Source organism: Oryctolagus cuniculus, chromosome 16, assembly GCF_051225735.1.
Source record: "Oryctolagus cuniculus isolate XC-2025 breed Fujian yellow rabbit chromosome 16, ASM5122573v1, whole genome shotgun sequence".
NCBI lineage: Eukaryota > Metazoa > Chordata > Mammalia > Lagomorpha > Leporidae > Oryctolagus > Oryctolagus cuniculus.
In genome coordinates this window covers 67,480,757-67,552,845 of record NC_142882.1, presented here as the reverse complement: position 1 = coordinate 67,552,845, position 72,089 = coordinate 67,480,757, and the positions used below count along the sequence as shown (strand labels likewise).

The window sequence follows — 72,089 nt, the reverse complement described above, 5'->3', positions numbered from 1 at the left end:
GAGACATGAAAGAATCTCCTGGCTCTTGGCTTTGGCCTGGCACAGCCCCGGCTGCTGTGGCCAATTGGGGAGTAAATCACCAAATGGAAGATTCTCTCTCTCTCTCTCTCTCTCTCTCTCTCTGTGTGTGTGTGTGTGTGTGTGTGTCTCACCTCCTCTCTCTGTAACTCTGCTTCCAATAAATAAATAAATAAGTCTTTTAATAAAAAGAACAGAAAGCTTGGTCTGGTGGTGATTGGGCTAAAGGTTGAAAATAGCATAGTTGTGGAATCTTGTACAGAATTTAGTTTAATAATTCAGTTATTAAATGATAAAGACCTCCATAGTTATTTCTTTAAGTCATACAAAGATATTTTACTATTGACTTAATAATGACCATGCTTAATTAGTTACCTCATTTAATAGACATATGTTTACATGAAGGCAATTTCTAAGAATCAAACCACCTCAAAGAGTAAAGTTTTACCATCATCTCAAATGCTCTAAAAAGTATATCATATATCTCAAAAAATCATGTATTAATAGAAGTAAAAATGTCTGAGGCATTTGCATCATCAAAGAAATGGGCATTTTTGCCTGCCTCACAAGACTTAAACTGTCACATTTACAATATAAAAGCATCCCCTCAAGTGTATTGTGTGGGGCATTGATACTTTGGGAGCCTTAGTGATGTTAAGATGAGAAAATGATTTCTTTTCCAAATTTGGAATTTCAGGGCCAATAAAATTGAGCAAGACCCTCAATATAGATTTCTCAGAACATTTACTAACCCAAAAGCTTGTGTGCATAGACCTGATACTATCTTAGCATGTGGCACTTCCAATTGGATTTGACCATGGTGCTTTACTGTCATGTAGCATCTCCTGGGGTTGGTGTGCCACTAATGCATGATAGCAAATACTTGCAAATGCAAATAAAAGGATGCACTATATTCTTATGTGTGGTGTACATGTACAGAGAAAATATTTTATAAAGATACATGCAAGTATAATGTCTTCAGGAAGAAATGATTTCATAACTGCAAGGAATTCAAGTTATTCATCCTTTGCTAATTGCCTTTGGCTTTAAGGCTTGTCAGAATTCTTCTGCTCATTAAATTCATAATCTCTCCTTATGAGGGAGCGTTGAGGACGACATCACTGGAGTGGCTCACCCACACAGCCCCCAAATCAGGCTGTTCATCATCTGAGTGTTTTTCTTCAAGCACACAAAGAAACTATTTTCTCCTGGGTAGGGGCTTCCCCTGACCTCCCACCCACCCCTGTTAGGTAGAAAGTCATCCCCAAAGAGATGTGTCATTCTTGGAACAGAACATCCCTTGGCGAAGACTCACTGAGTAATCATTTGGCTAGAAGCATAAATCTACCCCGAGGGTCGGAAAAACCCATAGTGAAAGAGAATAATGGGCGAGGGGGATTGCATTCCAGGCTATTAAAATAGACACAGGCACTGAAGTGAATGTGCTGCAATGAAACAAAGGAAATTCTCCAAAACTCAAACACAGAACTCCATATGATAAACTCTCTACTGGGTCGTGATTAACTCTTCAGTCACCGAGCAGAGATCATCACTCCCTTTTACTCAGAACAGTATGGCGGTTGATCTATACTGAGCCATTTCCTGCTGACTTCATGGGGTGATAGTAAACACAAGCTTTCTTCCTTTTCCCCTTTGCTTTCTTGCTTGCTCCCCTTCCATATGTGGCTGCAATGTTGACCCTGCAAAAGACATTAGACAAAGGATTAGTCAGAACTCAGGATTCTCCAGTGAGTCAGAGCAGCCTACCTGCATCCAGACAGGCCTGAGGCAGGGAGCAGAGTTGGCACTAGCCCTGCTCTGTAGGTTGGAACGGGAGCTGAGAGCTGTCCTTGCTGCAGAGGCTGGTGGGGAAGTTTCTGCTGGGTGGGCTAGGCACAAGTCCAACAGGGATCAACATGTTCTTGTCACGATTCAGACAGACGCCTGGCACCAGGGGGGATCCAAGCTGCAGCCGCCCAACAGGTGGGCAGAGCATTGCTCAGAAAGTCAGACTGGCCAGGGGCTTGAGTATCAGATGCAGGATATGGAAGGAATGGGAACACGGGCTTCTGGTCTCATTTCCACCCCCTCTAACGGTTATCACAGACAAGGTCCTCAACCTGCCTGAACCTCAGTTTCAGATAATGTTACCAATGCTCTTTTTAAAGGAGGAAATGAAATACTACATCTAATATTTTTTCAGCATTTACTAGATGGTAGATTTTGTGCAAAAAGTCTGCTAGGCATAATTATATTTAATCCTCATGAATATCCAATGAAATAGGTGTCACTATTATCCCCATTACCTATGTGAGAAAACTGAAACTCAGGCCACCAGATGGAAAGTGATAAATCCAAATCTGAATTTTAGGACCAAGATTTTGGCCAAATGCAAATTCTCTGTCAAAGACTTAACTCTTAGTGGGTTGCTGCTGCTGCTCCTATTACTACTACCAATTCTACTACTTCTACTGCTGCCGCTGCTATCCTTAAGGGTGGGAGTGATGTTCTTGGCACAGGCTGGACAAGTTCCAATTTGATGGACAGCTCCAATTCAAGGAGTAGAGGGAGAAAAAGATAAGAATTGGGCTGTAGGCTTCTTCTAAATCCAAAAAAAAAGGAGCTGAAAAAACTCCTCATCAAATCTCAGCCCTTTAGATCTCAGCAAACAGAAGAGACTTAGGAACAAGGAGTCATTAACAGAAGTCTGACTTCAAAATGAGACACCAAGCAGCTGGGCAGTTAACAGTGGAGGATACCAGGAATCAGCTCTGGGATTATGAGCCTGGATCAGCTTCAAGCACAATCCTAGAAATCAAGAAAGAACATGGCAACCCACTACATGGAGGGGGACACAAAGCCACTACAGAACTGCAAGGGGCATAGGCAATGTGGAACAAGGACAGACGCAGTTCTAGCTCAAGATTTGGAACTAGACTAAGCTTGAGGGGTGGGATTTCTAGTGGACTCCTGTGGATTAAATCTAAAAGTTTAGAGCTTAGAAGTCATTCAAACTTCTTTCTTTGATTTAATTATAATGTTGTAGTGTAGAATCCGGTGCAATAGTGTAGTGGAGTACACTGTAGAATAATACAGTACAATGGAAATAGTGTAGGAAAGAGTGGTATAATATGCCTAGTGTGGTACACTGTAGTTTGTTGCAGGGAGTGTAGCATAAGATAGGATAGTATGGTGTAGTATTGTTTAGTATTTTGTATTGCTGTGTGATGTAATGTAGCTTGCTACAGTACAGTGTGGTGTAATGCAATAAAAGAACCAGTGAACTAAAAGTCAGGAAACCCAACTTCTCATGCTTTCTGTGTCATTAGTAAGCTACACAGCCTTGAATAATCCACTTAGCTCTTTTTGGCTGCATTTTCCTGTAACGTGCAAAATGAGGGGGTTGGAAAAGAAGATCTTGAAGGTCAATACTGAAACATCCCACAGCTTGGTCTTACTCATGAGATCTCTAACAATTTATACTTCCTGCCAAGATTTAGAAGTTCCTTATACAGACTTTGCCCAAGTTTAGAATGCCAGATAATGTTCCTGGAAGAAAGTAAAAAAAGGGAAAAACCCATAAATAGGTTTTAGTACCAATCCAACATTAAGAATTAAATGAAATGAAAGGTTAACTTATTGCAACCCAATCCTGGTCATAATTCTTTGTTAAGTGAAGGGTACTCTTAGCCAAAATACTGGGAGGTCTGGGTAGCTGCAATCCAGCTCCAGAAAACTTCCTTTGTTCTACTCTTGGGGCAGGCACAACTGCAGTACCTGGAGAGTAAGCAAACCATTTGGTCAAAATTGCTGAACCAGATGATCACACTAATCCAGGCCTCTAGCATTACTGCTATCAGGCAATATCAGATATTTTTTGCTAAGAGAAATGTGAAATGGTATATTTTCAAGTCCATTGTTAGTTTATTTAATAATAAATATAGAAGAAAGTTTAAAGATAGATTACACCACAGGGCTTGTTAGAAAGAAAGGTTTCTTTCCCTACTTCTCTACGTTTGCTATGGTTCTGCTGCCGTGTGGTGACTTTTGATTCATTCCTTCTTTATTTCCCATATTTGCACTACTTCATATTTCTTACGTAATAGTATATTGCTTTTAATTTAGCAACTTTAGACATTATTTCATGACTTTTTATATCCATAGATTAGGATTTGGCTGTATAATATTACTATTTTTCCTGTTCTCTCTCATACTCATAACATAGAATGAGTATTGAATTTTGATGTTAAGTCAATATTCACTGTCAGTATTAAGCTATGAAAATATTATTCACAAGTGAACATTATGTTTTACTTTGATTATTATTTCTTCTTTCCTTTTGTATTTCCTGAAATTAATACATGCCTTTATTTTTTAATTTGATTTTATATTACAGATTAATAATTATTTAAAAATCTTCCCCAAAACTTTTTGGGTTAATTTTTCTCAAGCTAAATCACTTCAATAATCACTATTTTCCTTGTTTTTTTGCTTTGTTTTGTTTTGAACCATCTCTAGGTCCCTTTCATAACTGTCATTCTGGGACTTCTCGTCCATTATCCCTGCAATTCCTTTTGCTTTCTCCTTTTTGGTTTCTCTATTTCCTGTGTCTCAAGACTTCCTCTTTAATGCTTTTTTGTTTTGAGAAAATAATTCCTCTAGCCATTCTGACAGGCTAAAAATATCACACTATTAAGTCAGCAAATACAACGATAACATCCTTCAGCATACCTTTCTTTTGAATCATATATTTCCCAAACTTGACTGGGACACTGTTGATATCTTAGAATTTCCCTTCTTTGGGGCCGGCGCTGTAGTACAGTGGGTTAAAGCCTGGCCTGCAGTGCTGGCATCCCATATGGGCACCAGTTCTTGTCCCGGCTGTTCCTCTTCCGATCCAGCTCTCTGCTATGGCCTGGGAAAGCAGTAGAAGATGGTCCAAGTCCTTGGGCCCCTTTACCCATGTGGCAGACCTGGAAGAGACTCCTGGCTCCTGGATTCGGATTGGTGCAGCTCCAGCCATTGCGGCCATCTGGGGAGTGAGCCAACAGATGGAAGACCTTGCTCTCTGTCTCTACCTTTCTCTGTAACTCTTTCAAATAAATAAAATAAATATTAAAAAAAAGAATTTCCCTTATGCATCGTCGCTTCCCTTCTGACTTGACTATCCTATTTTCTGAGAGCGCTGTCTTCCTCTTTCTAGATTACCACCTCTTCTGGTAGAAAATATCTGCTAATGATTTCCTAGAAAAAGGTATAGAGGAGGAAAAGTATTTGAGACTTTGTATGCTTGAAAATGTTTTCATTTTTATCCTTTTAAATGATTGTTAGTTTGGCTAGGTATAGAATTCTACCAAAGAATTCTATTGCATTCAAAATCTTAAAGACATTTATCTTTTTTTTTCTTTAAGTTTAATCTGGAAGAGTCAGATTATATTCTGTTTCTTAATCATTAGTGTAAACTTTCTTTCTTTTTGGAGGAAGTTTTAATGTTTCATTATCTCTAACATTCTAAAATTTTAAAATAATGCATCCTGATTTTGATCATTTTTATCTTTCTTGGACACTCTAAGCCTTTTAAATAATGTAATTTTGAATATTTTAAAAATATGTATTTAATGATTTGCTTTAATCCATTTTGGGTTCTGTCTCTGGAGAGAAAAATTATCCAGATGTTTGACATTCTGGGTTTGGTCCTTTATTTTCTCAAACCTTCTTTTCTGATTTTCATCTCTTTTTTTCTTCTATCTTCTAGAATAATCCGTTGACTTTATTTTCTAACACATTTTGAATTTTCTATGTCTGCTATCTATAATGTTTTCAATTTCCTAGGGCTATTTTTCTATGAATACATACATATATATATATATATAGGAATTCAGAGAAAATATATGTATCCTGTAATTCTATTTATATAGTATTTTTAATAGATTGACTAGATTTCTTCCATATCTCTTTATGTTAATGTGTGCAAGAATGCATATATATATGTGCGTGTGTGTGTGTGTACACATGCATACACGTATACATTAACATAATAGCTGATGGGGCCAGTGCTGTGGCACAGCAGTTTAATGCCCTGGCCTGAAGTGCTGGCATCCCATATGGACTGGTTCAAGACCCGGCTGCTCTTCTTCCCATCTATATGCTATGATCTGGGAAAGCAGTAGAAGATGGTCTAAGTCGTTGAGCCCCTGCACCCACGTGGGAGACCCGAAAGAAGCTCCTGGCTCCTGGCTTTGGATCGGTGCAGCCCCGGCCGTTGTGGCCCATTGGGGAGTGAACCAGCAGATGGAAGACCTCTCTCTTTCTCTGGCTCTCCTCTCTGTGTAACTCTGACTTTCAAATAAATAAATAAATCTTTAAAAAAATAATAGCTGAGAATTGTATATTATAGCACTTGATTATTTTGCATGCTTTTTCTGTGTTAACTGACCACTGAACATTTAGGCTTTTGACAGTTTTTCAATATGTCTATATTACATCGAAAACCTTCATTGCTTAACATCTCATCATTCCTTTTAATTATTTCTAAAGATTTATTTACAAAATGGAAATTATTGATGAAAATATATATGTATAAAACTGAAAAAGTATTCCCTTTGAAAAGCATATTCTTTGAATAATCTGATCAACCAAAAAAAGATTACCAGGGATATTGACACACTTGTTTTTTCCCAATAAAATGAAATTTAAAGTCAACAGGATGTTACACAAAACATTTTGAGAAAATCAGCCTTTTAGGTTTTTACTTTTATCATTAGAAAAACCTCAAACACTATCATATAACTGATGGAAACATTTCATGTGGCTTAAGAAAAGCAATTTGGAAGAAATCAAGACTCGGCATAGAGAATAAAATTATATTTATATGTACACATATGTATTTATATTATATACACAGTTGATTCTCATTATCTGTGATACATAATGCTCTGTAAAGTCACTATGACATTGAATTAAAGAATACTAAACCCATTGCTCTTAGGAGAAAGCATGGGGTTAAGTTCCTGTGAGCCTCTATGACATTTACATCAACAAGTCGATATATAACCAACAAAAGTACAAAATATGGGAAACGTGGCACTAAACAGATTGCAAAAATGGCAGATGCTTACAATACAAGAGCTAGAAGAAAGCGAAGAATCACCCTGTTTGATCTCAGCTCAGAAATATGTACATCAAGTGACTCAAATTTTTCACAATTCTAAACATATCTGTGAATGATTGTTAAAGTACCACTGCATAATCTGTGAATAATAAAGGTCAACACTGTAAACACACATACACTTATGTAAAAACTTGCTTGCAAGCTTCTGTGAGTCTTACTAGTACACAGAACTAGAATGACCAACTATCTCGGTTTGCTTGAGACTGATGTCCCAGTGAGTGGGAATTTCATTGCTAAAATTGAGATAGTCCTGGACAAACTATGATTTTTTTTGTCATTCTATGACCAAAACTCTTAACAAAAGAATATAGAAACAGAATTTAATCAACAACTGGATTATATCCTTCTATATATGCTGAAACAATGATGATCTGTTAACTATCTGCACAGAAAACCAACTTCTTTGAATTATATTATAAACTCAGTTTTCCAAAAATTATATCAATGCCAAATATTTGGTGACAAAGTAGTTTAATTGTACTTTGTAGCTAATGTGACACAGAGGGGCTGTTATTGTGTTTTGTAATGAAAGAAACAGGAGATTATTTGCCCTTTTTTTGTCTTCCCAACTCCTTTTCTAGCTTTGCTCATCCACCCAATTTCAATGTCCCTTCTTCTTGTCTCCTCATCTATTTTCCCTTCAGTGGCCCAAAGCAATGGTTTCAGTCTTATCTTTTCATTCAGACTCTCAAGTTTACTCTTTCTTCTGATTTCTAGGATTTAATTTCCATCTCCAAATTTCATATTTATTATATCCCAAACTACATTTTCCTCTCCGTAAGTAGTTAAGTTTCTGAAACTCCCCACTCAAATTAATCATTCTATCAACACTTAATTTACCTGGGTTAGAAATTTTATCTTTATTCATCGTTCACCATCACTATCCCTAAAGCAATCAATCATTGACATATTGAAATTTTTAATATTATAATTCTTCTTTATCCCTTTATTTTGAAAATTCTCCATTTTGTTGGTCATTGAATGGTGCTTTTAAGACACTACTAGGAAAGCAAACATTTTGTTCTTTCAAGTATCCATATGTGAGACAAGTTACTGTCTCTCCAAAGTAAGCAATGTCACTCTGTTCTGACCTCTTGCAGCTGCTGACTTGAATTTTATACCCAATTATAATTCTGAGAGGCGTATCAGTCAGTGCTGGACTTCTTCCATCCTAATGCTCTATCACTGACATTGTTTACTTGTCTTTACTCTGCCAGTTTCTTCTTTATTGTATTATTCCACAAACAGAATTTAATTGTGTTAACAAGCCTATGCCCCTACTTGCCCCCTTGAAGCATGTCAGATCTTACTTACCTGAACATATAAGAAGCTTGAAAGAGACGCCAAGAGACTTCCAGGATTTCCCATGAAGTTTGCCAATTTAGAGAAGTCTAAGAATTCTTTTTCTCATCTTATTTTATTTTATTTTATTTTAACTTTTATTTAATGAATATATAAATTTCCAAAGTACGGCTTATGGATTACAATGGCTTCCCCCCCATATCGTCTCCCACCCGCATCCCTCCCCTTTCCCACTCCCTCTCCCCTTCCAGTCACGTGAGGATTCATTTTCGATTCTCTTTATATACAGAAGATCAGTTTAGCATACATTAAGTAAAGATTTCAACAGTTTGCTCCCACACAGACATAAAGTGAAAAATAATAGATGATTTTTTAAATGATGATGAAATCAGATCAGACCTATTGTCATGTTTAATCCCAGTGAGAGTCAAGTTGGGAATTGATAATTTCTTCTTTTTTTTTTTTTTTACAGAAGATCAGTTTAGTATACATTAAGTAAAGCTTTCAACAGTTTGCACCCACATAGAAACACAAAGCGAAATACACTGTTTGAGTACTCATTATAGCATTAAGTCTCAATGTACAGCACATTAAGGACAGAGATCCTACATGAGGAGTAAGTGCACAGTGACTCCTGTTGTTGACTTTACAAATTGACACTCCTGTTTATGGCATCAGTAATCTCCCTATGCACCAGTCATGAGTTTCCAAGGCTATGGAAGCCTTTTGAGTTCACCGACTCTTATCTTGTTTAGACAAGGTCATATTCAAAGTGGAGGTTCTCTCCTCCCTTCAGAGAAAGGTACCTCCTTCTTTGAAGACCTGTTCTTTCCACTGGGATCTCACAGAGATCTTTTATTTAAGGTGTTTTTTTTTTTTTTTTTTTTTTTTTCCCAGAGTGTCTTGGCTTTCCATGCCTGAAATACTCTCATGGGCTTTTCAGCCAGATCCGAATGCCTTTAGGGCTGATTCTGAGGCCAGAGTGCTGTTTAGGACATCCACCATTCTATGAGTCTGCTGAGTATCTCGCTTCCCATGTTGGATCACTCTCCCCTTTATTTATTCTATCAGTTAGTATTAGCAGGTACTAGACTTGTTTATGTGCTTCCTTTGACTCTTAGTCCTTTCATTATGATCAATTGTGAACTGAAATTGATCACTTGGACTGGTGAGATGGCATTGGTACATGCCACCTTGATGGGATTAAATTGGAGTGCCCTGGTATGTTTCTAACTCTACCATTTGGGGCAAGTCAGCTTGAGCATGTCCCAAGTTGTACATCTCTTCCCTCTCTTATTCCTACTCTTCTCATCTTCTTTCAATTGTATCCTACAAGAGGAGAAATGATGGCACAAAAAGCCTCTTAAGAAAGTAGATTAAGCTGGCGCCGTGGCTCACTAGGCTAATCCTCCACCTGCGGCGCCAGCACACCAGGTTCTAGTCCTGGTCAGGGTGCCAGATTCTGTCCTGGTTGCCCCTCTTCCAGGCCAGCTCTCTGCTGTGGCCCGGGAGTGCAGTGGAGGATGGCCCAAGTGCTTGGGCCCTGCACCCCATGGGAGACCAGGAGAAGCACCTGGCTCCTGCCTTCGGATCAGCACGGTGCACCGGCCGTGGCGGCCATTGGAGTGTGAACCAACAGCTAAAGGAAGACCTTTCTCTCTGTCTCCCTCTCTCACTGTCCATTCTGCTTGAAAAAAAAAAAAAAAAAAAAAGCAGCAGACTAGCCTTTTCATAAAAGAGTTCTAGAGGTACTTGGAGATCTAAGTGGTAAACTGCCAACTAAGCCAGATCCATCAAAGCTGAAGAACCCGAGTGCTATTATGTTTGAACTCTTTTTCTAGTGCCTGAGGCAGACAGGGGCCCTTTGAAAGGTCCAGGTGGATCATTTCCCCATTGAATTAGCCTGGGTCATGAAACTCTGCAGCACCTCATGTGAGAGAACGTCACCACACTTCATAGAATCTCATCTCTGAATTGGCACCCATGATCTGCCCACTCACCAAAATGCAGAATTCATGAAGCAAACAGTGGAGAACTAACCCCTCAAAGCCTTTCTCAAATAAAGGCCATAAAAGGGGATCAGAGTGTGCAGAGGAGTTGTGAAGTTTCGAAAGAATTGCTATTCTCTGCCATGTGAGTGAGTCACTTCCAACCTTAAGGGGGTTTGTTGGAGGGGGCATAAATCTGGGCATGGGTTATTGCTACCTACTCTTCCTCAAATATAGAGCCATATGGAGAGCTGGAAGCATGTTCCTGGAGTGTGGGCCCATCTTAGATTTGAGGCATAGTCATGCCTGAGAAGGTTTAATGTCTGGCCGGGCAGACAGAATAGAAGACTGCATCTGGGACGCAATCAATCTCTCCTCCATGGCAGAACATAGTGTATGTGAGTTGGTTCCTCATACACATACAAATAAGAACTAGAGCTGTTGAAGGCCAACCAGAGAGGGTTACTGGCAGGGGATTCATGAAGAAGAAATGGAGCTCAGAAGAGACCATCTGAGAACTAGCATTAGGGAGGGAAGGTGCCAGTTTACTGCAGTCCCCATCACTGGCCAAATAAAAATGTAGAAAAGATGCTGAACACACGCATTCCCAGATGGTGAGTGGCAGCCCAATTTAGGCCTTAACAGGAGTCTAACCTTAAAACAAAAAATTGAGTTTATAGTTATTATCTTAATCTGGACATACTAATTTCTCAGTGGTTTTGTTTATAGTTTAAAGTGCTTTTAGGGCTATCTGAGAACCTATGATTGATTGGAAAAGTCTTGGTTGTGAGAAAAACAATTATCTTACACACTTTAAAAGAATAAGAGGAGACAAAGGAAAGTTAATTTTGGCTACATTTGGCTATATTTTGGTCATAACTTCTCACAGAATGATTTATGTTTAGATTGATGAATTCAATTCAGTATTTATTAAATTCTTACTACTACAAGGCAAATGAATGTAGTTCTAGGAAAAAGAATATGTCATTTAGAGTCAGAAAACCCAACTGGAGCTGCCAGCTCTTCACTCAGTTCCTAGTGCTAACCTCTCCAAAGCTCAGTTTCCTCATCTGCTGATCAAAGAAAATAACTTGAGAGTTGTTGGAGTTTAAGTGGTCAAATGGTAAGAATAACAATTATGGTAACTGGCACTTGGAAAATGCAATAAACGATCCTCTGTAGGGTACATTGCAATATATGTACTTTTTAAGGGGGCTTAAAAGAAGAAACACTGGCATTTGTATTAGATCATTTCTTTGTAATTTTGAACAAGTTCTTTCTTGTCTTTGGGGGAATTCTTTTTTAAATACATTAATTAGGTAGTCTGTGGACTTGTCTCCACAGTCATGTAAGGACACACAAACACAGAATTGCAGTAATCATCAGTCAGGCTAATACTGGTCAGCCACAATGACACACCTCTGAAGCAGATATTCAAAAAAGAAATGCTAGAAAATATCTTTTTAAACACATGTCTCATAATAATGACTACATATTGAGTAGTGACTAAAATAGTGACCTTGTGCTTTTTTAGAACCCCAAACATGTAGATTCAGCACATCATAAACCTCAAATGTCTTCTTCCAGGTTGCTGCAAAACCTCTGGTGAAAAGCCACTCATATTTGGGTGAAGGTTGCTGCTTTTCTTCTACACTAAATATCCTGAGTTGTGAATCTGTGGATAGCAAAATGACTACTACAGACTCTCCTATAAAAAAAAAAAAAAATAGACTCTCCTGTCTTCAAGGAACTTAACGGTAGATTGGTTCAACACAAGGATGAACACAGTAACAGCAGAGACATGATATTCTAAATTCCCACATAGGATGGGGCGGGAGGGAGGCAGGGAACAGGGGACCACAGAAGTACTAAAGGAGTCAGGCAACTGCCACTGCCCCTAACCTCAGTCCTCTGTCCCATTCCTCACCTAAAATTTTCCAAAAAGACCAGGGAAGTGCTCCATTGTGAATGACGTCATCCCTTGGAATTACTCAACACACATACAGGCTGCCCAGTGCAGCCTTGTCAGGAGGTGCTGTACTGTCTCTGACTGGACTGAGCACCTCACAGACCCCAGGCCCAGCTCTCAACCCTTGCCATCTCTCAGCGTTCTTTCACTATGTGACAAGAATTACTACCCCAGTTTATATGAAGCCCCATGAATCCCTTACAGAGACCTCTAGCAATGTTCTTCCCTTTATATTCTTTTTTTTTTAAGATTTATTTTTTATTATTTGAAAGTCAGAGTTACACAGAGAGAGGAGAGGCAGAGAGAGAGAGAGAGAGAGAGAGAGAGAGAGAGAGGTGTTCCATTCGCTGGTTCACTCCCCCAATTAGCTGCAACAGCCAGAGCTGTGCTGATCCAAAGCTGGGAGCAGGGGCCCAAGGACTTGGGCCATCTTCCACTGCTATCCCAGGCCATAGCAGAGAGCTGGATTGGAAGTGGAGCAGCCAGGTCTTGAACCGCCGACCATATAAGATGCCAGCACTTCAGGCCAGGGCGTTAACCCGCTGCGCCACAGTGCCAGTCCCTCTTCCCTATATACTCATTCAGGCCTTTTCTGGTTCCTTGAGTTTTCTTTAGACTGTTTATGCTCAATCTGTGCTGGAGACTTGGGAATTTATTTTTCCAGGCCCTCAGAAACCTCTCTGTCTCCTAATACCGCCTGACTTATATAGTTCCTTTGCCTGGAACTTGGACGCTGTCTTCATTATTTGATGTTTCGTCACATGGAATTTCACCAGCCTGTGGTCAAGGCATGTTTCCATTTGTCTTTTCACATCATCCTGAATGTTATCACTGGTCTTCTCCTCTGTGGGGACCTAATTCTTTCCTTTCATCACCTTCCACAAATAACTTTTATTGGGTAAAAATGTTCGGAGAGAGGCCATTTTAAATGCCATTATTCCTCCCAGCAATCGCCTTCCATCTTTCTATATTTAGAACAAGTCAACAGAAAATTAACAACCTTCTCCAAAGGCAACAGCATGCCTTATGTATTCATTTGCACATGTAAAGATCCTTCCTCAAATGTACCTGCTAACACCAGGCATCATTCTTCCAGAAAATAGAATTTAAAAGAGTGTCTATGCACAATGCCATTTTTAGAAGGTTCATCAAAATCCGTATGTCTCTTTCCCTTGCATATTTTATTATGACCATTTTTTCAGTAATTTATTCATGCTTCACAGGTGGCCTTAATTTGCATCAAAGTTAGATCTCTTTTTATTTGATTGAGTAAAGCCCTGAACTTTTTGTCTTTGTTCTTCTCTCACCTCTTAGTAGCATCTCACACAACTGAACATTGGCCTTGGCTTCATTAACACCGCAGTCACCCTCATGGCCCTCCTACCTCCCAATCTCTCTTAATCTTCTGAGGGTCCTTTTTCTTTATCTGAATTGAATGACAGTGTTCTTGGACTTAGGCCCGGGTCTTATTTCCTACCAATACGTTTTGTTGTGTTGATTTCACCTAGCTCCTAACTTTAAAGAACATCTATAAGTGGATATCATCCATATTAATATCTGGACTTGCATATTTAATTATTTGTCTTCTTCATTACGTGTAAGAAACATTTCACGCCTCACTTGTGTAAATGCACCTCCCCATGCCTCCTCTGTCTGCTGCATGCTGTCTTTTCCATATTTGAGTAAATGCACTGCCACGTGCCCAGTTGGCCTAGCCAGACATCGAGGGGTCTTCCCTGATTATTCTGTCTTCTTGGCCCTTCCATTCGATCTATCGTTACAATAGGCTTCTAAAAAACAGCTGATTTTTCTGTGCTTCTGTTGACACCACAATTCAAACGCCGATAATTTCTCATCTGGACTGCGACAACTACTTCTTAACTAATCCACTTCTATTCTTTTCTTTCAATTCTTATTCTCCACACAAAAACTGGGTAATTTTTTAAAAATTTCAGTCAAATTATATTACTCCTCTGTTAGTGATACTGCCACAGTTCTTCATTAGACTCAGAATAAATTTCAAGTTCTTTATCATACTCCAGAAAAACTACCTGGATGTGGCTATCTGGTCTCTTGTTCTACCACTGTCTTCCACCTCCACTTCAAGTTATTACCCTTCTTTCCATTACTGAAACATGACAAGTTTACCACCCTCAGGGCCTATATACCTATAGTTCTCCCTTTCTAGAAAACTCTTTGCCATTTTTCTATGAATGGATTATTTTCACATTGAAAGATTTATATATTACTTCCTCAGAGAATGTTCTAGGATTATCCTCTTAGCACAAATTATAATCAAGAATTATTCTTACTTATTTTAGTCAATCTAACCAACACCCTATCTATCTATTTTTATCTCTGTGTCCCCCAGTGCCTGACACTCTGCCTGGCACATAGGCAGGTTCTCACTGAGGATTTACAATGACTAGCAAAGAAAAAAATTATCAGGCATTAATAGACAGATGATAGATATATAGTTACAAGTTCCTAGGATGAAAAATACATTGAACTGCACAATTAAAAACTTCAGAACAGATTATAGAACCTGAGAACATAACAACATGTCCTCAATTAGAAGATATGATTTTTTTCCCCCAAATTTGTGGAAGTACAAGTAACAATGTAAGCTACATCAAGGAACATCATAATCAAATGACTTAAAACTTGTAACAAGAAAATCTGAAAAGCAACTAGAGAATCCCCAAATAATCTACAGAGGAACAAAAATAAAGGTAGATTCTTTCTTTGAAAACTGAAAGCCACAGGTGAGTATAGCAATCTTGAGAATACTGAAAGAAAAAAGTTAGATACCAAGAAAAAAGGCATTTTTAAACAGTCAGTAAAATGAAGTTTTCAAGACAAATAAAATTGAAAGAATTCATCATCTGCAGATTAGCACTATAAGAAATAGAAAAGGAAAAGTTTCAGACATGTGATGGTTAATTTTACTTGTCAATTGGAAAAGCTATGGTGAAGAGTTCTTCGGCTAAACACTACTCTCTACATGATGCTTTGAAGGCACTTTTAAGATGTGGTTCACACTTAAAATCAGTTGACGGGGAGACTCGTGTGGCAAGAGGGTAAAGATGCCGTCTGCAATGCCAGCATTCTATGTGGGTGCTGGTTCATGTTCCAACTGCTCCACTTTAATCCAACTCCCCACTATTGGCCTAGGAAAGGCAGCAGGAGATGGCCCTAATATTTGGCACCCTGTGGGAGACCTGGAAGAAGCTCCTGGCTCCTGGCTTCAGCCTGGACCAATCCTGGCTGTTTCGGCCATCTGGGAAGTAAACCAACGGATGGAAGATCTCTCTCTCTCTCTCTCTCTCTCTCTCTCTCTCTCTCTCTCCTTACCTCCCTGTATGTGTGTGTGTGTTTGTGTGTGTGTCTGTCTGTCTCTCCCTCTCTCTAATTTCCAAATAAAGAAATAAATCTTTAGAAAATAAAAATAGGCCAGCACCGCGGCTCACTAGGCTAATCCTCCACCTTGCGGCACCAGCACACCAGGTTCTAGTCCCGGTCGGGGCGCCAGATTCTGTCCCGGTGCCCCTCTTCCAGGCCAGCTCTCTGCTGTGGCCAGGGAGTGCAGTGGAGGATGGCCCAAGTGCTTGGGCCCTGCACCCCATGGGAGACCAGGAGAAGCACCTGGCTCCTGGCTTCAGATCAGCGTGGTGCGCTGGCCGCAGCACGCCAGCTGTGGCGGCCATTGGAAGGTGAACCAACGGCAAAAGGAAGACCTTTCTCTCTGTCTCTCTCTCTCTCACTGTCCACTCTGCCTGTCAAAAAAAAAAAGAAAGAAAGAAAAGAAGAAAAATAATCAATTGATTGTAAGTAAAAATCACCCAATCACTCTCAGTAATGAAGTTGGGACTCACCCAATCAGTTGAAAGCTGTAAGAACAAAAGCTGGGGTTTCCTGGAGAAAAATTCTGCGTCAAGATTGTAAAAATTAAATCTCATTAAGTTTCTAGTTTGCTGGCCTAGTTTATGAATTTCACACTCAAGACTGCAACATAAACTCTGACCTGAGATTCTTACTGGTCGGCCCGCTCTACAGACGTGCCAGCTCCTGGTATCACAGGAGCCACTTCCGTAAAATAAATCTCTTTATAGAATATTCTATTAATTCTGTTACTGTGGAAAACCCTGACTGATACAAGATAGAAGGAAAAGAATAATAGAAAATTTTCCTTGAGAAAATAAATGAAAAGATCTGGAAAACATCAATTTGTAAACTAAACACAAAAGCCCCTTGTCATTGTAAAAATTAAAAGAAAAGTAAGAAAGGAAGGAAGAGGGAAGGTAGGAGAGATAGAGGGAGGGAGGGTATGGTGGGAAGTTTCATTAGTCTCTTAAAACTGTATAAATGAAATACATGAAAATTTCCCCTTTATATAAATTAAAAAAAGATTGGAAGTGGGTGTTTGGTCTATTGGTTAAGACACACTCCACCTCAGGGTACCTGTTTTCTACTCTTAGCTCTACCTTCTGACTCCAGTGTCTTGCCAATGCAGACACTGTGAGGCAGTGGTGATGTTTACACCACCCATATTGGAACATGGATTGAAGTGCCTGCTCCCAACTTTGGCCTCCACTCAGTCATTGTGGACATGTGGGGAGTGAACCAGTGTATAGCAATGTTCTCTCTTTCTCTCTCTCTATTCTATTCCAATGTAATATAATACAATACAATACACAAGTATCTGAACAGTATGTGTGTGTATTTGGAAAGATGTGCAATATCATCAGTCGTTACAGAAATGTAAATGAAAACACAGTGAAATTCTACTATATGTCACTGTGATGAGTAAAATTAAAATGAGCAGTGAGAATCAATGTATATATCAGGAATTCGAGACACTTATGGTTCTTCTGAGGATGTGGAGCAACTAGGACCATCACAGGCTATGGGGGGGAGTCTAAAATAGTGCAACCACTTTGAAAGCAGGCTTGGAGTTTTTTAAAAAGTTAAATATACTCCTACCTGTTAATAATAAGTGTGAAGTACTAGGCTAATACTCGGCAAAGTCAATTTCCCCAGACATGGACTCTCCTCTGGGTAGATATCCTTAATCAGAGCAATTCCTTTAAAATCCTTGCTGCTATGGGTTATTGAATGCAAACTCCATTAAATAAATTGAATCAATTAATAAAGTTAATCACATGAATTTTCTGGCATTATGCTATAATGAGTTTATCAAGTGACTGTAAGTCTTAATCTCATGAAGTGCAGTGTTGAGGAGGGAATATGTGTGCATTAACAAATATTTTTATTAACTTATAATAGGATATGTTAAATGCATGCAGAAAAAGTATTACAGAAGAATTAAATTCAAGAACAAAAAGACTGCAACAGAGTTGGCATATACGTATGAATGAGGATGGAATAGGAAAATTGGTGATGCTGTACTAAGGCTATCAGTTTGCTCGAATGTTTTGTTCATAGACCACACTTAAATCACTCTTTAGTGGGTCATGGTTATCATTTTTTCAAAACTGAAATGGGATACAAAAATTTAGAATAAAAATGCTAGAAGGAAGTGCATGTAGTTTGATTTGTAAGTTTAGCATTATTGCATAAAATTTGGCTGCAGTTATATTGTGTGTGGTTATGCATGCACCCACTAGATGGATTTTAAGATTCACTCAGGTGTCATGACCATCAGTTTGAAAAATGGTGCTATAGGAGACAGAAACTATTAAGTAGAGAGTTATATAATCTAAAAGCGGGATAGAGAGAGGAGGCTAAAAATAGCCATTGTAGTAGTCAAAGGAAATGACACTGAGAGCTTAAATTAAGGCTGTGGCAGTGAGAATCAATGTATATATCAGGAATTTGAGACACTTATAGGATATAATTAACAGAACCAGGCTATTAACTAGACAGAGAATCTTAGGGGGTCAGGGGAGTGAAAGATAACACCCATTTTTCCAACTTAGGTGATTAGAGCATTAAACTAACTAAACTAAAACAACACAAGAGAAGAAAGTTTGGAGGGGAATGAGTGGGCTCAGCTTCCAACACAGTAAGTATGAAGTGCTTGAATAAACCAGAACACGACTATTTCGCACAAGCTGAAGCTCCAGAAATAAGGCATGGCAGAAGTAAAGCTTATTGGTTTGATTTGTAAGTTATTAGATATTGCAACATAGATAATATTACATATATAATGTATTTATAAAATATAAACCTACATATAACCATGATTAATTAAAATTTGCAGATAGACAAGCATAAGAAAAGACAGAGAACATACTACAAAGTATAGTCTAGCAACCAAAAGAAGACAAGGGTCTTATTTGCTCACAACCATATTTGTTTTTACATTTCTGTTAATTTTTCATGTTATTCTTTACTAATTGGAAGCTGTTTGTTTAACAAAGTAAAATGTTTAATGTTACTTACTGAATGGATGTTTTCATTGATCTTAAAATTATATGGGGTATTAGCAACAGTTTGAGTAGACAACAAAAAAATTAATGGAAGAAAAGCTAATGAAGAGATGTTTTAGAGACATGCCTAGGGTAAGGGAAATGGGGGATGCTGAAATATCCATGGGCAACCATCAGAGAGAATCCATTAGCACTCCTCTGTCAAAGGGGCAAAAGGAAGAAATACTGGTGCCAAAGCCATAGCTGGAACTGTGGACCTGCAGCCACTCGGTAGGAGCTACAGCTTCATAGAAATGAAACATCAGACAGCAAGTTGGAAAGAGATATCTCATGCTGATTCTCATTTCATGTTTTAATGTCCATCTGGAACCTCCCATTGATCAAATTCAACAGGAAGCCAGAGGAATTAAGCATGAATACCTGGTATAAGGAAGGGAAGAATAGAGTGGAGGAAAAACATAGATGGGATGGAGGGAACAAACTGAGAATAATCAGTATTTTTAGTCTTAATGCCCGATTGATACACTACTTTGTTTAATTTCTAGATCTAGAAATCATTTTGACTATGTTTTTGCCATTGGAGTTTAAAACCCATGGAAAGCTCAGTGTGAATAAACCTCACAGACAAGAACAGCAGAAGGACCAGTTATTGGAGGTGTCACACTTTCGTGAGTTTTACCTCTAGAAACTACACCAGATTTACACAGTGAACAACTGAGAGAAATCTTCTCAACTAGCTGACAGAAGGCGAGGTCAAGTAACCATTTTAAAATATACCATAGCATTAAAGAATTTTGTTTTTCTTAGCAAAGCCTGCCCTCCAGAGAAACTATTTTATCAGAATCAAACCTATTGGGGATTTATTAGTGCCCAACTGACAAGGACAAAGGGAAATACCTACCTCTAGCTCCCTCTAGCATTCCATAGAAGTAAACTTTAACAGCTTATTCTATCCTATCTGTCTCAGTTGGGGGAGAGAGGAAATAGGATTACTTGCAAAGTTCATTGCCCAGGGATACAGGCTCACTCAAAGACTGAATCCTAATCCTGGGATTATAGAATGCTTCCCTCCCCTGCTACCTTACCAATAGGTTAAAAAGTCTATTTACCACAATTTTCTTTATCTGGTATTTCATGTATAGTTACCAAGAAAAAATTGCAAAGCATATTGGAGGGTAATAAAACACAGTTTGAAGAGACTGAGCAAACATTAGAATCAGACTGAGATATAGCAGCAATGTGAGAATTACCAAACCAGGAATTTTTAAAAACTGTGATGAACATGCTTTATAAGAGATATATAGAAAAAAAGAATCAGCATGCAAGAACAGAAGACTAATATAATCAGAGAGACTGAAATTCTAAGAAAGAACAAAAATGAAAGCCTAAAGGTCAAAAACACTCAAATAGAAACAAGGACTGCCTTTAGCAAATTCATTTCTATGTCTTTTCTAAACAACTGAGAAAAGAATCTCTGAAATTGAATATATGCTAATAGAAACTTCCATGAGGAAAAGTAAAGGGAAAAAGCACTTAAAAGGACATGGAATATTTCAACTATGGGACATATATTTATGTTATGGGAACACAAGAGGAAAACAAAGTGATAAAGGAGAGTAAGAAATATAAGAAGCAGTAATGGGACTTTATCCTAAAATTAATGTCACGCACTCAATCATAGACCCAGGAAAACAGAATTTCAAAACAGTGACATAGTAAATTGGACTCTATCAATATTCAATATTTATTTGAAAGGCTGAGTGAAGAGAGAAACAGAGAGACAAAGAGAGAGTGGTATTCCACCCCCTGGTTCACTCCCCAGATGGTTGCCACAGCTAGGGCTGGACAGGTTGATGCCAGGAGCCAGGAAATCTATCCATGTCTCCCACAAGAGTGGCAGGAACTAAAATACTTGAGCCATCATCTGCTGCTTCTCAGGTCCATTAGCAGGAAGCTGAACTGAAACTCAAACCAGCACTCTGATATGTAATGTACATGCCCCAAATGACTGCTTACCTCCGTGTGCCACAACGCTTGCACAAACAGAGCAGACTTCAGAGAACGAAAAATGAACAGGGATAAAGAGTAGCATCACATAATAATAAGGTAGTTTATTTTCCAAGGAGAGCTTGGCCCCTCATTTTAAAACTTCTTGTAAGTTACAACATCATGCATATATTTGGTGTATAATTTACTTTTTGGAATCTTTAAATCTTTAAATCATTTTAATGAAACATAACAAATACAAAAAATAAACTACATTATTCAATGCCCTATTTTGAGTAACCACAATTAACTTTTAAAACAACCCTGTGGTAACTATTATCAGTCATTTAACTGAATCAAATCATTACCTGAGTCAAAGACTGAGAATAAGAAAAGGACCACGAAGCAATGTTAGGTAAAGTCAATTCTTCAAGATTATAAGTTTAAAATATTAATTGAACAAGCAGGTTTTTTTTTTCTTAAGGAAATTGAAATGCTTGACAATTCCTTGACCTATCCTAGGCCCAGTTGGAAGTCTTGTGTGGTCTGAATTTGTGTGGCCATTCATCAATATGATGATTCATCCGTGGTTTAGCTTCCAAAACACCAGACGATTTTAACTTGGGCATTGCTAGGAATTATTCATAAAATTGGCTTCTTTACTGTGAGGAGGGAAGGAAACTGAGAATGAAACCATTATTTTAATATGCAGCTATAATTTCTTACAAAAACTCACAGAATTAAAATTTTCATTGAAATAATAATTAGTCAGTTATCGGTCTATCTCAGTCACAGTGCAGTTTCTGTAGGAAGCTCATGAAGTAAACGATGAATCTTTCCGAAATCCCAGAAGGCAGAGTTGAAGGTGTAGAGAGGAACTTTGATATAAGTTCATGAAACAAACTTCTCACCCAAAGCATGTCTAATGCTGTTTCCTTTCTCCCTGAATACATTCGTGATATGAATCAGCAAGGATTTTTTTAAAAAATTTTCTTCCTTCTGAAAAATTATTGGGCTGTAAGTTTGAGACTTACTAATCAAATCTATAAACACTATTTTTGTTTCATTTTACTATCTCTGCACCCATTGTGTATTTGTTATTTGGTTCTTTTTTCTTTTTTAAAGATTCATTTATTTAGGCATTTGAAAGTCAGAGTTACACAGAGTGAGGAGAGGCAGAGAAAGAGGGGTCTTCCATCCAATGGTTCACTTCCCAATTGGCCGCAAAGGCCAGAGCTGTGCTGATCTGAAGCCAGGAGCCAGGAGCTTCTTCTGGGTCTCCCACGTGGGTGCAGGGGCCCAAGGACTTAGGCCATCTTCTACTGCTTTCCCAGGCTATTGCAGAGAGCTGGATCGGAAGTGGAGCAGCCAGGACTCGAACTGGTGCCCATATGGGATGCCGGCACTGCAGGCCAGGGCATTTACCCTCTATGCCACAGTGCCAGTCCCCTGGTTCTTTTTTTTTTTGACAGGCAGAGTGGACAGTGAGAGAGAGAGACAGAGAGAAAGGTCTTCCTTTGCCGTTGGTTCACCCTCCAATGGCCGCCGCGGTCGGCGCGCTGCGGCCGGCGCACCGCGCTGATCCAATGGCAGGAGCCAGGAGCCAGGTGCTTTTCCTGGTCTCCCATGGGGTGCAGGGCCCAAGCACCTGGGCCATCCTCCACTGCACTCCCAGGCCACAGCAGAGAGCTGGCCTGGAAGAGGGGCAACCGGGACAGAATCCGGCGCCCCGACCGGGACTAGAACCCGGTGTGCCGGCGCCGCTAGGCGGAGGATTAGCCTAGTGAGCCGCGGCGCCGGCCTCTTAATATAATTAAAGAAAATATACCCACAGATAGCTTAAATTTACAGAGCATGAGCAAAAGATGCAAAATTTAAACTGTCTTTAGTACTTCACACTTAAATACCTATCTTATGCATTTTAAAAAAAGATCAATTAAGTAATATAGTTACAGTTTAATCTATTTGACAAAGGAGAAGGGCATAATATAGTGCCCAAGTTTCTTTTTAAGTCCTCCTCTTAAAATATAAGTAGTCAGACAAATATGCAAATATACAAACCACTATTTATGGAGACTATCATAGTAATTTCCAGTAAATGTAGACTCATTTTCTTTGTTGTATCTGGAAGGTGCTAGGAATGTGTGTCCGTCTGACCTCTTTAGTCCCTACATAGTTGGACTTGGAACAAACTCCCATCTGTGTGTGGCTGTAGTACTTCTGCTAGATTGGTTCATGAGGTACAGTCTTAGGCCTCTCACCAGACAGACTACTAGAGTATCCGAACAGTCAGAGCAGCCCACACTTCCCACTCACTCGTGCTACACCCGAGTTGACTTCCTTCAGTAGACACAGCTCACTGCTCTTGTGGACGTTTGGAAGTGCTTCCTCAGGCCTGGATAGGGCAGAGAGCTTGGGAATCTATCTGAAATATATGGTGTCATGGATCAAGTATGCCTTGGTAAGAAGGCATATAAGGCAGTGAGCAAAGAAAAGCTCAGAAAACTGCAATCTGCCATTATAACATACAGGCTTTTTAAAAGTGACTGATGAGACAAATTATCCAAAACACTTTTAGAAATGGGGAAGAATGAGTTCATTAACATCCGGTTGTGTGAGTGTGTGCGCATGTCTGTGAAATCAGGAGCTATTCATATATTATTGAAAATTTGTCCTCCTTCAGGATAAACTGGTCACTGAATAAATAGTTGGTTGACATGCTAACCTGCAGATCCAAATCAAAGTTAGATCTAGAATTGTAGACTGGCATATTATCCACATCAAAGTGGTAAATAAAGTTATGGGATTATTAGCTCACCAAATGAGAAAATATGGAGTCCATTGAAAGAAAGTTACCTAAGGAGATGCTCAAAAGCTTCATGGAGGAGCTGGCTTCTGAACTGAGCCTTGAAATACCAGTGGTCTTCTGAACCTGAACATTACAATAGTGTCAGCTGATGTCACTGGCCATGCACAGCATTTTTTACATTGGTTCTTAGAAGTAGCTGTTAGACAGTTCTACTCCTTAACTCAAGGCTGTAATCTGACTGATAGAACCATATAAACATAGCAGCAGCTCCTGAGATAGTCCTTTTCTATACTGAAGAAGAGGTGAACATGTGACAAAAAACAAGACTTCAGACTAGCTCCCCAACCAGGATTTCTCATCCAGTACTACAGAGTACTACAGAGCCTCACGAGTTAGCAGTTCTACCCAAAAGGTAGTCTGCCCTTCCCTCAGCTAAACTCCTAGAAAGCAAAGAACAATAATAAAAAGTGTATGTTCTTACTCTGGCTTGTCAAAGATAAAAATGAGATGACATCATAAAGTTCATGAAAAAATTTAATTAAAAGATAAACTTAGGGGCCGGTGCTGTGGCACAGTGGGTTAAAGCCCTGGCCTGCAGTGCCAGCATCCCATATGGGCACCAGTTCAAGTCCTGGCTGCTACTCTTCCGATCCAGCTCTCTGCTATGGCCTGGGAAAGCAGTAGAAGATGGCCCAAGTCCTTGGGCCCCTGCACCCACATGGAAGACCTAAAAGAAGCTCCTGACTTAGGTGTGTGTGTGTGTGTGTGTGTTTGAAGCTTTGGAAAACGTCCTTCCTTAGTCACCACTACTGTCTCCATTTCTGGTCTTCCCAGTTAAAGAGCTGGAAATGCATGTGGTGCAGGGGGTTAAGGCCCTGATGCAAAGCCAGCATCCCACATCAGAGCAGAGGTCTGAGTCCCAGTTGCACTGCTTCCTAGTCAGCTTCCTTCTAATACACGTAGGAAAGCAGCAGAAGATAGCACAAATGCTTGGGTCCCTGCCACCCACGTGAGAGACCCGCATGGAGTTTCAGGATTCTGGCTTCAGTCTTGCCCAGCTTGGCAATTGAAGCCATTTGAGGAATGGAAGATCTCTCTGTCTCTCTCTTTCTCTTTCTGCCACTTCGTCTTTTAAATAAATAAATAAATAAATATTTTTTTGGAAGAAACTGACACTCCCATGCACCACACTGAGCCATGGGAAACACTAATGATGACCATGGAGATGGCCTGGCTTGTACCCTCATGTGCAGGGTTGAATGGTCCTTGTAATTCCTACTACTGGACTTGGTGCTACTGAAGCCTCATTTTTGAAGCTGTGATTTTGTGTAATCTACTGACTTTATTTACCTGATTTATTCTTGCTCTTGGATTTTCCAGACTTACTCGATTTGCTGTTTATTAAAACCCAGAACAGATTTTTGCTGAGCAGAATATTAGAATTATTACAAGTGGTATTTCAACCAAAGAAATGCTGATATGAGGAAGGCACCATGATTTTTTTCTTTTAGTATATTAATTGAAACTATAGACAATGCTAATTATTTCTGATTGTACAGTATTTAAAAAAAAACTAGCTTGTGTGTGGCAGGAAAACATTTTCTTGGCTCAGGTATTTTTGTTTTCATGGTTGCCACTAATGGATCTCTGTTGTACAACCTGTAAAATTGAATTAAACATTGAACTGGGATATGCAGATAATGCATAATAACTAAGTTAGAGACTGGCTTATTTAAGGTATTTTATCAATAATGATAACTATGTCTTAAAAACTATAAAACACTGTATGGTTCCCAGAGTGAGAATTATTCTTTTTTACCAAACACTGCAGACCTCTTTATTCAGAATATCAGTGTTTACTAGAGTAAACACTGAGGCACAGAAACTGAAGATTCTAATCCTAATTCCACCAACAGTTCTCTGGATAGTAGGGAGTCAGCAAGTATCCTCATTCCTCTGAAATGGCAGCGTTGCTCAAAGGAATGGTTGCATCTGCAGAGAGGCAAGGCTTCCTATCCTACCAGTGTTCACTGCAAGAGAGTGTGAATCCCTGGGCTTCTAAGGTGCCTAGTCAGTGTCAGATCTGCAGCCCTCCTTATGGTTATTTCAACAACAAAAAAGTTCCCACACAGGTCTGAATTGCCTGAGGGCAGAAAGTCTTCCGTTGAAAAACCATGTAGATCATCTTGAAAGTCCCCTTCTGCATTGACATTAGATAATTGCCTGTGTGTGTTTCCTTTTTAGCATTACTTGGCACCCACATTGTAAGTCATTATCTTGAAGTCTACACTTGGAATAAAACAGGAAAAATTAACAAATCTAGTTTGGTTTGATTTCACACAATTAACCTCACATTTTGCACCAATTACAAAGGCTTATTTACGGTTACAGCATTCCTCACATCCCTCAGCTACATGACAGCTTCATATTTCTCCTGACAAGTCATTTCTCTAGCAACATCTTTCGCTTGAAACCCAAAGGCAATATCTTCTCTGACATGTAAACCCAATTCCCAAATATCGAGTAATTAGTTTCAGTGCTACCTCTCTTTGCTAAGGTGCTTTCCAGAGGAGATAGAATTCTCTGGCCAAACTACAGAGGCCTTTGGGATTGTGGATTGCATGGACGTGTTAAAGGCATATATTATTATATCACTGAATTCTCACAATCCTGCAAAGAACATAATATATATATATATATATATACACATATATATATTTAAAGGTGGATAGGTGGATATGTATAGATGTATTAATTTGCCAAAGGATATACATTTAATGAGACTAGATTTATCAGTAATTATCAGAATCTAGAAGCTGAGGCAAAGCTGAGTTTGGACAGATTGACAAAACTGGGAGGCTATGCTTAGGGTGTGTGTGTGTGTGTGTGTGTGTGTGTGTTCTTGTTTAGGGGACTGTTGTGCTAGTCTCGTTAGTTTCCAAGGCAAAGAAATGATTTTCACAAATAACCCAATATTCCAGAAAGTTGATTTCAGTACATTTGCCACAAGTCAACTTGTTTTTCAGAATTTATGACCTGGAGAAATTGTTATCAAATTTTAATGTAGTAAACTTATGGTCCATTCCCGCTTTCAGCTGTCTGTGTGCTGCATATATTCCCGGAAGGTTAGGTTCCTGTGTGGTCCATATACTCCCTGAAGGTCAGATTTTGGACATTACCACAGCAGCTATTCCACATAGACGATTCCAAAAATCAAGCAAACAGAGAAATAAACAAGTAAATCTTATATTTTGTTGCACTGACCTCTCAGTTCATTTACTTCTCATCACCTCCCACAAATCCTTGATAGATAAAACTGAGCTTCTAACCAAAAGATCTGTCCTTTCCAGCTTAACCTGCAGTTGAATTACAATTGGGGTGAATTACAATTATGAAAATTTTAATTTCTAAAAGCTGAAAAACTCTCAATGATTGAATTTATCAGAAATCTCCAAATTGCCTAGACGTTAATCTTGGGCTTGGACATATGGTTAACTGGGATGTCTTTGTTTTAGCACTATTGTTGAACTGAGCATGTTTCTTGACACACTTTTCCTCAAACAGAGCCTCATGTGACTTGCTTTTCAAAATCACAATCGTCCCTCAAACTCAGAACACTCATTTTCCATTGAGTAACTTTGTAGTAGTAGAAGTGTAAATATTCACACAAGTAACATTTTATTCACTCCACTAACCCCAGTGATTTCCCTACGCATCATCTCAGTTAATTGACTATTTATTAATCAGATTGATTAACCAAAGAGGTAGCCCTGTGGGTCCTGAAACTCTTTTTTAGAGGGTCTTTTCATTCAAAATTATAGTAATAATAATAAGGTATCATTAGTATTTTTTTAAAACTCTCATCCTCTTAAGAGGGTGCAGTGGAGGCTTCCAGAAACTATTCTAACACAACACATTGAAAGCAGGAGCAGGTAATCAGAATCCAGTTGTCTCCTTTTAAGGCACACATTGATTCAAACAATGCCACTACTCATTAATTTTATTTTCATTTAGAGGGCATAGTCATTTTCATTCCATATAATCCTGCCTTTGTATTTTCTTACCTCAACCCTGTATAGACCTTTACTCTCTGATGCCTCACTGTTAGAAGGTAGTGTGGTATTTTCTTCGCTCTCTCTCCCTCTCTCTCAAGCATAACTGTATTCTCCACTTGTGAATTCCCTGACCACTGGGCTCTGTGAGTCACAATCTCACTGCCAGCACTTGATTTGTAACCATTCCTTATATCACCTGGAGAAACTGAGGCAAGATTCAAAGAAACCACTATTGAATGGTTCATGGGAGAAAGAGATGTGGTGCTCCATAAAGTTCTTTTGTTTTTCTCTTTTGCACCAGGGTCTTTATCGGTTCATACCAACCATGGGCTCACAGAGGGCTGATTTTATTTCTCTGTGGCGCAACAATAATGGCCAGCTCCCTCTTACTCTCGGAACCTGGAAAAGAACAATGCAGCATTCTGGAGGTTTCAGATGGCAGCCAGGAGCTTGCCAGCAGGCTTGACACCTGAGTCCCCCAGTGAAGGACACAGTTAACTCCTCCCTTGGAGGTGGCAAGCTAGACGGTGCCTGGAGACATATGGTGATTTCTTCCCTGCCAAAGAAACCAAGCCCCTCTGCCAGGGACTTAGCCAACCAGTGCTGGCTCTCAGGCCTGCCTTCCCAGGGGATGATAAGTGAGCGTCCCCCGGCATTGTTGTCTGTTCCAGCAGTGCTCTGGGCTCCAGGGTATCACGGTGTCAGGCACACAGAAAAGGAGAGAATGTGATCGATCGATAGGAGCGACATGATAAAGACGACAGCATCCTTCTCTGATCTCTTTGCTGATAGGAAATGCAACCCCATCGGCGCCCAGGTTCTCCCCAGCTAGGCGGTCCCATGGTCCAGCTCAGGAGAGGGAGCACGCAGGCAAAGAGCCTGGCACTGAGGTTCAGCAACTTCAAGTTTCATTCTCTGTGCCATGGGGAGAAGTTCATGCCAGCTGGGGTCAGTTTTCCCCAGAGTTCCTGAGGACACTTGGGATCCCTTCTTTTAAGTTTTCTTATTTGTCTAATCAAGAAAGAAGTAAGAATGTGCGCTTTTAAAAACACAAACAAGTAGAGAAAGTCAGTTGTAAACTGACCGTAGTGTCCTGAATTCCAGAATTCAACTTTTATTCTTTTACGCCAGGTAACTACAAATAATTTTTTGTATCCAGAAGTGTGTGCTGTCTGATGTATACATATGCATATATATTTTGGTTCTGACTGTTTGGTTTGGAATGCTGGCTACCCTCTTTTAGTTGGGACGAGGACAATTTGACTTTCTGAGTCACAGCGGACCTTTGATTCACCTGTCTTTCAGGGTTAATGGACCCCTTGTTTTAAATAGCACCTGGTACATAGCAATTAAATAAGTGCTGGGTATTGTTACTTTTATTGTTGATATTATTTATGTGTAACTCCATTTTAAAACTTACACAATCGGCCGGTGCCGCAGCTCAACAGGCTAATCCTCCACCTTGTGGCGCCGGCACACCAGGTTCTAGTACCGGTCGGGGCGCCGGATTCTGTCCCGGTTGCCCCTCTTCCGGGCCAGCTCTCTGCTGTGGCCCGGGAGTGCAGTGGAGGATGGTCCAAGTACTTGGGCCCTGCACCCCATGGGAGACCAGGAGAAGCACCTGGCTCCTGCCATCGGATCAGCGTGGTGCGCTGGCCGCAGCGCGCTGGCCGTGGCGGCCATTGGAGGGTGAACCAACAGCAAAGGAAGACCTTTCTCTCTGTCTCTCTCTCTCACTGTCCACTCTGTCTGTCAAAAACAAACAAACAAACAAACAAACAAAAAAAACCACAATCATGTTAAACATGCCATTTTTAACTTTACCTTTTACATCAAATAAAATAGCTACAAGATGTTTCCATGTAAATAAAAATTTATCTCATTATTTTTTAATAGTGACATAGCATGCATCTACATGTTTTAAATTCAGCTAGATTCCTGTTGACTGGCATTTGTGTGTTTCTGTATTTTTTTCTATTATAGACAATGTTTGGGAAATTTTGTTAATGGTTTTCATTGTCAAATTTCTGGCAGTGAAACCTCATATCAAGGCATATTTTTATTACTTATTTTCATTTTCAACATTTGAAATTTTAATGAATTTGGAATTTATTTTTAATATGCTGTGAGGTAGAGGTCCTGCCTTGTTTTCTTATCTATTAATGATTGTATTTTTCAGTTTTTTGTTACAAAAATGAATTAGCTGAGAAGCTACCTATGAATGAAAGAGAGGTTTGCTTAGCTCACAGTTTTGGAGGCTGAAAGTTCAAATAGCTTCATGCAGGCTCTGGCAAAATTCCAAGGCAGAGGCAGCGTGCATGTGGAGGATCTAATGGCGATTCAGGAAGCAGGCCCCACATGCAGGCTTTCTAACAACCCTCTCATGGAGCTAGCTCCTCTGAGCATGTGTCCATGATGAAGGACCCTTAACTAGTACCACCTCCCAAAACTGTAATTGGATTCAGTTTTCAAATTCTTAGGACCACTCACTTATGACTTCGGGATTTGAAGTTCTGCATGAATTTGGGGGCCAAATCATATTCAAACCATAGCAGTGCCAATCATACAAATATTAAATATAGCATCTTTTGCTCATGGAATTGAAAGTATGCTTGTTCTGTATTACATTATAGGTCTGTTTCTAAAGTTTTTAATCCATGTTAATGCTCTATATAATTATTCTGGAACATCATTTTCATTAAATTTATCAACTGTAAATTCATCAAATGGTAAATTTAACATATTTTTAGAAATTTTATAGAAATGTATGTTAGGGAAATGTTGACTCCTTCCACACTCTTTCAGTTCTAGATATCATTTATTTTTAACTATTTTTGCAACTCAGTAGTTGGAAATAGTATCTTTGTTTTTTCAATTGCAAATTTTAATTCAACAGTACAGGTGAAAAAATATTCACATATTTATTAACCAGTTGCATTTTGGTTTCTAATAGGCTGATAGTATTTTTCATATTTTACTGTTAAATTAGCCTCTATTCAATAGTTTCTGTTTTAATATATTTTAAGTTTACTTTTTACATTTGCTCTATATATTTTTCTTATTGTTTAATGTTTATGATAGAATTATGATTTTAGATGTCTGCTTATAGATTTTTTGCACTTCAATAATTGTATATACATACATTATTTCACTCACATTTCATATATGTAGCATATTTTATTTTTTCAATACTAATTTAGATTATTAGAAATACCAAATACTAAAATTCACATGTTTAAGTGATCTATAGTTATCAAATGTATCGATTATCATAGCTTTCTAATATGTTTAATGTCTGATTTCGCTGATGCTACCTTATTCCTCTTTTTTTTTCTAAATGTTTGAATAGTAAATTTTTCCAGAAGAAGTTTGGTATAATTTTCTTCATTTTTCTCACGGGTAAAAAAGAAATATATTAAAGTGTGAATAATTTAAATAAATCAAATTGTCTGTATTGGATATGAGGATTATTAAAATGAGTGATTCCTCTCTTCTCTGAAGGGAGAAGAGAACTTCCACTTTGCTTATGGCAGTATCCAAATACCAATGGAGTCTATGGTCATAAAAGGCTTCCATAGCAAGAGCCTCGGATGATCACTGACGTCATAAAAAAAGGAACAACAGTAGTCACTGTGCACTTGCTCCCCATGTAGGACCTCTGTCCCTATTGAATTGTAATATGAGAATCAACTGCAAATTCTCTCCCCACACTGTACTCTATATGTTGTGTGTGGGTGTGGGTGCAAACTGTTGAAGTTTATGATTAGTGTAGAGTTGGTCCTCTGTATATACAGTCATACTAAAAATCAACCATAATGAAGAAGGAGATGGGAGAGGGATGGGAGTTGGGATGGGAGCTGTAGTTGTATCTATGTAAAAATGCAGTCATTAAATAAAAATTTTTAAAAATTATTGATTCCTATAACGTACTGTCACAGCATGTGTCTTCTTTGCTGTATTCACTGAAAGAAACAGCCAGAGACCTACAAGGACCAAGGGACTTTATGGGATTCAGCTTTGATTTTCTGTCTCAAGCCATCTCCTGCTAGTTTTTTTTTTTTAATGTATTTTTTAAGATTTATTTATTTATTTGAGAGGTAGAGATATAGACAGTGAGAGAGAGAGAGACAGACAGAAAGGTCTTCCATCTGATGGTTCACTCCCCAAATGGCCACAATGGCTGGAGCTGCACAGATCCAAAGCCAGGAGCCAGGAGCTTCTTCTGGGTCTCCCACGTGGGTGCAGGGGCCCAAGCGCTTGGGCCATCTTCTACTGCTTTCCCAGGCCATGGCTGAGAGCTGGATTGGAAGAGAAGCAGCAGGGGCTAGAACCAGTGCCCATGTGGGATGCTGGTGCCGCAGTCCGAGACTTAACTCACTGCACCACAGCACCACTCCCACTAGTTTCTCTCCTACAGCATACCAGGCACATGGGCCTGCCTGCTGTTTCTGAATGCTGCATCTTCTCTTTTGAAGGCCTTTACACTGCTCTTCCTTCTGCCTGAAATGCTTTTCCCCAAATGGCTTTCATCTTCACTTCCCTTAGTAACAACTTCAAATGCCAATTGTCATTGAGTCTTTCCCCACCATGCTGTTTGAAAGATTATGTTTTTGCTCCACTCTTCACACCCTTTTCCTGCTTTATGTTTCTTCACAACACTGAGCACTACTACTCATGAGAGATGTTTCACTGAGTTTAAAACCTTCTCTTGTTAGGTGACCCTCCATGAATTGTCTCCTAAGCCCAGAGCAGTGTTTGCTATGTAATATGATCAATTAATGTTTTTCATGATGGATTGAATAAATGAAGGTATTTTTTCAAAATTAAAGAGTTTCTATTCAAAATCTGATCTGGTTTAACATTTGTTTTTCAAGTCCTTTATATATAAGTCATTTACATCTGAAAAGACAAAATTTCTATTTTTTTATCATAAGAAAACATGTTTTTCTGATCTATTTTTAATTGGATTTTACACATAAGGAGGCCACTGACTTTTTATTTTAATTTTGTAACTATCTCCTAATCAGATGATATTCTAATAATTTTTTGGTTGATGCTGAGTTTTCTAGGTGTTCAATAATGTCATGCAACTAATGATAATATTTCATGTGCATTCTAATTATTATACTGATTATATATCACTTGTGTGTGTTTCTTAATTACATTGTCTACTGGCTGCACAGCAATGTTAAATATAGCCATTATAGAGAGTATTTCTTTTCTCTTGATCTTTAATAAGAAGATTTCTAGTGTTTCATCTTCAACGTGGTAGTGGGTTTCTGTATGTATTTACACAGATGTATTTGCAAATACACTTGTACACATACATACATATACACAAAATGTCACAGAAGTATCTGTTACATTATGCCAGTGGTGTTTTAATTAGCAATGACTGTTGAATTTTACCAAATTATGCTTTTGAAATATTTGAAATGAGTGCACTTTCACTTTTTTTTTTTTTGACAGGCAGAGTGGACAGTGAGAGATAGAGACAGAGAGAAAAGTCTTCCTTTGCCGTTGGTTCACCCTCCAATGGCAGCTGCAGCCAGCGCACCGCACCGATCCGAAGCCAGGAGCCAGGTGCTTCTCCTGGTCTCCCCTGGGATGCAGGGCCCAAGCACTTGGGCCATCCTCCACTGCACTCCCGGGCAACAGCAGAGCTGGACTGGAAGAGGAGCAACCAGGACAGAATCCGGCGCCCTGATCAAGACTAGAACCCGGTGTGCCAGCGCCGCAGGCGAAGGATTGGTTTATTGCGCCGCGGCACTGGCCTCACTTTCACTTTTTAAAAATATTTAGATGATGAATTAAATGATTTACTAATAATGGGTCATTTTTGCATTCCTCCCAAATAGTATAACAGATTAGGATGTATTTTCTGTTCAAGGTGCTGCAGAATTTTATTTGCTAATATTTTTTAAATCTTTAAGTTCATATTTATAAATAAAAGTGACCCATAGAAAATATTTTCTTGAATATTTATTTATTTTTTAATTTCAATATATCAATTATCTTCATATTAGATATTCACTGCTTTTTGAAAAATTTTATTTATTCACTTTCATTTTACTCGAAAGGCAGAGAGAGACTCTTCCATTTGCTAGTTCACTCCCCAAATGTCCACAACAGCCAGGAATGGACGAGGCCAAAGTTAGGAACCCAGAACTCAATCTGTGTATCCCACTTGCATGGCAGGGACTCAAATACTTGAGCTGCTTCCCAGAGGACACCTTATCAGGAAGCTGGAATAGGAAGCTGAGTAGCCAGGACCCAAACCAGGCACTCTGGTATGGGATGCAGGCAATGCAAGCAGTGCCTAAGCCAGTGTGCCAAATGCCCACCCCAGATAAGTACTGATCTGAAAGTGCCATAATATTATTCTTACCACTTTTTTTTTTCATTGAAATAAAGACTTTTTCTGTGGTGACTAATTTGTAGTGGTATCAATTTGACTCCTGATATTTCTAAATTATTCAGTTACTGCAATGTTTGCTTTACCTTCAATAATTTCATTAAGGGATGTGTGCAGGAGTTCACTTCACCTGGTCCAGGACACCCCGTCATCCTGTTTGGGAGGCTTTTAAGGATAGAAATTCCTTCCCTTCAACTTCAGCAGGAAGAGTCTGCAGAACTCTGTGCTTAGCTCCTAATAGTCCATTCCCTTGCTTCACGCCCACTCTCAAGCATCTGTCCCCATTGCCCCAAGAATGCTGGGGTAAAGGCAAGTAAAGCCCCCGGGTCAGAGCCCACTCAGAATCTAGAGACAGAAGAAGCAGTTCCTGAACTATGGATCTGTCTTTTGCATTAGGGCTTCTGTCTCCTTCAGAACTCCTTGATACTTTGATTCTCTTGTCTTCCATTCAGCTAAGAGCCTGTTTATTACTGGTGATTATAACTCAAAATGACTAAGTCTCTGGTGGGAGCCTAGCTCAGTTCAGGTAAGGCTTTGAGGTATAAAAGAGGCTTCTTTGGATTTTTAGTGTTTTCATTTTTCTTGCAATCTATTCCCCAAGATCTACACACTCCCTTTTTTCTAAGTCTCCTTAGTTTCCCGTAAGGGTATTAAGGAAGTTTTCTTTTGAACTTTTCCGCTTCTTATTACCAGACTGATTGTGAGGATCATGATTAACAGTCATAGCAATTCTTGAAATTAATTATCTGTTTTTCCTTGTTCATTTCTTTTCAAAGTTCATTTTCTTAAAGTTGTGTCTTTTCTTTCCCTTACAGGATTTTTTTAAATGTGTTTGATGGTGTGTACTTGCTTTGAGCTCAAGATGGATGGAAATAGATGCTATGTGATTTTTTTCTATTTCCTGAAATCCCTCATTCTTGTCCCATGTTTTAATGATACTAGTTGAAGAAAAATGAAGATGTAATATTAATAATGTTACTTGTTATGTGCTACGGAATTGGACAAGTGCTTTTCTTGCTGTTCTCCATTCATTCAAATGGGAGAAGCAAATTAGCTGCATGTTAAATGCATTCTGACTGGTTTAAGTTTACAAAAGCTTTTCATTTGACTACAAAACCCAGTTTTAATTAGTCCATTGGCTATCAATATGATATAAGAAATTGCCTTTAATTATTTTAGGTAATGGGAATCCCTACCAATTTGGTATCTGTTTCCCTACCTTAAAGTGCACATGATTAGGTCAAATTATTTTTACCTGTGAAAAGTGCAATTATGCATTTACAATGCAAATCTAAACATTTGCACCAGTTCTGTTCACTCTAATTCCACGTTGCAAGTTTTTAATTCCATGAAGAGCTGAAAATGTAAAGCTGTCAGTTCCCATGTCCATTTAAGGTAAGCAAGACCTGCAAACATTGCCTTAAATAATCTTTTATACATGGTAAAATGAGGCAGATCAAATGCTACAAAAACATTTTGTACCATTCCTTGAACTCTCTGCCTCATATTGGCAGAGGGGTTTGAGTTGATCAACATGTGTTAGGGCTTACTTCGAGTCAAGCTCTTTATGTGTTTTATCTCACTTCATCAGCATGGCTACTTTGAGATATTGCATCATGATCCCCATTTGACAAGCATGGAAACAGAGGCTCATATAAGTGAAGGAACTTAGTGCAGAACACAGGGGTAATAAGGGCTATAGACTTTGAATCCGTCTTCTTGAACTCTTTTAATTGTTCCATGATGAGTACAGAGCACTCCGTCCTTGGTAACCGTGATTACTTTCAATAATAAAATACTACCTACTTGCCCAGGTGGTCCTAGTGAGTCAGACTTAAGGTCTCTGTAGTTGATGAACACATTAGGTGATGTCCAGAGTCTACAAGGGGGGTTAACGGCAGTTAACTTCCAAGACAAGGTACAAAGGAAATTAACTGTCTTTATCACAAACTGATTTTTGCACAAACTGATTGAATCTTTACAAAGACAGCCACACTGACCAAGACAGAAATGTACCTTTTGTTGATCTGATCGAAGCATACTTGCTCAGCTATATGCATAATGTCATGAGAGTTCCCACAGAAATCGCATGTGTCTATCTGGTTCATGAGTAAACAGTCTTGGAAGAAGTAGATGCCTACAATGAAATAACATAAAACCTTCAATCTAATGTTTTACCTGTGTATTACCACTCTCCATTTGATTAAGTTGATTTTGGTCATGGAGTTTGCTACTTTAAATAAAGTGACTTGTGCAGGAACTGTAATTTGATGGAGCAGTTAAAATACTGCTTGGGACGCCTCATTCCATATCAGAGTGCCAGAGTTCAAGTTCTACTCCTGATTTCAGCTTCCTGCTGATGCACACCATGGGAGGCAGCAGGTGATGACTCAAGTACTTAGGTCCCTGCCACCCATAGGGGAGCCTCATATTGAGATTCCAGCTCCTGGCTTTGGCCTGGTCCGTCCTGACTATTGTGGGCATTTGGGGATTGAACAAGCAGAAGAGAACCTTGTCTCTCTCTCTCTCTCTTTCTCTCACTCTCTCTCTGCATGTATTTCTCTACCTTTCAAATAAATAAAAAATAACTTTAAAAGTTATTTTGAAAATCAATTGCTTAATAAAGGAAGTTTTAGACTACTGATGCGTAGAGAAGGTAACGAATGCACGTACTCCACGTACTCGTAACAAAAGGCAGCAGGTGTAAATTTAAGTTTACAAGTTTTCAGGATCACCTTCACGTATAAAATTCAGCAGGAAAACACTCCTTTTGAGATCTTAAGAGAGTTTACTTGCAATTTTTCTACTCTTTCTAGAAGGACAGTGCCCCAGTGTGTGCCAAAGGAAAAACAGGGGAATATCACTACTTTCTGAAAGCACATTGCCACAAAAAGTTGGCTTACAATAACTTGACTAGAGAAGCCTGGAGGAAAAGCCAGATGTGAGTCTCTAATACTTAATGGAGATTCCCACTGTTCTCTCCAGTCGGAGAGCAAGATCCAGCCAGATTGAAAGCCTGGGGGAGAGAGGCAGGGGGTCAAGGCACAGGGAGGTCTGGCCCAGGGAGCGGGAGGATGATGACAGGATGGAGAAAATATCTGCACGGAACAGATACACCCTAAAGCAGTCATCATCCATTTAGCATCTCTATTTGGGATGACCTTTTCTTATTAAAGTACTCAGTCTCTCTGGGGAAGCTTGAAGTCTCAGGAGAAGAATTGCTTTGTTCTAGACCAAAGTCTGAATGGTTACTTGAGGGTCATTGAGAATACATCACATGGGCGTCATCTGTTCCAATGTTTTCATAATTTTCCCCCTATCCAAATTCAGCCAGGATAAAATCTAGACAGAAAGGTAATGAGTACATAGGGAAGGAAGTAGTAAGCCATTACCTTGCTCAATAGCACATAATTCTGGCCACATAACATACTATTTGATTGAAATTTTCTAAATTTGTTTTTCTACAATGCCAGTTGAAAACAGTAAATCAATGACAACTTTCTAATGTTTGACAACTGTAACTTACCTGGCACAGGTTCATTTTGATGAAGACATTTATTTTTCATGAGTGTGAATTTTGAAAGAATAAAACTCAGACTCATTTGTAATGGATTTTAAAATGTCACTAAGTGCTAGGCTTTCCATGTTACTTCCTTTAGGTGAGAAGAAGAAAACTATTTTCCTTAAGATATGCTAAAATTATTGTCATTTGCAATCAAATGAGCAAAACACTGACCATACCAAGCATTTTGGATGCCCAAGAAGTCTAGAGTTGGGTTTCATTCCAAAGACATTAATGCTAACTTGAACTTTGCTAGACATACAAATGGTAAGATTTTTGAGAACACTGAATTCTGGTGACCCTCTGGCCTCAATGAAGGAGACATTAGTTTGAATAAAATCAATTTGTTTCTAATGAAAATATGATCAATCTCTTAGTTTGGTCATCAGATGAGAAAATTACCAGATATAGATTTCCAAATTTTAAGTCATTTGTAGACATCCCTGAACTTCGTCATAAAATTCTGATTGAGGTCAAAGACAAGAAGGAAAATCCTTGCAATCTGTGGAGAAAAATATGCATAATCATTATAATCATAAGAAAATATGCAAGAATTATCTGTCAAGCCTACACAGTCAAACAGATGTTTAGAAAAGGTATGACAACTTTAAAAGTAACTTTTTTCATAATCCTAATGGTTTGAGACCACTAAATAGACACCTATTCTGTAAAAATAAAAAAAGACACAGGGAGCGAAAGGAATAATGCAAATTCAAGAGATACTTGACACAACTTTATTTGAAGTTAATACTATTACAAATTCAAGATGCTAAATGTCAACAAAACAAAAATTTAAGGTCATGGGGTAAGGTTCAGCTACCATATAATTGTTCCACAAGTTAAGAGAGATTGGTTTATTCATAAATGAGGAGACTGATGACTCGATTGCTTGTTCTGTGTTGGTTTGGCTTGGTTTTCCTTTAAAACAAAATTACTCCACTACATTCATTCTGACTTTGGCTTTTGAAAGCGAGAGCCAATGTCATCTTTGTTTTGCCTTGAAATGCTTTTTGGATGGCTTCCTGGTTCTTTTTTTTTTCCCCATACATTTGGCATTAGTTGGGCTTAATGCTTGGATGAGGCAGGAACCTGGAAGAGAGAGTAAGGTGTATCACTCAATAAAGGGATCCCTGGTCAGTATGATGGATAGTCCTCTGGACCTTGGTGGGGTCACTGTAGGGACATCAAGGTTTGTCTGCCTGGGAAGCAGAACCCAGAAAAGAACCAAGATGGAGAACTTCTGATACCTGACAGCAATGGCAAACTTGGAGCTCTGTTGATTGGGAGAAAACAGTTCAAATTTTAAAATTGCCCTGAGGAGAAGCAGGTCCCCAATGTATCTTTCGAAGTGCTTTCCACCTTTAATTTAGATATTTCAAGGGAAATTTAATCCATATGTTTTGGATTTATTGGGACTTAACTCATAAATATGCTTCATCAAGGTCTGCCAAGCTCTGCATTCACTAGAATCAACTAGTTTCTTGGGACAACACTACAGATGGAGGAAATTTGATATCCAAGGGTCCATCACCCAAACAAGGAAAGAAACCCTTAAGTTCAACCCATTGTCTATAAATAATCTTCAAGTAGTAAGTTACCCCACAATTCAGTCATGGCAAAATAAGCCACTCATGGCTGTAGGGGCACATACAGACACATGTACATTAGATACAAGTCCTTTCTCAGAAAGTTAACCTTTCTAAGGAAGGAAAGAAGTTTCTGCTAGTATCTGCATTTAAAAAATTCCCTACAGACTCTATCTCTCTCTGACATGCAAACCACCACCTATGAGACTCTTTCAGGCCACAGGCTGAGAATCCCTGTACCTGCTGGATATCCCTGACAGGTCAGATAATTTTGGCCAGTTTTATTTTATTGAGTTTGTACTACTACAATGTTTTTTCCCCAATATCAAGTGACAACGTTATTTGACATGCTCTATACAAACTCAATATTCCTTATTTTGAGATTATCTTGTATCTTCTTAGGGAGTTGTCACCTACAGGTTAAGAATCCCTATAATGGGGCTGGTGCTGTGGCATAGCGAGTAAATGCCCTGGCCTGAAGTGCCAGCATCCCATATGGGCGCCAGTTTGAGTCCCGGCTGCTCTTCTTCTGATCCAGCTCTCTGCTATGGCCTGGGAAAACAGGAGAAGATGGCCCAAGTCCTTGGGCCCCTGCACCCACGTGGGAGACCCCCAAGAAGCTCCCGGCTCCTGGCTTTGGATTGGCACAGTTCCGGCTGTTGTGGCCAATTGGGGAGTGAACCACAGGATGAAAGACCTCTCTCTCTCTGCCCCTCCTTCTCTCTATTAACTCTGACTTTCAAATAAGTAAATAAATTTTTTTTAAAAAAAAAGAATCCCTATAATGTTCTCAATGAGAAATATTAAGTATCTCAGTGAGAATGTTGCTATTATTTCACTAAATATTAAAATTCAAGATGAACAATTTTTATGCCCTTTTACTCATGTCTTTCAAGGAAATATATGATTTTAATATTCTGTGTATTATAGCATCTATGTTTAGGAATTTTCATAAGTAAAGAATAGGAACCATATCCATTCAACTTTCTTATGCCAATGACACCTAATACCTCAAAGAATATAATACATCAAAGCACCTGAGGGTATCTAATATCCAAATATACATCAGGTATTACATGGTTGTTAGCTTCACATTCCCAAATTATAAAACGTGAGAGGGGAGAGAGCAGTGTAGGGTGATATGTCAGATGGGATTCAGGGGTACACACACACTGAATTCTCACTTTTCCATTAGCATATACAGCAATGTAATGATGAACAAAATGATGGGCAATGCAGAATTAAGATGGCTTGAGCTAATGTCATCATTAGGCCATATTCCTTTAGCATGCCTTACTCAGGAGCACTCAACAACTGTGAAGATACCTGTTTATGAAAGTATTGTGAAAAAAATGAATAATAATGATATGGGAGGCAGACAGCTAGATTAGGGTCACAAGCTGAAAGCCACACTTCCCCTGCCCCATGTAATCTTAACCACTCACCTGTCCACTGGATGACCCCTTCCCCAGATATATTTCTCCTTACCTGGGACCTGGGGGCAGTACCATGTAACCATTTCCCTTTCAAAGCTCATGAGCAGCCTGGTAAAAGGAAGGCTCTCTCTCTCACTCCATGTGGACCCAGAGCAAGCAGTGTATGATAATCTCTCTCTCTTTTCTTTTCCTGTCCCAGGGTCTCTGAACAATGCCCACATATGCATATGTGTTTTCCTCACTTTGTAAAAAAAAACCTTATCACTTTGCATGTTGTGTTTATGCCTGTACTTAGAATGCTTCTCTAAGAAAGAGGCAAGAGCCCGGAACAGGAATTTAGGCCCAAACTAGCCCACAACAAGACTGGACAACTGGATATTAACATGTTATATAACTATTTTTAAAGGATATAAATCCTAGACCGCATGCTCAAAGATTTTTGACTTGTGCAAGAGGGGTAACATTACATTCTTCCCCTCAACGTAGTCTAGTTGCAAGATAGAGCAAGACACGGAGGTTCAAACACCACTCAGGTCGTTCTTTTCTGCAGGTGCAACTTGTAGCGCTCTGCCTCCTCCACTCTGCCCTATTGCAGTTGTAAAGGGCAGGAGTGAACCTTCCAACACAGTAACTGTGCTTTACACACAAAGTTCATCCTGCTGGGTGTGGTGATTTGTTGAGGTATACAACAAGCTTTCAGGAAAAAGGAAAACAGAGACAAAAGATGAAAGAGAAAAGACAAACCAAGTAAGTAAAGAATGTTTGCTGGTTTACTAGTGGTGAGAGCCACCAAATCCCTCTGCTGGTTTCAGTGCAAGATAAATAAGGAAGGAATTTTGCTTCTTAGCCTTGGTTTGAGAAGCACTGGATTGAAGCAGTCTTAGCCTGAGCAGCTAAACCCTGCCAAGAACCTCGGCCAGTTTACCTGGATTACTCTACTAACTCCTCCTTCCCCACCCACAGCCTGGAGGCCTTCAACTGCTTCTGGGCTGCTGGTCTCCACCCTACTGCCACACAAAGCAGCTTTCTCCCCATGGCCATTTGAGTGGTAAACCCTCCATGGGTCATCATAGCTATTCCTACTTATTCCAAAAGGCAGTTTTAATTTTTCAGTATACTCCTAAATCCATTGGAATGTTTATTTATTCATCAAGAAAGGCTGTTGGCTTATAAGTCTTAGTTTCTTTCTTTTTTTTTTAAGAAAACTTTCATTTAATAAATATAAATTTCAAAAGCACAACTTTTGGATTATAGTGGTGTTTCCCCGCATAACCACCCTCCCACCCATAAAGCATCCCATCTCCTACTCCCTCTCCCATCCCATTCTACATCAAGATTCATTTTTAATTATCTTTATTTACAGAAGATCAACTTAGTATATACTAAGTAAAGATTCCAACAGATTGCACCCACACAGACACACAAAGTATAAACTTCTGTTTGAATGCTAGTTTTACCATTAATTCGCATAGTGCAACACATTAAGGATAGAGATCCTACATGGGGAACAAGTGCACAATGACTCCTGTTGTTGATTTAATAAGTCTTAGTTTCTAATTTTTGCAACAATTCTGCAAGGTAGCAAGACCCAACATATTTAACTCTAATTGACTTTTCATGACTGAAGGTGGCTGAAGGTCATTTCCACTCAGGCTTGGTTAAATTTTCCTTTTTATTTTCAGATATACCCTACAAGGGAATGATTGGATAGAACAGAGGCCCTTTGAGGTGACTGGACTCCACGGGAGCCTTTCTGAACAGTGAGCCACATCATTCAGTTCTAATTCCCATTAGGGGCTTACCAAAGAAGAGAGGCCCTTCATGGAAAAGCTCAGGTGGGGAAAACAGTGGCAGAAAGAAAAAGTTCTGGGCAGTTCTTAGATCACAAAGAACAGATCTGCAACCTACTATCTCATCAAGGAAGATAGCACTGTAACTCAGGAACCGCGATGGCAAGAATTTCATGGAACCTGAGAACCAGCTTAATTTCCTTCTGTTTTCTATACACCTTGTGCCAATATTGGCATCAGCATTAGAATCCCTGTCCTTAGGAAAACATATGTCGTTGCCTATGGGCACAACACTAAGGGTACAGTCAGAGAAACCATTCCCCACCCCGTAGCCTCTATAGTAAGCAGAAGAACAACAAGGATTCCATCACAGTGGACACTTTTTAAGAACACTAAGCAAACTCTAAGCCAGATAAGTAACTCAACCTAAAAACAACTGTCAATCATTAAGATACTTAAATTCTGTGTGACTGGTGGAGAGTTACCAGCAAAGTAAAAGAGAGTGAAAGTCCAATAGGTTGGGGAGTATAAGGCAACAGCATGGTTCTAAGAAAGTCAATGACTTCAACTCTTCCGTCCTAGGAGATGTCAAGCTAATAATGGTGTTTAGTGGACACTTAATATGTATGTCCATTAGGAATCCATCCCTGTTCTTTGGTAGTACAATACCAACTCCATTTTTCCTGTGGGAATAGCCTCTTCAGCCCTACTCTCAATCTCAGCATGAACAAGTATCCGATGCCTCAACCAATTTGCCTGGCCCAGGTCAACAGTGATCAGTATGGGGTTGAGGATATGAACAATTTACGGTAAAAACAAAACAAAACAAAAAGCGCAAGGCTTGTGCCACAGCTACTGGGGGAAATAAAGGGCTCTTTTCTCCCTGGACTTGCATCTGTGAAAGTGAAAGTGTGACTACCAAGGCACCATAGCATGCCAAATTGAGTCCTGTGGTGTCCTTGGGTTCCTGGATGAACCTTGCTCGGGACTCATCTGTTTCATCTGGTTGCACTGTGGCTTTCTGTCTCCTACACTTAGAAATCCTAGCTAATACAAAATAGCATCAAGTCAAAAAAAATGACTTATGCAAAAGCATAACATTTTAAAATGAGCAAGTAGACTAATTTAACTAGAGTGAGAGTCCATATAAGAGAGTAATGAGAAAACCATATGATCATCTCAATAGATGGTGAAAAAGCATTGGACAGATTCCAACACCATATGTGATTTTTTTAAACAAAAGTCTTAAGTAGAAATGGATGGTTACTTCCTTATCATGATCAGAACATCTATTTTAAGCCTCATAGTGAGAGATGAAACACTAGAGGCATTTTAATTAAAATTAGCCACAAAACTACAAGGTAGAGAGATGTATCAACAATTTTTAGATCTGATACTTGCATAAATTCCCAACACAACCATTTTTCTTCTTTTGTTCTTGAGCAAATGAACAAAGTTTAAGTTTTAAAACTTGAACTAATGGCTCAAAAGTCCATCTAAGAAAACATGGACAAGAAAAAGCAAGACGTGTACTAAAAGGTGTTAAAACATATTTTGGTGCAACAGTAATACAAATGTATTGACAATAAGGTCTATAGATCAATGAACTTAGCTTATAAAATTGATGACCTGGCAGTATTAAATTTAATTTTTCTTCATTGAATTTTGAACAGTTAGCTGTTATTAGAATGGATCCCAACTTTTTAAACAAAAGGCAATGGAAGAAAAACAAAAAATAAGATGTAGTAGAGGAAGATACTAGAGAGAAAATGATGAGTAGATTAGGTAGGCAGTGACTTAACATGTCTTAGGAAAACTTAAAGATCAACATCAAACTTAGGGAAAGAATTACAACAAATGTCAAAAGATTAATAGTCTTAAAATGCAAACCAATTGCGCAACAAAGATACTTATTTCCTAATAGAATCCTAACAAAAACACAAAGTTAGATAATTCTTTAGGCAAAAAAAAAAAAAAAATTGCAACTGGTCAACACAGGAAACAACCACTCTTGCAATCTGCTAACGGGAAAGAAAATTGTTTAAACCTTTCTGGAAATCAGTTAGGCCCTAAAAATCAAGAACTTTAAATATTTCATGCTTTTTGACCTGTGGATTCTGTTCTACTATGCACCCAGAGGCTATAATTGGAGATAAAAATAAAGCATTAAGGACAAGACTTTTCAGCATATCTGTAGGCAATTTAGCAAAAGTTGATCCAGCTAAATAAATAAATTATAATACATCCATTTAAATTTTTAAAAATCAGAGATTTATTCCACAAAGTTAGAAAATTATGAATTTTAGAGCATAATAAAATACAGTTTATTAAATGTAAGTAATAGAATTATAGGTTACTTTTATTATTTATGAAAGATTATTTTTGTTTGTTTATCTGATTTTTTAAAGGAAGATCAGAAAGAAAAATGAAAGGCAAATATGTAGTTATTATTTTAGATCATTTTTATTAATATAACAACTGAAAACTGCTATGGCTTTTTTTTTTTTTTTTTTACAGGCAGAGTGGACATTGAGAGAGAGAGAGACAGACAGAAAGGTCTTCCTTTTTCCATTGGTTCACCCCCCAATGGCTGCTGCGGCCGGTGCGCTGCGCCTATCCGAAGCCAGGAGCCAGGTGCTTCTCCTGGTCTCCCATGGGGTGCAAGGCCCAAGCACCTGGGCCATCCTCCAGTGCCCTCCCGGGCCACAGCAGAGAGCTGGACTGGAAGAGGGGCAACCGGGACAGAATCTGGTGCCCCGACCGGGACTAGAACCCACGGTGCTGGTGCCGCAGGCAGAGGATTAGCCTAGTGAGCCGCTGCGCCGGCCCCTTCTATGTCTTTTTTATTTCCTTAATCAAATTATATTGAACAAATATAAATGTTGATTTCTTATTAGATACATTTTCCTTTTAATAAATGAAATTTTAAGCATATAGTTTTAATTTTATATTTTTTGTAGTTTTAACTTTACATATTTTGAATTTAAAAAATAACCTGTTTAAATAAACATATAATGTTTTGAAACAGGACTACCAAGTTTAGCTGTGCAAGAATTGCTTATGTTGGTTACTCTTGTCACCATAACTATATGAAGGAGTGGGTGGAATTACTCTTCTCTGGGGTGGGAGGGACTTTTGGTAACTCTGCCTAGAGAACATCAGGGGCAGGGCAGGTGTTTGATGCAGCATTAAAACACCACTTGGGAATTCGGCGTTCTGTATCGGAGCATCTGGACTCGAGTCCCAGTTCCATTCATGCTTCTAGCTTCTTGCTAATACACACTCTAGGAGGCAATAGGTGATGGATGGCTCCAGTACTTGGATCTCTGTCACCCACAGGGGAGACTGGATTGAGTTCCTGGCTGTAGGCCTTGTGCTAGCCCAGGCTTAGTCACTGTGGACATTTGAAGATGAAACATAGGATGAGAGCATGGCCTCTCTCTCTCTCTCTGTTTCCTTCCTCCTTCTCCCTCTCTCTCTGCCTTTCAAATAAATAAAATAATTAAAATTGCATATAAATAAAGCAAATATCTGAATAGGGATTTTAACATTTGTAACTTCGAAATCAGATGTTGTTCTTATACATTTACTCTTGTCATAATGTCTGGCATAGAGATTGGTACCCTGTGGGATATTCAGTCAGTATGGTAGATGTCTAGAGAAGCACACATTCCAACCTTTCTAACTCTTGATTTCATCATCTGTACCATGGATACATCTGTGTAAAGCCCCCAAAGCATGTGTCTGACTCAGAGATATTTCTATAGACCGGGTTCTGCTGAAATTCATGGCCTCCCTGGCTCTGCAGAGCCACACTGCGGTTCACTGAAATTGAGAAGTATGTGCCAACCCTGTGGCCGGGCCCACTTCCCAGAAATCTCCTCCCCCCAGCCTGGCTGCATTCACTGCAGCAGAACATGACCTGGACACTCCCAGGACAGAGGCAGCCATCCAAGCTCTTCCAATGGCTGGCCAAATGATTAGAAATATAATCCTTGGTAGGCCGTGTGAATCATTTATTGATAAGCAACAATAGGTAAGGAATTCCCACACTGGCTGAGTAAGTATAATCTGTCACTCAAACTCAAGTCCAGCGCATGTGAAGACAATTCCTTTCCCAGTTGTCTTTGTCAGCCATGTGTCAAAGTGGCCTAACGTTTAGAGGAATCTAAACTTCAGATGTAGATTTCTGAACCTGGTCTTCTGGCATTCTGCCTGAGCCCTTCCCTGCAGACATGAAGTTAAAAGAGAGGAGGACTGGTGGACAGAGGGAAGGACTTTATCATGTTTTCTAATGGATTAGCTTTTTTTTTAAGAAAAAAAAAAGTTGTTGCTAATGGTGTCACCTCAGAAAAATAGACATTCTCTGATGCAATCCTGTCTGTGTCTAAGGAAAAGTGGGGAAGAGTTTGGGGAGTTCCAAGCCATCTGCTGACAATATGTGGGGTGTTATAAGAATCTCACACCTTCTATTCTGTCTATTGTCTCTGAAGTCTACTAAATCTTTTCTAAATCTACCTGCACAGGCAGTCACTTGAGTGCTGATGTCCTGATCTTCTGCCAAACCTGAAGCTGGGAAAAGGGAAGACTATCCCACTGTGGAAGCTGCCCTTAAATGAGGGACGAATCGTGCCACCAACTTGGCTCAGAAAAGCGATTGCAATAGGTGCTTTTTCAGATACCCAACTTGAACTTTCTCATGTCCCATCAGCACCTTGATGTCAGCTCAATTGTGGGCTTTTAAATATACTCGATGGACAGGTAACTTATTCCCTTTTTCAGACTAGAAAATTCTCAGCTTCCCACTATAAACTAAATACCCCTCTCCTTGGAAACCTCAGCCCAGGCCTGTGTGATATCAAACACCTATGCTGGGAAAAACAGGAGCAAACAAAGCCATAAGGGACCGCCTTTGAAATGGAGCCTGGGAACTATTCAACCACATAGCAGTATTTGTTTGCTTTCCTTGTTTCCCCAGAACTGTGTTCACCTGGAGGCAACAACCTGCACTTTGTCATTTGTTGAGATGAGGAGGGGCAAGGGAAGGGAGGCACTGGCTGGCTTGTCAAAGCATTTCCAACAGGAGACTCTGAAGAGTTCATAGCTTAAGTAACTCTCAACCTGCTGTTCCTTTCACCTATAGATGTGCTGAGTGCTGTGACCAACTGGGCTTGGGCCTGATTCTGTAGTCATTACTTAGCAGAGTTCCTGGTTCCCTGGTATTGATGGAGAGTTTTGTCTGTATTGGAGAGGTAGGGACCGCACCTTGGCTGGAATGAGCTTTGCATTAGGTATGTTTGAGACTATTATTTTCCTCCATGGATTCTAATCCTGGTATCAAAAGGATTAAAGAAACAAGGAGCTCTCTTTTCCAGGAACAGCCCAGCTGGTAACGCATTAATCCTGGGTCACTCAAGCAGTAGAGTGGGAAAGGAGACACTTTCTTCCACTGATAATGGACGGAGGTCAGGTCCTTAGAATCCTTCAGATCACAAGGGAGAGATGCACTCCTACAACTTTATTTGGGGGCTGCGTCTTAAAAGGGCACAAGCTGAAGGGACCATTCATTACTCAGGGTGAAATACCATGTGTGACAAAACCAGACCTTACTGACTGATACCCTTAATGGGCCACAAGTCAAAGGAATGTGTTTTCCTCTTCTCCAGGGCTCTACCATTTTGGTGCTGTGTCTCCTCCCTCTCTCCGCAATCAAGTAATGTCATGACAGTATCTTGGATTCAAATACTCCAAGAAGGGTTTTGGAGGATTATGTTAGTCACTATGTAATATATAATGCTCTGTTGATCATGGCTTAGTACACATCTGCCCATTGCCTGGCCTCTGTCTAGAACTGCCTTTAGCTCTGATTCTCAACTGTGACCCACAGATGAGATCCACTAGTGCTATCCCATGGTATGGCCTGTTTTGGCCAATTCTGGAGAAGCAGTAATGGGAGTTGAGTTTTCTAAATATAAAGAGTCTTCAAAAATCTCATGAGATAGCTATACCCACCAATCCCATCTAGAAAGACTTGACTGCTTATACCACTTGGGACCTTGTAGCTTGGCCCTCTCTCCTAGTCCCCCTCCATCTCCTCCTCTTTTGGTTTGGTTCTGGTTAACCCCTGAGATTCCGAATTTGTATTCCCTGCCTGTGCTGGCCATGGCTGGAGTTAAATTCTACTCTTTGAATTAGGTCAGCATATCCCTCAATATTAAGTAGAAATGGAAACTTGATGCCTCTTTCTATGTAATGCTGGTAGGAATCCCTTTTATAATTGCAATTCAAGAATTGTTCCTGTTTAGTCATTTCATGCCTTCTACAGTGAAAGCTTTGATTGTTTGAACCATAAAGAGACTTTAAACCTCTTCTACACCCTCCCCCAAGAGTATATGGCATTTGTGAAAAGTTTCCTGCCTTCTATTGTAAAAACTATTGCTACCCACACCACCTCTCCAACCACCGTAGTCAAATCTCTGCTACACTATTTATGTGCACTGGCTCGTCCACAGCTTCACAGCTTCTCTTATCTTTTCCATGTCTGATCTGAACCTCCTACAACCTGTTCTTAGTACCTGCTATTCTACCTTTTCAAATAAGGATATAGATGCTTAACAAAGTCATGGGCCGCATGGTTAAGACTTGGCCCAAGGTCTCAAGGCTACTAAGTGGCAGGGCAGAACCAAGGAAAACCAGAGGCTTGAGGCATTTCTGATGTTCAGGGCTCCTATTCAGTTTAACTCCCTCCTTCACCATTTGTCCAAATCCAGAGTGAGTTGACCTCTTAGAGCCTAGAAAGATGAATTTTGGAAAGTATCTAAAAAACTAACAAGTTATTACATGTCACCCCTCTAAAGGACATTGCATTTTAATGAGCTTCATTCAGTTACATAACATGAAGGAAGATTCTCTTAAATGCAAAGTTGTAGGCATTTGTGAGAAATCAGCCAGGGAGGTATTGGAGAAAAATGGGAACTTCATGATACCTCTCAGATTGCATCACTTCCAAAATCCCCATCAGATGGATTCCCATATTCCCCATAATGCCAAGCACTGCTTCATGCACCTGCTAGGAGTGCAAGTACAGGCAGAGGCTCCATTTCCATTCCTCTTAGTAGGGTCTGTGTTGTATTCCAGTCTCACTCCTATTCATCAAAAAGGCATGGACTTGTCTTGTGTATTCTCCCAGTCCAGTCTTAGCCCATTCCTTGCCACATCTAAGAGTACCAGGTCTCTGACTATAATCAAAGAGCAGCTCAGCAATCCCAACCTTGAGCCAGTGGCAAGCAGCAAGGGTTAAACAGTTTTGCAGGAAGCAATCCTGGCGCAACCCTGTGAATCTTTTTCACATTTGCTGCTTATTCATAACCCAAGACCATCTGCTGCACAAGTAATGATCAGCGGCTCCTGTTTCAGATGTCAACCGCCCCAGCTGTTTCTCTCTCTCTCTCTGTAAACATTAAGGAGGGAGACACAATTATCACAAAATTAATATTCTGGCTTGATTATTGCTGGGAAGTGAAATGAAGACTGATGAATTTTCCTCCACACCTACCATCACCTCAGCTCCACACAATGCACACCTTCACTGAACAGCCCAGGTCAAATCCTCCCAAAAAAGCCCACGTGAACTTTGGAGCCTGTTCTGGGACCCAGCTCAGTTGGAAATGCAAAGATGAGTTGTGTGTGTGTAGGAAAATTGACGACACACTGGGTTTTGCAGGGATTTGAGGATAAAGTCTATGATGAAATTCAGGAATGAGACTTGAAGATGGTCCATGTGGCCCAGTCTGACTCATAGATCTGCTTTCACAGAGACTCTGAAAGCCACCATCACTCTTTCCTTCAGCACTCTTTAGTTCCAGGTAAATTTCATACACATATCATCATGGAGAACATGTTCCCTCTTTGGTTTCTTACTTAACCTCTCAAGGCTACAGAACCTGGAATGATGACTCTTCATGAGTGCTGCCTTTAATTATTTAAGAAACCTATACTAAGCATCAGTGTATCTTCCTTCATTCATAAGCATGCATTAAAGCACCTTGCATGAGGGGTTATGAGAAGCAACACTCAACCCAGAACATTCCCTGTTCTCTCAGGCTTTATTCTGGCTGATACTGAAGAAAGAGTAAGAAGCCAACGGCCTGCTGCTCTCAGTTCTGCTTAGCCTTACTTGCTGTGAGACTGCTGCATTTTGTTATGGAAAACCTCATTATGGGAAGCATGTTTTTTTGTTTTGTTTTGTTTTGTTTTGTTTTTTTAATTTTTGACAGGCAGAGTGGACAGTGAGAGAGAGAGACAGAGAGAGAAAGGTCTTCCTTTGCCGTTGGTTCACCCTCCAATGGCCGCCGCTGCAGCCGGCGCACCGCGCTGATCCGATGGCAGGAGCCAGGATCCAGGTGCTTTTCCTGGTCTCCCATGGGGTGCAGGGCCCAAGCACCTGGGCCATCCTCCACTGCACTCCCTGGCCATAGCAGAGAGCTGGCCTGGAAGAGGGGCAACCGGGACAGAATCCGGCACCCCGACCGGGACTAGAACCCGGTGTGCCGGCGCCGCAAGGTGGAGGATTAGCCTATTGAGCCACGGCGCCGGCTCGGGAAGCATGTTTTATTTTGGTGTACATACATGGGATGTGGGTGTTTGTGTACCTGTACCTGCATGGACACATGTGTTGGCATGTGTGTGTAGGAGTTGGAGGGAGAGGATGAATCCTACAAGATCAGAATTTCATAATAAAATGTCAATGACTTCTAACCCCATCCTCGTATTCATCCTAACTATTCTGAAGTTCCTAGGATACAGGTCCAATTCTTCGCTTCTGTTCGACTTACCTATTTATATTATGGTATAAAATGTTTATGGGAAATTCCTCTCTCCACCAATAGCATGGATTTGTGACCTGGTGAGTTATAACCCTGCTTCCTTACTGAATCAATGGGAATGATCACAAGGGTTGTAAGGAGTACTGTAAGATGAAGAGCAAATCACTTCGCAAAAGATCTCCTATCAACAATGTGTGAAAAAGCAGGAACTGCTATTGTTGGAGAAGAATCTGGAAGGATGATGGCATACTGGCATCACTCCTAGAGTGTGAAGTCAGCTATAGCCCCTTCCCCATCCTGAGCTACACATGTGGTGGTTAAGTCTTGGAATTCCAGCACTTTCTACACCTTTGGTATGTTCTACACCTCTCTGTACCCGAGCATCTTTCTGTGCCAAATGAAGATTAGTATGAGTGCCATGCACCCATCGCATGGAACTATTGTGCAGAAAAATGAGTTGATAGACACAGACTGATGAAAACTCTATCTGGCTTACAATAAGTACTACTCAAGTTTAAACACTGACACTACTAAAGAAAGAAGAAGAAAGGTGTTGGCAATGGGCTAGGGGAAGCAGGTCGCCATGAGGAAGTTCAGGGCCAACTACTAAGGGGCAAGGGATGGTGATAAACAATTTTTCTGATGGCAAGACTCTGTGCACCCAGCTGGACCACAGCTCATCCTGGACATGGCAAGCTGAGAGTACAGATTCTCTAGACTGTCCTTCTAAGGTCATTCCCAAACTTGAATTAAAGTCAACCTCCAAGGTACAGTTCCAGAATCTTCTAGGTTATCCCAACATGATGACTTGGAAGAAACAGCATTCATTTGGACATAAGAATTCTACCATCTTTGTTAAATAATGCATTCTTGCACAGCTACCATTTTTCAAGGAGTAAGAACAAGATGGGGGAATGAGAAGAGAACACAAAGCTAGTTTGATAAGCCGGTGCCGCGGCTCACTAAGCTAATCCTCTGCCTAGCGGCACCGGCACACCGGGTTCTAGTCCCGGTCGGGACGCTGGATTCTGTCCTGGTTGCCCTTCTTCCAGGCCAGCTCTCTGCTGTGGCCAGGGAGTGCAGTGGAGGATGGCCCAAGTGCTTGGGCCCTGCACCCCATGGGAGACCAGGATAAGTACCTGGCTCCTGCCATCGGATCAGTGTGGTATGCCAGCTGCAGCACGCTGGCCGCAGTGGCCATTGGAGGGCGAACCAACAGCAAAGGAAGACCTTTCTCTCTGTCTCTCTCTCTGTCCACTCTGCCTGTCAAAAAAGAAAAAGAAAAAAAGAAAGAAAAAAAGAAAAGCTAGTTTGATGGCCTATGAATAACTACCTTCCTGAGAACAAGTGTGTGTCCCACATTGAGAAATTCAAATGTGTATTCATCAAAATCACTTAGGTTTGTAAAAATGAAGTGGAATTATTTGGAAAATGAGGAAAAAAGGACAAATTAGTATTCCACACATGATCTCTTTAAATAGCATCTTTTCTTGGTAAATTTCAGTCCTGATTCAATTTACAAATATCGGATTTGAATTACCACTTAGAAGCCACACGTTCTGCAGAAGAATGAAAATTTTATAAAGTGAGGCACCCATTTCAGAGCCATATGTAGGAGAAATTACAACAAACCAAGAAAAGGGCCTCCTTTTTTTAGGTATAAATAGAGTGATTTAACTTAGAGTGTGTCAGCTTGAACATCAGCTGAAAAACAGCTGCTCTCGCAAGGAGGATGCCAGAAGAGTGAGACTGGGCGGAAGTTGACATGAGAGCTGTTTAGTTCTTTAATGCTCCTGTGTGTGGATGAAAGAGTGAGAAGGAGGGGATCTTCTTTGGCACAAGCAGCAATTCCAAGCAGTTCTAGAAGTTTCTGCCTCACTGAATCTGATCTTTCCCCATGGCCGGCTGGAAGAGAGGACCAGGGCCAAACACATGGAGCAGTGATGTGGTGGGGCGGCGGGTCAGGCACCTGTGAAGCTGCAGCCACATTACGTGCTTCAGAAGCTGCTTTTTGACTTAACCGAGCACAATTTTCCATCCCATATGTGCAAAGCATTTCATCCATTAGCATCTTCTTGGCTCCTTTGGGCTTCATTTTTTTTCCATACAAAAAAAAGAGGGCAAAAAATGAAAACCTCCTCAAACCCCAATCATCACACACAAATATTGTGCTTCTGAAACCCACTCCGTTTTCTCCTCCAAGACTGGCATAATTTAACCTGTAAAGTCTCAACTGCCACCCCCATCTGCTTTTGATTAATGCAAGTTCCCCCTTTCCTGGGTCTGAACCCAATCACATTAAATAAGGTACTTTGCTAAGTGTTGTGAGGCGTAACAAGGGATCATGAACAGCTGTCTTAAAGGAGCTTACATTTTAATTTAATGTAATTTAATTTTAATTTAATTTCCATGTAACTGCCTGTCTGATTTCCTCAATTTCTACTGTAGACTACCCTTCTACCCCTCAAAAAACAACACATGCTTGCTTTACAAAAATGTGCAAACTGATGCTGTAAATCTTGTGTTATTAAAGTAGTAGGGCACATGTGTGTCTACACACACACACACACACACACACAGGAGATACACATATATTCAAAATCACCACGTCAGATTCTAAAGTCTAACCTCACTTTACCTTAAACAATGTGAAAGTCTTCTTTTGGAATCTGGAACAAAAGGTCCCGATCTAAGGCGTGCAAGCAGCCAGCTGTGACTGCTGTGGTGAGGATGGTGTTAAAGGGGAGAGAGAATGGAAGCAAGAAGAGCAGCCAAGGACACCACGGCGGTCGTGCCAGCCTGTGGGAAGGGAGCAGAGTCAAGGGAGATTTGCAGGTCACTTTGCAGGAGCTGATGATTCCCTGGGTTTGAAGAGATCTGGAGAGTTTGCAGTCTCCATTTACTCCCTGGTGATGATGGTGTCATTAGGGAGAAGGCACTTACATTTGGGATACAGAATTTATTAAGAGGAGCAAGCAGGGAGTGGTCACATAATGGAATAAGCTTAGACTACATCAAAGTTTGAGATCACACAGGAAATTTCATGTGTTTCTATCTGGCCAGCTGCTGCAAATGTAGAAGACATGAAGCTGAGAGGATAAGTCACTGCCGCAAGCATCAAGCAGAGCAGGGGAATGACTCGTCCAGGACATGGGTAAAATCAAGGGGTGGGTGGATGACCATGTGAGATAGTGCAGGCCTCCAGGAAGGGAAGGATTTGGGGCTTGTCCTCTGGATCTGGCAAACTGGAAGTTCTTGCCAGAGAATCACAGGGATCTGGTTGAGGGGGCGGCAGTGACGGGGAGTTGGGAGTTGGTGAAAAACTGTCAACCAACTCCATGCGGCAAGAGCCACACAGATCATCACAGTCATGCTGGATTTCATTCTGCAGCAGCACAGCTTTTAGCGAAAAGGGATCAGAAATCTGTTTGAGGCGGAGCAACAGCAAATCCATGCACATTCCTTGGAAATATGCAGAGTATCGCTCTAGTTTCTAATCTGCTGCTTTCAGATACAATGCGCATGGGTGATCTGTGTGCCCCAAGAGTGGTATAGAACTCAAATTCAACAAATGAATAAAAGAATTTGAAGGCTAAATATACACGGATGGAAGCATAACCATGACAGTATTAAGAACATCAACACAAACTTTCCTGGTCACTAGTTAGTAGCTGATTAACACTAATATTAATCAGTTGGCAAAACAATGCAACTGAATGGTTAAGTGTTTCCTCATTTGAATTTAGTAGGCATCAGAAGTTCAATTAAAAGCTATATGGAGTCGGCCAGGGCTCCGGGGCCTTCCTTTGTGCAAGGGAATTTTCAAGGATATTGATTCAACCTTTAGTTGCTCTACCACACTCAGCCCTGCAGTGTGTCTAGTTCTTGAATCATTTAACGGGTAGAGTAGTAACAGGCATTTGGCACGGTAATTAAGATGTTGACTTTGGGATGCTCGCATTCCATATTGGAGTGCCTGGCTTTTAGTCTCAGCTCCACTTCCAATACCAGCTGCCTGTTAACGCTCACTCTGGGTAGCAGTACATGAGAGCCCAAGTACTTGAATCTCTGCCTCCCTTGTAGGAGAGCTGGATTGAGTTCTAAGCTCCTGGCTAGGATCTGCTCATTGTGGGTATTTAGGAAGTGAATGAATAAGTAGAAGTCTCTCTCTCTCTCTGCCTCCCTCCTTCCCTTCCTCTCTCTCTTTTTAAATCTGAAATGAGTAAATAAATAAATATCAGAAAACTGAATAGAAGAGTTTATTTTTAAAGGTGTTGACTGGTTAGTGGTAGGTATATATTTGTGATACTTGTGTAATTCTACTTGGTAGTTCACAGATATTTATCAACAATTCAGACCTCCTCTGAAAAAGCAAATCCTCACAACCTTGAAATGCCATGATGAGGTTGAGAGCCTAGGTTATGTCTCTTCACATTTTAAACCATATCCACGTAAAGTTCCTTGGTCCATGACTATATGGGACTAGTCATCAATTTCCACCCTTAGCGAGAAATATAAAAATGCTCATGAGTATACAGGTGCCTTATGTGCTACAGTTATACTGTCTTTTGATCTTGAGGTGCTGAACTTGGAGTCTATGACAATCCTAAGTAACTTTTGACCCCTCCTAGGTAGAGGTAGCTCAACATAGTGGTCAAGAGCATGCCTTTGCACTTCACTGTCTGGGTTCTCTCCCTATGTCAATTGCCACCTTTGAGCTGGGGACAAGTTGTTTAATATATCACTGTCTCAGTTTCCCCATACATAAAATGAGGATAAAAACTAGCACCCCTCTTGTCTTGTTATTATGAGAATTAAACTAGCTAGAACATATTATATCTGGCTGGGACATTGATAAACACGTGGTGACTTTAGACACATGCATGGTATTTGTAAAGGTGTTACTTCCTACTCATGTAAAAATCATGAACAATAGTTTCCCAGACTCCAGAATAGAATATAGTTTCCTGAAGAACCTAAGAGGTTGGCCTAACTTACACTCTCATATTGAACAATGAAGACTTTAGTAACAGGCTATTGGGTAGCTCAGAGAAAGAATATTCACCTGGGGCTTGAAAATGCTCTCCTTACTAGGAGGAGTTACAGAGTGAAAATTTTGAGTCATTGCCCCCCACCATCTCCATCCCCCGTTACCTTTCATTGTACAGCATTTGCTGATCTCAGGTCTTCACTTCTCTGCCTAACCTTTGGCCCACTTAACCTATGGGAAAGAGAAGAATTTTGGAGATATTCTAGAATCAACAGAGACTTGGCATGTAACAAGACACACTCCTTAACAGTACTTATTTAAGAGACTGGTTTCCCAAACCTTGGGACTGTTGGCATGAGCTATTCTTGGGTGAACTTGCTAGTTCTCCATCACTGGCAGTCGGAGGTGGCTGTTGATTAAGTCTAGGTGATCTTCACATAAAGCATGAGAGAGAGCCACCTTTCCCACAAAGCTCCCAGACTGCAGGCCCCATCTGAAGCCAGTCTTATGCCCCGATGTAGAGCTGAGACCAGAGGCCATTCAGAGAGAAAACATCAGCAAGCACGAGGAAGAAAAAGCTGGGGGCAAACTACCTTTTCTTAGTAGACCTCACGGGCCTTCCTGACCAAAGGAAATGGTATGCCAAGGTCCGCGAAGCGTCTTGCTTATCACATGGTTGGGCACATAGGAATTTTCAACAAGTATTAGCTATCTTAATTACTCTAACTTTGATTTTAAAGAAAGATGAGGAAACTGAGACCCAGAGAAGTTAAATACGGTGCCACAATCTCAGCTGAGGGTGTGGCTGAAACAGGGACCAAACCATCTGCCATCGGAGCTGCATGCTCTCAAGCTCTTCATCAGGATGGGAGGAGGACACTCTGGGGGCTTCCAGGGCTGTAAATTGCTCAACCCAGGCTGCCTGGGGTCCTTCCTGGGTGGGATTGCCTGGAGCGTGGTGACTTCCTGACAGCAGCAACAGGGGCAGCAGAGGCAGGAGTGGCTCAGTCCGGCAGCCTCGGCCGTTCTGGCAGTTGACATTGTTTGTCTGCAATCACAAGTGGTCACTATCAAGAATTACTATTTGTGTACCCATGAGTCACAATACACCAGAGTCATGAGAGCCAGATGGCCAGATGTCACAATTGACCCAGACAAAACCCTCGGACCAATCCCACGTGTTTGGTGTGTCAGGCCTATATCCATTCATAAAACAGCTCTCTCCCAAAATATAAGTCTTGAGAAAAAAAAAAATCTGAAGTTGTTTGTGCAATACTGAGATGAGCTGTAATTGATGCCCAAGCCTTGCATCCCACATCTCTCCTACTTTTAATTCTGGATTAATTCATCCATGGTTCAAAGCAGAGGATGAAATGCAGTGTCCATCATTCGATCCTAGAAAACAGGCATCAAAAGACATGTTGTTGAGCAGAGAATAACAATGTTATTTTCATTATTGTAAATACTAATGCTACACAAAGATCTCATAGTCAGAATTAGACAGATGTGTCACCAAGCCCCTCCTCCCATCTTATCCCTTTCCCTTTTTTTAAACTTTGGACTGAGCCGCTTTGTCAGAAGCACAGCTGAAAAACCCTTAAAAACACATGCAAACATACACACCAGTCTCAGGAGTTCGAGGTGTCTGGAGTAAGGATTAGAGAGGTTCAAGTCGGCTCCCCTTGTTAAAATTACAGCTGCACCAAAGATGGTACAGTATATCAACCCAGGGCTCAGGAAACTCGTCCGGTTCTCAAGAATGAGACAATGCAGCTGTGCTGGATCAGACAGAATGTGGAGGGTGAGGCTTCCCTCTCCCCATCACTACTGCGTCCAAAGAGAAAGGTCAGAGAAGTGCCCGGCTGTGCCAGGCAGAAAGCAGATGGGTTGGGTGAAGTCACGCATACCCGTCATTGTGCAACTGTTGTAAAGACAGGTAGGCCTTTTTCAAAAAGCACCAAAAATAAACCCTGGGTTTAGCCTTTTTACATTTTCACTTTTTGTTTTCCTCCAGGGGTTGAAATTTAATCTCTCTTTTAGCAAAATGGAGCTGGCTCTGTCTCTTCCTCTGGCCTTTTCTCCCCAGTCTCCTCTCAGGGCTTGTCCCACAGAAATGTTCAGCTGATTATGAAGCCTGTGCACTGTCACCAAGGCCTGTTGTCACCATGGAAATGTGTTATGGGGCAGGTGCTTTTCCATACACCCTCCTCCACCCCTGTCCCAAGCCTCTGCATTAATGGTGGGTGACCCTGCTAATCTTCAAGTTCAGCACTTGTCAGGTGCTGACAGCAAAGGAGTCCCTTTACAAAATGCACCCACCGTGGGGTGTCTGTGCATGTGAGTGTGTGTGTGTGTGTGTCCAGCTTTCCTGTAAAGTTCCAAGTTTCCCATGGGGCCCACTACTGCAATCATAGAGTGATGCAACCTCATTCAGTAGCTGTTCTAAGAAATGTTGGCCCAGAGCTGCACTTGCCCGTCTTCCTGGGATGTCCTCCTTGACATTTCATCCCTCCCTGGGAAGACTTTTGGTAAGTGAGGAAACACAAGCATCTTTCCCCAGCTGCATCCCCGCCCCTGGGCTTGATGACCCAAGTTACTGGCTAGCACAGTCATTTTTTAGTTTAATTCACATCCGGTTAGGCACAAAGATATTTTTTAAGACTACTTTGTGGGGGGTGCAAACACATCAGGGGTCATTCTAAATTCATCCCAAATCAGAGCCTCGCAGGCCAACACAACAGAGAGCCAGAAGGAGGAAATGACTCACCCCCCAGGCCCATTGCTCTCCCATCATATGTTAGAACTGCTCTCCCAGTGCAAAGACCAGGGACCGTCCTGAGGTTCAGCTATGCCTTGAAACCGGGTCAGTCAAGTCCTGCTTCCAAGAGCACCTGCTCTCGTTCACCTTTCAGAGGAGTTTTGTCCTAAGGATACACGTCCAGACACCGGTCCATCCCTACATTATATAGAAGATAGAATGTAAGAGCTTTCCAAGCCCTTCACTTCTGCTGCTAACCCTTTGAATGCCAATCATTAAAATAAGATGATTTAATAAATCTTTGGTAAACAGGAACCGCTCATTTTCTCTGCTCCACCCCTCTAAATATTATTTTCAAGTGAACTAGCAGATACACTAAAACTTGCATAACTGTACCTTGTCCCTCATGGGACATTGGCAACATTCATTAAATGAAGACATTTCAGAGTGTTGTTTTTTTTTTTTTTTTTTTGGAAAAACGGAGTTAAAAGATATGCTTATTTTCAGGCAAAAAGTTTGCACTCTCTGTATAGCTTTTCTTATCAAGATATTTTCCTTGAATGTTTTAAAGATTCCTGAATCATGGATTCTAATTTTTTTTCAGTAAAATATGTATTTTTGGTTGCTTTTTCCATGAATGTTTTGAAGCTATCTCATGTTTCTATACTAACTTATCTAACCAACAGTCCAGGCAACCTCTTAAAAATATATAAGTGCCCATCTCTGGACACAGTGAGACCCAAGAGAGAGACACAGAGCTACTGTCCCTGATGCGCTGGCTGAGTAGGAGAAGAGAGACTGGTGAGTAGGCACATACAGTCATATGATGCCATGATCTGGGCCTTAGGAAACATGGTGCAGTGAGATAGTGTAGGTGGTCAGTGCCACCTGCAGGCAGCAGGAAGTCTTCTGAGGCTGGATGAGCAGGTGTGTCCAGGTGAATATGTGGGCAGAAATACATCAACAAATAGGAGCTTCTTGAGCCATTTCCAGCCTCTTGTCCTTTATTTCAATGCTTTCTCTGCCTTGAATCCCATAATCTAGCATTCAGGAAACTTCTGGAATGTAGCAGAATAAATAAATACATTCCCATGGAAGAAGGTATGACCAAATTAAGGATGATGAGTAGTAAAAGGAAAGATGGGGGGTAAGACGTGGCAAATAAAAGACGGTGGAGGCAACCGCGTAGCGTCTTATGAGTGCATGGCATGTAGCTGGCTGCCCTTGGATCGTTTGTCTAAGGCAGACAACATTAAACAGCACTGAAGTCTTTCCAGTTGAGTTGAACTAAAGGACTCACAAGCCTCCCCAACAGAGCTCAGTGGGGGCAACAAAATGGAACCCACTTGCCATTTGCACTTGTAAACTATTCTTATGAGGTACTTGACAATGAAGACCAAAGAAATAACCTTCAATTATTAGAGAGGGAAATGTTTTCTCCACACAGTCTTTGAATGTACCCAGAGAAAGAATATGAAACAGAACGTCCACCTAGTGCTCACATTTCATATGGTACAACAATGACAGAAACTGATATTTCTAGAATGTCTACGGCATTTCTCAATGTGGCATCTGTTTCTGCATTTAACAAAGTATTTTGATTGTCTGTGATTTGTAGTCGATCCTCTCTGAGGAGACTATGAGGTTTTCAGAACTGTGAAGAGGAAGGGTTATGGGGATGCAGAGGATGGATGGACTTTCCAAAATAAGCATTTAGGAAAGCTCTAAAGGATATAGAACTAGGCTTAAAAAATGGATAATATCTATACATGTGAGAATGGTCACTGAAATGACATCTTATGATGGAAAAACTGCCTGGAAAATGAATAGAAATTAAAATTAGGGGGAGGGAGATTACAGGGCAGAGTTTAATGGGGCCAGAATATGCAGTGTGTTGAGTGCATCCTGGACATTAATTAAATCAAATCCTCTCTTAATCACATGTGGTGCCAGTCATTACAAAGGTATGCTCATATTTTTATACTTTAGTCCTTAAGGAAAATAAGTCAGATTTTTAGGAAACAGAGGTCATGAGAATCATAGATTTTTCACTGCATCCCTTTGTCCTGGGAGAAAAATCTGAGCCACTGGCTCCTTGCAGAGCTGTCCTTCCCCTTTTTCCAAGACAGATATATAGCTAGGTTTCTTGTTTCCAAGAAGCTAAACATAAACACATTCCTTAGAAAATATTATTTAATTGTTTTAATCTTCTGTTTTTTTTCATTTGCAAATTGGCAATAACAATATCAGCCTCAAAGGGTTATTGTAATCAGTAGATAAAATATATGAGTCTAGCCAGATACATAGCAAGCACTCAAGTGTACAGGAATTGTAGTTTGTGATAGTGAACCCATGTATTGAATGTTGATGGTGCATCCGAGTCAGCTGGAGGGCTTTATCTTAAAACACAAATTTCTAGGGTTGGCATTTGGCCTCCCAATTAAGATACCATCTGGAATGCCCACATCCCATATTGAAGTTCTTGAGTTGGAGTTCTGGTTCTATTACCAATTCTAGCTTCTTGCTGATGCACACCCTGGGGGACAATAGGTAATGGCTCAAGTGGTCTCCATGTGAGAGACCCAGATTGCCTTCTAGTATCCTGGCTTCAGCCTGGCCCAGTTCTAGCCACTGGGGACATTTGATGAGCTAATGAGCAGACAGGAGCATGTCTGTCTCTGTCTCTGTCTCTGTCTCTCTCTCTCTCTCCCTGCCTCCCCCCCCCTTCCCTCTAATAAAACACACACAGAAACAGACACACACACAAATCACACAAATACTTACCTCTGCTCCCTAAATCTTGCAGTTTCCAATTCTGTAGGACAAGGATGACCTAAATATTGCATCCTCAGGAGACACTACTGTCCAAAGACCACTCTGTGAAGACCCTTGCTCTGGGCCATGCTACCCTCCTCTGCTGTGTCACCTGACACATCACTCTGGACCTTCACTGCATTCTGCCATGTGCCTCTCAGAGAGCAAGAGAGAGAGAGAGAGAGGAAGAGGAAGAAGCAGGAGGAGAAAGAGGAAGAAGTGAAGGAGGAGGAAGAGGGGGAGGAGGAAATAAGAAGAAGGAGAAGAGGAAGAGGAAAAAGAAGAAGGAGAAGAACTCATCCAGGGAAGATTCAGATGGCCAATTTCCTTACTACCTATTAAGTAATATAAATGTGTGAAGTTCAAACTGTGGAAATCATACCACACACATGAGGTCAAAAAGGGGAAAGTTATTTAGAGCAAAGGTTAGTGATGTTTTTGAAATCTCTCTTATTGTTGAGGTGACTTTAGAAATTTCTGAATTTACTGGATAATAAGAAACAGTCAGTATTTCCGCACAGCTAAAAGGTCACTGCCATCATGAGGCCCATGAGTCCAAGTTCTGTTTTTGTCTGTTCTTCCTTCTTCCTCTCCAGTCTTACTCACCTCATTGCCTAGGGACAAGGTTACACATGGCACTCAAGGACAGCTTTGGCTGATCCCTAATGATAGTGTTTTCAAAGCTAATCCATTTTGCAGCACATGTCAGCTTTTGATTCTTTTTAAGGTTGGATAATACTTAAATACCATATTTTCCTTATCTGTTCATCTATTCACGAACAGACACTAGTACTGATTCCATATTACACCGACTGCGGATAATACTGCCATGAATATGCTTGTGTACATATCTCCCTGAGGCTCTTCTCTCAATTATTCTGGATGTACCCTGAGAAATAGAATATCTGGATCATATTGTAATTGATTTTTAATTTTTTTGATAAACCACCACACTGCTCATCACAGTTGTTTCACTACTTCACACATACACCATCATAGCACAAAAATTCCAATTTCTCTGCATCCTCACTAAATCGTGTTATCTTCTGCTTTGGTGGGTCATTATTTATAGTTATCATCCTATTAGGTATGAGGTATGAGGTGTGTGGGGTTGATCTGTATTTCCCAGATGATTAATGATGTTGAACATTTTTATATACTTTCTGGCTATTTGTTTATTTTTATTGAAATTTCTATTCAAGTCTTTTTGCCCATTTTATAATCAGATGATTTGTTTTGACTAGGTTATGGGAGTTCTTTACATATTCTGAATATTAGCTGATTTTCAGAAAAAAAATGTAAATATTTCCTCCAATTCTATAGGTTGTGTATCATTTTATTGGTTGTTTAATTTGATGTACTGAATTTTTAAAATTGGATGTAGTCCAATTTATCTATATTTTAAAATTTTTTCTGGGCCTTTGGTAGCATATCCAAAAGAACATTGCCAAATCTAATGCTGTTGGACTTTCCTGCTATGCTTTCCTCCAAGAGTTTTACCTTTATGTCTTTATTTACTTATTTATTTTTGACAGGCAGAGTGGACAGTGAGAGAGACAGACAGACAGAAAGGTCTTCCTATACCGTTGGTTCACCCTCCAATGGCCGCTGCGGCCGGCGCACCGCACTGATCCGAAGCCAGGAACCAAGCTTCTCCTGGTCTCCCATGGGGTGCAGTGCCCAAGGACTTGGGCCATCCTCCACTGCACTCCCTGGCCACAGCAGAGAGCTGGCCTGGAAGAGGAGCAACCAGGACAGAATCTGGCGCCCCGACCGGGACTAGAACTCAGTGTGCCGGCGCCGCAGGCGGAGGATTAGCCTATTGAGCCGTGGTGCCGGTCCTATGTCTTTATTTTGAGTTAATTTTTATATATGGTATAGAGAGTCCAACTTCATTCCTCTCCATGTGGATGTTCAGTTTCTCAGCGCCATTTCTTGAAAAGACTGTCCTTGACTCTTTGTGTTGTCTTGGCACTCTTGTTAAAAATCAATGACCACATATGCAAGTGTTTATTTCTGGGCTCTCTAATCTATTAAATTGGTCAACATGTCTGTTTTTATGCCAGTATCACAAAGCTTGGATTGCTTTAGCTTTATAATAAGCTTAGAAATTAGGAAGCGTAAGACCTCCAATTTGGTTCTCTTTTCAAAATTTATCTTTTTACCAAGACTTATTATGCAGATAAAAACATAACAAAGAAGGCCATCCAACTTTAAAAATGGAATGGAGTTCTTAAATGCACAAAAATATTTGGCTTGCCTATAAGCCACCAGTAAATATGCCAAATACTATTCAGTTTCAGAGGATCTCTTTTTATAACCCAAGGAATATTGTCCCCTCCTTCATCAATGAAGTCAGCTAATTTTAGGATTAACCTTGCATTGTCTCCCGTCACATCCCTCTATCTTAACCCCCCAGGGTCCTGAGACCCCAGTCTCATCTTGTTTAGATGAGTAGCTCTAGATGGGAGTTGTGCAGTATTGATAGCTTCAAAATTAGGAGTCCAGAGGCAGCTGGGCGGAGGAGATCAATAGTGAACAGAATGAGATTTATGGAGCCCCATGGAGGTTTGTGACCATTCAGAAAAAGGATTTCCCTTTCCAGCTTTCAGTGTAGTGGCAGAAGGATAGAGCCTGGCAGAACAAAACACCAAATTCCAAAGGAAATAACTCCTCCAATCCAAAGCACTGTGGCTGGATATACGAGTGGATATGGAAGCATTTTTCCTCTCTTGCAAAGACAGACAATCAACAAGGAATATGAAAAGAGACAATATTGTTAGCACATTGGAAGAGAGTGGTGAGAGGTCTATGGGAGCCTGGAGACTAGTGAAGTAGCAAAGTCAAGGAAACATTAGCAAAATGACACGAAGACAAGTGAAGGGAATAAAAGAAACCCAGGTGATGCCACAGTGAGTACAAGATTTTCTCAGGACCCCAGAGGCTTAGCAGGCTTCCTAAGGTGGCCTCAGGCAACAGTAGGGAGCAGGGACAGGATTTCTTTTCCCCTCTATTCCACTGCTCTTCCCACTTCCTGAAGCACTCTCTTGTTCCAGAATTACCTGGTTGTCACCACTGTTGTTTCTGACTCACATAAATCCTGGGGTTCTAAACTAATCCTCCCCATCCAAGCCCCCGCCTCCTACCACCTCAAACCCAAACACACCTTAGACACACATGCTCACTCAGACACGGACATAGGCACATGCAGACACATCCCACAGGGCATTCTCCTTATCTAACCTTGACCTTGCTCTCAGAAGGAGTTGGTTCCCCAGGGCCTGGGGTTCCTCACACAGGGATCTCTGATAGACCAGCTATCACTGGCAAGTACTTCTTACAGAGATGGCTCCAGGTCCCTCAAATTACTAGAACAGAGAGAGTTCCAGGGAACTTTGAATTAGAATAGGGTCTCTGGTGGAGAAAGATTTGCCAACAGAGAGGTTAGCAGAATGACAGAAGTAAATTAAATTAGGGGCCAGTGTGTGGCATAATAGACTAAGCCTCTGCCTGAGGTGTTGGCATCCCATATGAGCACTGGTTCATGTCTAGGCTGCTCCTCCTCCAATCCAGCTCTTTGGTTGTGGCCTGGGAAAGCAGTGGAAAGCTGCCCAAGTGCTTGGTCCCCTGCACCTGCACGGGAGGCCCAGAAGAAATTCCTAGCTCCTCCTTCAGATCTGCCCATCTCCAATGCTGTGGCCATTTGGGGAGTAAACTAGTGGATAGAAGACCTTTTTCTGTCTCTTCCTCTCTCTACCTGTCACTGTACCTCTCAAAAATATAAATAAAATCTTGTTGAATAAATCAAGTAGTGAAACATATGTAGTAACACAGACAGTGATTTATGGAGAATTTTTAGTCTACTGGGCTCTACATGTGTTGTATGCACCATCTCAGTTCCTTCTGATAACCCTGCTGTGAGATAGATACTACTACCTGCCATGAAACTGAAGCAAAGAGAGACGAAGTCCAATATGTTTCCTTTTATGGAAACTATGAGGTAGGGTCTGGGAGACAGAGATTTGGCCTCATTTAATTAATGTCTTCTCCTTCTGTGAGTAGAGTCTGCTTGCAAGAGTTCAAACCGGGTGTACCAAGCCATCATGCAGTGCTGAGGTCTTCTGCTACTGGGAGAAGAGACTCACTTCCCTCCCTTTTCTGAAGCCTGAATTGGCCACAGCAGGGTCAGGGGGCACTGAGGACATTGGCAGTGAGTGAATTATAATTACTTGGTCTGTTCATGGCAGCATCCACACCTCACACAGGAATGAATCGGTGGAATGCACCTTGAATGGACAGAAAGGGGAAGTCTCACTTGAGCTTTCAACCAAGGTGTCACTTGGAAGGCGTACATCCTTGGGGCCTCGACTTTTGACCTGAGGAATGGAGAAGGTGACGGAAGAACAAGAGAAAATTCAACACACAGTAGGCACTGGCAGGAAGCATCTGGGATAGAAGACGTCAGCACACCCTCCACCCAGCCCTGTGACAACCTGCTGCTTACAGCCAGGGCCAACAGAACAGGAAGGCAATGGAGCCCCTCACCTTCTGTGCCTATGCCAGACCCAGGGAGGCAACCTAGTAGCCTGGCTGCCTGCCTTTCACAGTCTTCCAACAGTGCTTTCTCTGTCCCCCTCCATGTTAAGGCTTTCACAGGAAATATATATATATATAGGAAGGATAAGGACCGTGCATCCCCTTGCAGGGTGGGTATGTGTTAGAGGTAATTCTTTTCCTTTCCTGTGTTCTGAGTGACCCGACAACATAGCAACTGCACTTTATATGGATTAAGAACCAAATGTTGAAAACACAACAGAAGAAGGAATCTTATTGCAGTTTCCAACATCAGGCCTGCCAAGAACTGGGAGCTTCAGGGAAGCTAAATCAATTACTTAAGAAGTTTCCATTTTTTCAGCTTTCCTTAAGAAAAGCTGGAGGGAGACTCAAACCTGTCTTTCCAAAAAAAAAAAAAAAAAAAAAAAAAAAAAAAAAAGCGCACACAGCAGTGAACTGATAACTAAGGCATTTCCACAGTTTACGTGTTGGATGAGAGAGCCTCCTAGAGATTTGGCAAGAGCACACAAGCCGACTCCAGAAGGCTTTCTGGGAGTGCAACTGAAATACCTCTTTCAATTAGTGAGCTTTTCCAGGTTAGTTAAGAAACTTGGTCTGTCCTGTCAGTAAACTCAATTATTTGGAACACAATGCTTTGAAGTCTCCCCACACACACCCAAGAGGCCTATAGGCACATGGACTTTACTGTCTCCTTTCTAGAATCTTGACAATTATGCAATAGATCATTTTTTTAAAAAAATCATAAAAAATCATTGGATTTAACATAATTCACCAGACGTGTGTTAAATACCTGGTATGAAAATACAAGCTCAGTAAGAACTCAAGAGTTTGTAATCTGAAAGGCAAGGCAAGCATGCAGAGAAACACAGATATACAATAATACTTCTGGAAACCTCATAGAAAATAGAATTAAGGAGTCAGCACTGTGGCGTATCAGGTTAAGCCTCTGCCTGCAATGCTGGCATTCCATACAGATGCCAGTTCAAGTCCCAGATGCTCTACTTCCAATCTAGGTCTCTGCTAATGCCCCTATGAAAGCAGTGGAAGATGGCCCAAGTTTTTGGGTCCTTGCACCCATGTGGTAGACACACAGGAAACTCCAAGTTTCTGGCTTCAGTCTGGCAGCTCCAGCTGTTGTGGCCATTTGGGTGTGAACCAGTAGAAAGATCTCTCCCTCTCTCTTTGTCTCTGTAATCTGCTTTACAAATTAAATTAATTAATCTTTTGAAAAAGTCAAGATGGTAATTTTTTTTTTTTTGACAGGCAAAGTGGACAGTGAGAGAGAGAGACAGAGAGAAAGGTCTTCCTTTGCCGCTGGTTCACCCTCTAATGGCCGCCGCGGCTGGCGTGCTGCGGCCGGCGCACTGTGCTGATCCGATGGCAGGAGCCAGGTGCTTCTCCTGGTCTCCCATGGGGTGCAGTGCCCAAGTACTTGGGCCATCCTCCACTGCACTTCTTGGCCACAGCAGAGAGCTGGCCTGGAAGAGGGGCAACCGGGACAAAATCCGGTGCCCCTACTGGGACTAGAATCCGGTGTGCCAGCGGTGCAAGGCGGAGGATTAGCCTAGTGAGCCGCAGCGCCGGCAAGATGGTAAATTTTTTAAAAATAAAGAAAATGGAATTAAAAGATAAATTTACTTTGGTGCAAAAATTTGAAATCCATGCTTAGTTTTTGCATAATATATATTTTCCATGCACTCTTGGAAGGCTCTTCATATGTGTGGATTTCAAATTGTTTTGCACCAAAGTAAACTGTTATTTTCAACTTTTATTTAATAAATGTACAACTTTTGGATTATAGTGGCTTTTCCCCCCATAACCTCCCTCCCATTCCATCTCCCACTCCCTCTCTCATCCTATTCTTCATCAAGTTTAATTTTCAATTATTTTTATATACAGAAGATCAACTTAGTATATACTAAGTAAAGATTTCAACAGGTTGCACCACACAGACAAAGTATAAAGTACTGTCTGAGTAGTAGTTTCACCGTTAATTCGCATAGTACAACACATTAAGGACAGAGATCCTACATGGGGAGTAAGTGCACAGACACTCCCATTGTTGATTTAATAGTTGACACTCTTAATTATGATGTCAGTAACCACCCGAGGCTCTTGTCATGAGCTGCCAAGGCTATTGAAGCCTCTTGAGTTCACAAACTCCCATCTTATTTAGACAAGGCCATAGTCAAAGTAGAAGGTCTCTCCTCCCTTCAGAGAAAGGTACCTCCTTCTTTGATGGCCCGTTCTTTCTGCTGGGATCTCACTTACAGAGATCTTTCATTTAGGTCATTTTTTTTTTTTTTTTTTTTGCCACAGTCTCTTGGCTTTCCATGCCTGAGGAACTCTCAAGGACTTTTTAGCCAGATCAGAATGCCTTAAGGGCTGATTCTGAGGCCAGAGTGCTATTTAGGGCATCTGCCACATTCCATTTACTTTTTGATGTCCCTTTGTATCTAATCCAGGTTTCAAGTGAGAGAGTGCCTAAGTGGGGAAAAATGATTCTGTTTGAGAGAGGCAGGGAAATCTAAAGATTGAGGGAGACAATGCCATTGGTTGGCAGGCAAAAGGCAATTCAGAGGACAGAGGCTTTCTTTGAAGCACACGTCATCTGACTTCATCCACACACCTACAGGTAGACACCAGGGCTCACAGGAGTAGTCTTCCCATTTTGCATGAGAGGAAGCAGACAATGAGAATCGGAGTTACTTGTCCAAGATTACAAAACAGTGACCTGTAGCTTGGACTCCGGCATTTAAGTCACGGTCTGTGAGTTACAGTTTGTGATTTAGGTTCAAGGTATATGATCAGTAAAAATATTGGTTAGGAGGAAGGTGCTGTTCTTAATATGACAAGATTGAGGTACATATGGGAGTGGACTAGCTAGAAACAAAGATCTTGGCTTCAAAGAGTATTAGGAGAGAGATTGGTAGCAGGTAAGATGCAGGTGAGAATGAGTGAGGTTGTCTTGGGCAGGTGCATGGTGACAAAGAGAGACTCTCTAGATAAAATCCTGGGGGTGATGGCAGACATCAGTAGATATCCAGGATAAATAGAGTGGCTGAAAGCGTAAAGAACATAGGACCATGGAAATCAAGATAGAGAAGACTTTGAAGGAATAAAGAGATCAGTAAATGCCACAAGTGCTGCAAAGTGCCTACATGAGATGAGAGCAGTCTTTGGATTTGGCAATTAGAAGGCTGTTGGAGACCTCTGAGAAAGTACATTTACTAGAACGTGAGGTAAGAAGACAGATGAGAGCTTGGGGAGGAAGCAGCTAGAGGGAAGAAAGCAAAAAAGAGCTAAGCCACAGGAGTCAGAGGATCAAAGTGAGATTACTTTAGCTTTACTTGCTGGTCTGTTTTAGGATGGAGGGTTTACGGAAAGTTTGCATGCAAAAGGCAGGATGTCAGTGAAAAAGAGGTTCTGGGATAAAACTAGATGCAAAGGGTCTTAGAAGGAACAAAACTCCACAGGGGATGGCACAGAAGATAGTCCTGGAGAAAGGATTGATGACAGAGATAAATATGAGAGGCAGGTAGACGAGAGGCAACTATATCCATTGTCTTTTTTTTAAAGATTTATTTTATTTATTTGAAAGAAAGAGTTACAGAGAGAGGTAGAGCCAGAGAGAGAGGTCTTCTATCCACTGGTTCAAACCCCAATGGCCTCAATGGCCAGAGCTGTGCTGATCCGAAGCCAGGAGCCAGGAGCTTCCTCCGAGTCTCCCACATGGGTGCAGGGACCCAAGGATTTGGGCCATCTTCTACTGTTTTCCCAGGCCACAGCAGAGAGCTGGATGGGAAAAGGAGCAGCCAAGACTAGAACCAGCACACATATGGGATGCCAGCGCTTCAGGCCAGGACATTAACCTGCTGCACCACAGTGCCAGCTCCTGTCCACTGTCTTTTCCCTGTGAAACTGGTATCAGGAGTCTATGTGAAGAGTGAAGAGTGTTATAGGGTGAGTGAGATGTGCAGCTACTGCAGAAAGCACCAGGATGATATGTGCAGGAATGAAGCAAAGTGGTGGAAAGCTGCCAGAGACAGGTGTGGTACTGAGGAAAATAATACCTGGAGGCCTGATATCAGTGGGAAGGATAGCAAAATGCCAGAGTTTAGAGAAATGGGTTACTGTGCTGGCGAGTAACTGATATCCCCACTGGAAACACTGAATGTAATCAAGCCCACATTACATCATACCCAGTATCTTCCATAGATGAAGACAGGAACGTATGTGCTACTACTACCACTAATAATAAAATAGGTGGATACCTTTTTCAAGTGATTTCTATATGCCATGCAGTAGGCTATTAGTTTTGTAAATAAGTGGTCATTTTTCCCCCAGGAATGTATGAGTCATTGCTGCTGTTGCTATTGTCACCTCCAGTTTACAGATAAGGAAACTGGGGGTTACTTAAGCAATTTGCTTAATGTCACCAAGCTAGCTAGTGTCAGAACCAGATTGAGAACCAGATCTGTTTGTCTTATATCATGTTCTTTTTTTAAAGATTTATTTTATTTATTGGAAAGAAAGAGTTACAGAGAGAGGCAGAGCCAGAGAGAGAGGTCTTCCATCGCTGGTTCACTCCCCAAATGACTGCAATGGCAAGAGCCGAGCTAGCTGAGCTGATCCAAAGCCAGGAGCCAGAGCTTGATCCAGGTCTCCCACAAGGGTGCAGGGGCCCAAGGACTTGGGCCATCTTCTACTGCTTTCCCAGGCCATAGCAGAGAGCTGGATCGGGAGTGGAGCAGCTGGGACTCGAACTGGCACCCACATGGGATGCCAGCACTGAAGGCTGGGGCTTCAACCCACTGTGCCACAGCACCAGCCCCTTATATCATGCTCTTAAATAATATGTTTTCTTGATGTACAAAAATTTCTAACAGAAATAATTTCAAAAGTTTGTTAGTGGGGCCAGCATTGTGACAGTGGGTAAAGCCTCCACCTATAATACCAGTATCCTATATGGGCACCAATTTTTGTCTCAGCTGCTCTACTTCTAATCCAACTCCCTATTATAGCCTGGGAAAAGCAATGGAAGATGGACCAAGTACTTGGGCCCTTGCACCCATGTGGGAGACATGGATGAAGCTCCTGGCTCCTGGTTTCAGCCTGGCCCAGACCCTGACATTGCAGCCATCTGGGGAGTGAACCAGTAGATGGATGATCTTTCTCTCTGTCTCTTTCTCTCTCTGTAATTCTGCCTTTCAAATAAATAAATAAATAAATAAATCTTTTTTTAAAAAATTGTTAGATAAAAGAATTTTCAAGAACGGTCTATTAATTTGATTACTGTCCTGATAACACATAGTAGCTATTCATTCATGCACTTGCTCATTCATTTATTTACCCAATTCATTCCACAAACATTTTGATTTTGAGCATCTACTTATATCACCAATGAGATACAGACAAGTAAAAAAGGATCTGCATATGAGGAAGACCCAATTTCTCTCCCTGAAGGATCTTGTCGCCTCCAGGCAAGCAGGGCCATGAACAAAAATGCCTGTACCTGCTGAAAAAGGTTTGAAGGAAGATGATATGCCTGCACTGGGAAACACCAGGGGCAAGAGGCTGCTCCACCTGACGGTCAGAAAAACATTCAAAGATGAAGTGGACAGGCCTGAGTTCTGAGACAAGTCCTT

The 72,089-nt window shown here is 40.7% G+C and overlaps 1 long non-coding RNA gene across 1 annotated transcript; it reads right to left on the bottom strand.

The window, feature by feature from the left end:
• Nucleotides 1-38,391: 38,391 nt before the first annotated feature.
• LOC149121801 (uncharacterized) lies at nt 38,392-56,593 on the bottom strand. Its single transcript, XR_016223283.1, has 2 exons — nt 56,459-56,593; nt 38,392-38,756 (listed from the first exon to the last, which is right to left on the bottom strand). It is a non-coding gene; the product is annotated as an uncharacterized LOC149121801 (long non-coding RNA).
• Between the last annotated feature and the right edge of the window lie 15,496 nt (nt 56,594-72,089).